Source organism: Conger conger, chromosome 12 (genome assembly GCF_963514075.1).
Source record: "Conger conger chromosome 12, fConCon1.1, whole genome shotgun sequence".
Lineage (NCBI taxonomy): Eukaryota > Metazoa > Chordata > Actinopteri > Anguilliformes > Congridae > Conger > Conger conger.
Genome location: NC_083771.1, coordinates 43219264 through 43291352, shown reverse-complemented (window position 1 = coordinate 43291352; position 72089 = coordinate 43219264). Strand labels below are relative to the sequence as shown.

General features: G+C 41.2%; 1 protein-coding gene across 1 annotated transcript; it reads right to left on the bottom strand.

Annotated features, from left to right (window-relative positions):
• Positions 1–12616: 12616 nt before the first annotated feature.
• ccbe1 (collagen and calcium binding EGF domains 1) lies at positions 12617–57097 on the bottom strand. Its single transcript, XM_061263789.1, has 11 exons — positions 56856–57097; positions 56537–56617; positions 25965–26017; positions 23947–24081; positions 23241–23378; positions 21321–21427; positions 20251–20359; positions 19613–19752; positions 17879–17914; positions 16247–16282; positions 12617–13178 (listed from the first exon to the last, which is right to left on the bottom strand). The coding sequence occupies exons 1-11, from the start codon at positions 56960–56962 to the stop codon at positions 12924–12926; spliced, it is 1197 nt and encodes a 398-aa protein (XP_061119773.1). The 5' UTR covers positions 56963–57097; the 3' UTR covers positions 12617–12923.
• Positions 57098–72089: the final 14992 nt, after the last annotated feature.

The window sequence follows — 72089 nt, the reverse complement described above, 5'->3', positions numbered from 1 at the left end:
CCCTTGGGGGAACTGGTGCCAGAGTAGGGAAGTCATTAATGTGTTCCCTTAAAACGAAGAGGTGGTCCTGTCTGCCCATAGTGTGATTTTGATTTCAGTTTCAAAGGTTGTTACCCAGATGACCCTGTTTTCTAATCAGCACAATCATGTACCTAAGACAGTTATGGACTGAGTATGAGGAGTTTGTCAGCGCAAAACAATAAAACTTAAGTGTGGAGCAAGTGAAACATGGACACAATCAATATCAGAGAAAAATAATATCCTGCTGGCACATTGTGTGGCCGTTTTGCATTTTTTTTTATTTGCATGCACGATTTGCATGTACTTCTTGTCGCATGATTACATTTAAAATTTAACAGAGGCAAATAATCTCACTGAATTACCCAGCATTACCCACAATTATCTAGATGTGAATTCTGACGGTTTGCATTTCCCCCAGTTTGCATTCCCCAGTTGTATTCGTTGTTAATGCTCAGAGTAGAGCTCAGAGAAGCACTCCTATAAAACCTCTTCTTTTCACGCAGAGGTGCAGAAATACGGCCCGGCAGACAGGGATAAGAAGGGGTCAGCTCGACATGATGGATCAGAGAGGCTGATGCAGGGTGAGTGAGAGGCTGTCACGCCAGCCGACTGAAACCCTCCATTACATTACATTACATTACATTATTGGCATTTGGCAGACGCTCTTATCCAGAGCGACGTACAACAAAGTGCATGCCCATAACCAGGGCTAAGTGCGCTGAAAGACCCTAGAGGGAAGTACAATTTTAATTGCTACCCGTACAACAAAGATAAGGACCAGGGCCTATATATATATATATATATATATATATATATATATATATTTAAACAACACATAAACAAACAACAAAGCAAAAGTGACCAAACTTAACTATCCAAATACTGCTTACCTAGCCAACTAAAAATACCGAAACACTACGTAACTCACAAAGACAACAATTAAGGTACACAGGGAGGTAGGGAGGGATGCGGAGAGGTGCTGCTTGAAGAGGTGCGTCTTCAGTTTGCGCTTGAAGGTGGGGAGAGATTGTACAGTTCTGACCTCAACGGGGAGTTCGTTCCACCACCGTGGGGCCAGAACAGACAGTAGTCGTGAGCGTGAGGTGGAGGTTTCGGAGAGGGGGAGGTGCCAAGCGGCCTGTGGAGGCTGAACGAAGAGGTCTGGCAGGGGTGTAGGGTCTGATGATTTTTTTTTTTTTTTCCCTTCCCTGTACGACTCTAATGCCACTCCAATGTCCTTTCCCTTGTGAAGCTGCGTTCCGTGGCTGGCATGAGCACGGTCCACGGTCCAGATACGGTCCACGGTCCAGAACCAGACCCTGGAGCCCACCCATGCGCAAAGCCAGCGCCATAAATTCACAGGCGTTTGATCGACACATGCCCACTGCAACACAATGACGTAAAATCTCAGAAAATATATTTGACGTATTTCTATTTTATATATATATATATATATATATATATATATATATATATATATACACATACTTTAATATATACCTATGTTTTTATATGGTTATGAAGAATTGACTAAATTTAGGAAAAAGTTGATTTTGATTTCAACTTGTCAGACCACCCAGTAGCCTATATATACTACGTACAGTAAATTAGTACATTTTCCATGAACAGTCAATCTTGGGTAAACTGAGATGCATCATTTTTTTCAGCTGTGGAATTAATCTATGAAACCTTTTGTGTAATTACAGTCATGAACATACAAGTGAAATTATTTAATAGACGCATTTTTCACCTATGCTTAGCTCCCTTGGTCATGTGTATTATTATTTTTATTTTTATATTTTTTAACTTTTTTGTCATTATTGCTTCTTCAATTCAGTTGTGAATTTGAAATACGGCAATACATTTACTGATGCAGACAACCCATTGCATAAAAAAAACGAAATACTATTAATTTTATAATTAATTTACACATTAAAGCAAATCAAAGAACTAAGTATCTCACGGGTTCTGTGATATGCCATAGAGGCGTAGGCGAGAACATAGGAACAGTATGAACGTTGGAAGGCTACCTGTGTCTGTTTTGTTAAGCTGTCCTTGGTTTTAATGTCCGTCTGTAATAAAAGTTGCCTTGGAGACAAAGCCTCCGGTGTGTAATGCCAAGATTATCTGGCTTTCTACCGACACGTAACCCTGTAATTGCTAGCTAAATTAAACTTTTTGTCAAACCACAAGATGGGGTTAATATGGTGCTGTGCATGTGGTCAGCCAAATGGCAGCTCGCTGAATGGGGGGGGAAATGACATGATCCGTGATGGCGTCTCTTTCAAGGGGAAGCCCCGTAGCCCAGCAGGTGGTGATGAGCCCCTCATCTCTCACACTTTCCATCGTTCGCTCTGGAGCATGTGGGAAATAGGGCCAGTGTACTGAAAACTCCTCTTAGAAGTTGGATTTCTCCATATGAATTTAACAATGCTCGGCCATGCAATAATTATCATAGTACAGCATTTGCTTTTAGCTAAACAAGTTAAACAACTTTAACATCAGTTTGAAATTTTAACTTCATGTTTGAAGGTGACAATTACGCAAATAACCAGGCATTACAACAGTGGTATGTGGAAAAGCATCTCTGAACACACAATGCGTCAAACCTCTTAAGTGGATAGGCTCCAGCAGCAGAAGACCATTAAGTCTAATAAATGCCTAATAAAGTGCTCACTGAGTGTGTGTTAAGCTGTATTTTACTGGTGGAATTAAAGTGTGCACCAGCACTGCCACATTTTCCGTCCTAACCAAAAAGTCAATTACAAGTCAATTAAACTGTAACCACGGCAGCCCAATTTGAAATGTATCGACATGCACGGTGGTGGTCCCGCTGTTTTCAAGAATATACAGTGCCTGCCGTAAAGTTGGCCTGGTAAATAAAAATATATTTATTTTTCCATAAGACGTGCGTGATACCCCTTGTATTGATTCCAGTCTCTTGTTAATTCACATCATTAGCGTTTGTAAAGGAGGGAGCAGTAATTGAGGTTCCTCTCCTTTGTAGGGAGTTCATTAGAAAGTTAATTCTCACTGTCTGCAGGAAGCTCTCAATTTTCATCACAAAGGAAATGCAAATGATACTTTTGGAAGGGCACAATGAGACCTGTAGGAAGCTAATGGAATATAAATACCACAACAAATTACCCGGTATAAATATTTGGCTAACCAATTATACCCTGGTCTCGGAGAGTTAACATTAACATCCATGATGGATAACAAAGAGTGGGCAAATTTCTAAAGCAATAATGCCTCAATAAAGTGCTACTTGTGCAAGAGATGACGCCTGTCCGCATTTGAAATGCTAACAAGTTATACATGGTACATTTTAGTATTTTTTGTTTAAGCGGAGATGCTCTCATTATAGGAGTGGTGAAAGAGCTGTTTTCACTTCCCGGTGTAACGTAAGGGCTTAACCCATTGAGTGTGTTTTATGGAGCATTTGTGTTCTGCCCCACAGGAACACACATTACCACAACAAAAAAAGTACAAATAGCATCAGATTAGAGGACAACAGAGTGATTAGTTCCACAATGAGACCTGATATCCCATTGGCTAGAAAAAACATTGGCTATTTTTTCCACATATGTGAAAGCCGTCTTGACACTTTGTTTGTATTAGACTGTTAATTAAACATTTGCTACTGCGTCTCCATTGTACACATTTTGATTTAAATGCAGGCATACATGTTAACCTTTAAGGTGTATATCTGTGGACACTGAATATTGCAGCACTGTAATACTTTGAAGCAAAGCTTTGAAAGTATGTTCACTGCTGCACCGAGGGAAGATTCAAACATTAGCTAAAAGTGGTTAAACATGGTTCTCTGTGCTTCTGTGAGGAGTGCAGTCTCATTGTGTGGACAGACTAAAGGGCATTCAATTGAGGAACGACCCTCTCTCATTATTTATAGACACACTAAACGAAGGCTCGAAACAATATAGAATGGGCTCCTTTCTTTCCACCAGTGCTCAACATTTCTCCGACAGCCTCGTCCCCCCTTTTGAGATACCTGCACGTAAGCAAAAGATGGAAGAAAACAAAAGGCTATCCTCAACTTTCTTTTCCTCCTTTCTGTGCGACGGGCCCATTTTTGAAGCTTTTATTTGTGCAAAGCCTCTCATTAACTCCACTCATGCTGTCTCCCTCAGCTTGCTATTGCTTAAGTACCGTGTTTTGTAAAAAAGCTACCAATTAGTCCCTCATCAGCTCCAATTAGAGGAGACAAAGCCTGTGTAAAGATAACTTGATGAGAGAGGGCCCGGCTCAACACAGTGTAATCACTTAAGAAGCACTGGCCATTCAGCGTGGCTGGAAGCACCCGGCCCATTCACCTCCGGGGCCTTCTCAGGGCCCCTTTTCCATGGGCCGGCTCCGTTGTGCTGGGAAGATGGGCCTCCCAGGAGCCTCATAAGGGGAACTATTCAGCGGCTACCTGTTTACCGCGCATAAAGCACTCGGGGACCTGACAATCCCATATTGTTCCCTCAATGCTTCCTTAAACTCAGGCCCCAACAAGAGCAAGCTTTCAGCAGTTTTTCCGCAGAATAACTTAAAGGGGTGGCTTTCCCCTCATTAAAATTGAATTTGCACTGTCCTGTAATTACGTGGGAGGGCAACAATGTATTTTTTTTTTCCAATGAGGGTTTTTTGGGGCAGTTAATTTGGTGCTTGTACTAAATGCCTTAAAAGCATTAATTAGGGCCCAGTGAAACCCCGGTTTCCTCCATGGTGCTTCTCTCTGTGTACTCCCTCCTGTTTCATCCAAGGTTCGATGAGCTTCTGTAATAAAATTACCTCATTAATGTCTTTATTCCAGCACAGAAACTCATTCATTCTCTGCCGTTAAGCATTAATTTGATGCGGCCTGAGAGAGGGGGGTAGTTGCGTTCACATTTTTTTAGTGGGCAGTTCTAAATAATGAGGAAGACAGGCGGTGAGATATAATTAGGAACAAGGAGCACTTCAGCAAATATTTGAAATCTTTTAAGGCTGGCCCCTGTATACTGTCGATTAATTACTTCCAGATGGGATTTTGCCAACTTTTCTTGGCAACAGTTTTCCCTCCCAGCTAGCAAAAACGACATGGATTGTCCTTTCTCTCAGAGCACCTTTTAATCTAATGCAAATTATGACACTTTGCTGAACCTCCAGCAGTGATGAGGTCTGTTGAAAATGGTTTTATTGAGAGACAAATGACCAACGTGTAAATAATGTTGTAGCGCTTAATGAACCAGCTTCCCCTTGGGTTATAAATCGCAGCCGCGCTGAGCGAAGGAAAAAGGCACCAAGCAGTCTCACAAATAGCATTTTTATGATTTGGGTCTAGTGTGAAGAAAAACAAACAAAACATCAAATAATTTGTTCTGTTTGTTTCTTCACTTCAAATCGTGTGTAATGTTAAGAAAAGTTCACTCATTGATACTATTATTCATTAGGCAAGAATTTTTAAGAAAGTGGTTCAATGTGACCATTTTAAGTGAGGCGAACGATGTAAGAACTGCTGGATTTTGAATGTGTTTGAATGTAAACTGCGGCCGTGACAGATTTCACACGTCGTGTTCGAGCGGGGGAGGCCTGTTGCTGCTGTAAAGCCTCTCTCGGTCACAGTGCTTGACGAGGGCTGGTGAGCCCGGTGTAGATTGGAGCTAATCCTCTGATCCTCTTCACTGCTGCAACGGAACATAAAAAAACGAGCAGGAAAGTGCGCATAAGCTGGTCTCAGTCTCTTACTTCATACTCCCAGGACATTCTGAAAGAACTCTATTTCAGTTATCCGCCCATTGCTGCTTTATTCATCTGAATCAGATAGATGGATAGATAGATAGATAGATAGATAGATAGATAGATAGATACTTTATTCATACCGAGGGAAATTTTAGGCATCCAGTAGCTTATACATACACACATATACACACATATCTCACACACATAAAGATCAAAATCACTCACAGAAAAGTAAGAAATAAAGCGCATGTGAAGTGATTACAAAGGCCTAGTAGGGACTGGCCCTGTGAATTATAATACTTTTATAATATTGTAGTAATTATAATAGTAGCGGTAGAGGAAGTATTGTTGTTGTAAGTATTATTATAAGTACACAGAGACCTGTGCAGTACCCTAATTGCTGTTGCCGTTAGATTGGGACATAAATCGAGTCTCTTGTTTTGAGAATGTTAAATGAAAAGTATGCTGCTATACTTCTCTATATTTCACCACTTTCACACATTTGTGAAACAGGTGACAACAACACAATGCAATGGTATTTGGCACGAGATTTCCGTGTGTTAATTTGCATTACTACAATACTAGAGGCGTATTATTATTATTATTATTATTATTATTATTATTATTAACTATAAATTCACGCTAAAATGTTTGAGTCATTTCTGTTTTAACTCTGAGATGAAAGCTTCATCTTATATGTGCACTGTTGTAATGCCCTCTTGTGTTGATCTTATAGCCCTCTGCCCCCTACAGGTCAGATATAGTAACATCCACCCATCCATCCATCCATCCATTATTTTAACCGGCTTATCCTGAACAGGGTCGCAGGGGGGCTGGAGCCTATTCCAGCATACATTGGGCGAAAGGCAAGAATACACCCTGGACAGGTCACCAGTCCATCGCAGGGCACACACACCATTCACTCATACACTCATACCCACGTCAACCTGCATGTCTTTGGACTGTGGGAGGAAACCGGAGTACCCGGAGGAAACCCACGCAGACACGGGGAGAACATGCAGACTCCGCACAGAGAGGCCCCGGCCGACGGGGATTCGAACCCAGGACCTCCTTGCTGTGAGGCAGATACAGTAACAGCCCTTTATTAAAGATGAGTTAAAGAGCCCACATCAGCCCTGGCATGGTGTCCTTTTACAGGCTGCCAGTGGCAGTTCATTTAACGGCTCTTAATAATAACCAGCCTTTAAACTGAGCAGACCGAATTCATTACTCAGTTGATCTTATATTATAGTTATAGCCTCTGCTCAAGGTCTGCTGTGCCTCTTAAATGCATGGTTTTATTATATTTAATTTAGTGGCGGTACTTCAAGCCTGTGAAAAGCACTCTACAAATAAAATATATTGTCATTTAACATTCATGGTTTATATTTCTCTCTGTACTGATATATTTCCGTGGTATTGGCCATTGTAGATGTTGACCAGGTTTTTTGTCATTGGTTATTGTAGGTATTTAGCAGTATTGTTTGTATTGACTCTGATGGTTATTTATCAGGTTCATATGCAATGGGAAAGCATGTTGGTGACCTCATATAAATAACCAGTAGAAGTATTGTCATTGTACAAACAAAATGAAAATGACTTAAGCAGGAGAAATCCCTCTTGGAAAATAAATCTGATGGGCTGAATGCTTAATTGTATTCAATTGACAGTTTTGCTTGAAAGGCATCAGGTAAATTAAGTTCCAAAAAATGTTTTTGTGCAATACTAATGATATGTAGATTTATATGAGGTCTGGGCTTTACTTATATGTACATGACAGTGGTACTACTATTTTACTGTTTTTTGCTTCAGTGCAGATGAACTGGACATGCCCCTTACTCATATGGTTGGTCCACAGGTTTGAGGTTGATGGGTGAATGACTCATTTTCCTTCATTAAAATGGACCCAAGGTGAGTGTGTGAGGTTTAGACCCTGTTATGACAAATGGGATCCGAATGGACTTCATCTCCTGCCCAGCCTAATTAAATACTCTTTCTCTCTCACCAGTTGACACTCCTTTTGATGTGATAATGGAATAGGATTACTCCCAGTAAATATTTGAAAATCACAGACTACGCCCAGTTATTTCTAATTCACGAGACCTTCTTCAGCTCTACAGGTTTACCTTAATATTGACTTGTGGCTTGTCTTTACTGATGTAATTATTATTTATTGAAACAAAAACTGTTCTACAAAAGGAAATTAATTGCTATTTTGGGCTGAGGAGAAATGAGTGATGTAACCTAGTGAATGAATATGAATCTGTGAATGTACTCATCCAAGTTTATGACAAAGTGGGCCAATGACATGCCTGCTGACCGAACAGGCACCAGAGCAGCGAGCCTGCCCTTTGAATTGATTTACGCTTGAGCCTCTTTAATGACTTCGGTCTTGGATGCAGGGCCTGGAAATGATAAGGTCAATAAGCGCGCTTTCTGCTGCTACAATTAAGAACTACTTCTCCATTATTAGTGCTATTTAAGAACCGCGCCTCTTCCTTTGCTTCATTTAGCGGCGATAATGGAGGGTCGGGATTGGGGTGAGCGAGGCTGGGCACGGCCAGCGTTGCGTGTCGGAACCACAGAGATGCGGGCCCAGAGCGCCGCAGTGGAGACCGGCAGATTCGTCCCGTAATTGTGATGCAGTCAGCTGAGGCAGCAGACCAAAAGATGCCTCTATTTAATGCTTCAGTGGCATGTCAAAAGAATACACGTCTATTCGTTCTCCATGGCAGGCTGTCAGTGGGTGCGAGGGGGCATGTTGTGAGTGTAGCATAGAAAAAGACGGGACACAAATCAGACCATTGAGCGTAACATGAAATGGATGCCATTGGTGTTGAAACAAACTTCTGGTGGGCTTGCAGGCGAATGAGGCAGGTCGATTGAATAACTATTGGTACTTTTAATCTAACCTCCATATTTTGGCCTTTTACAGTTCATGACTTTGATAATATATTAAAATGTACCCCTCCCCAGTTTGCAGGTAAAGGAAATAAATAGAAAATAAACCTGAACTTAAAAGCATTTTCGGCATTGGACAAATACTTATGGAGCAAATTAGCAAATCAACTAATATTGAGGTTAAGCGTCAACGTTGCCATCTTGTGGTCATTAAATGCAATGTTTTTGAGGGTTTTTTTAAAGAAGCAATCACGTTTTATTGGCGTCATCTCGTGGTACCATAGTAGATACTGTATACATATCTTTGTTTTCACTTTGTGTGCTTAATCTGATGGTTGAATAAAATCAAGTATACAGGCCTGCAGGGGCATGTTACTAAGCAACAATAACTACCCTGCCAGTAACTACAATAACTACCCTTGGCCAGCCTGTAGTCCAGTCGCTAAGGTTCATGGAAGGTTGTTGGTTCAAGCCCTGGTGTAGCCACAATGCTGCACCTTCTACAATGCACACCATTAATAGCAAAAGGACCATTTAATCGGACTGAAACCGGCTCTTCATTCAAAGTGAACTATTCCAGTTAAATCTCTTTTTTTAGCAGACATGAGGTTATAGACACGACATTTAGCTGAGATTAACAGTGATACAGTAAACACTTATAATATATGCAGAGTATATATAGTCTGAAAGCAAGTCTTTTTTTATTATTATTATTTGCGTTTGTTTTACACTGAATCCACACGTTTATGAATATTTCAGACATATTCTGAACAAGGTTGGTATTGCCATCTAGTGGCCAACATTAAAATGTGTGAGGATCATGGTTAATGTGAGCGACAGACTGAAGTATGGCTGAAATATCATGATATTATCTCAGCAGTCGCTATAGACCAGCCGACAGTGATACCAGCGATGTAATATGTGTTCTGGGGACACATATTTCGTCGCAGAATCCACTGGCCCTCATTCAGCTTCTATGTATGGCTGTCCAGAACAACTTCAGCCAGATTTAGAACGGCTACCGCAGAGCAGAATGGATCAATCAGCAATTTATGAGAATGAATCATACCTGTTCACTGAATCTTGTCCAAAAATAAATGTATCTATATTTATATTAATTGATGTGGAAATTATTATGACCGAAGTATACTAATTGTGATCTTCGCAAGGTATTCATGAATTATATAGCTTACAAGTACATTGAACATTATCAGTCTTGGAGACAATTTCCCAACTTCCAAACTAATATATATTTTTTATTCTACAGCACAGCGACACCTGGTGGACAATAAATAGTATTCGGAATGAATGAAGAAAAAGTTCCTAGCGCACATTTCACAATATTTACTTAAACTAATGTTATGACTGATACAAATCATTACAAAAAAATCTGTACCTCTTGATTTTTAGCAAATCATTGATCAGTTTGACATGTGAATGTATGAAAATGGTTTTCTTAAAGGTACAATAGGTAATTCCGGACTCCTAACAGTCAAGAGAGGAATTTCAACAATAAACATGCACTGTTTATTCCTCCCCCTTCTCAGTGAACGCGCTGACGTTTCAACCAATGAGCTTGAATTATTGTAATGCTGCACAATGTTTTGCCACAGTGTAGGTGCGTCAACTGTATATTTTGAAATTGAAGGACTAGAAACACAGGCAGATGCTGAGTCAGCATGTCAGTGAGCCTTTTTCAATGATAGGAAGGTATTTACAATGGTCTTGTAACAATGTTTTAGCACAAAAATCTTACCTATTGTATCTTTAGGTTTCATGAAAAAGATGACGGATTGAAGGTGAAGGCAGACAGATTCATGCCTATGTGTGATTGATACACTCACATACTGTGATTGGTCTACTGCATGCCCATGCCTACGCTCTGCTCAGATCGATAATCCTGTGCAATCTAGAACACTGAAGGCATTCAGCACCCCAGTCGTGTGAATGCATGATGATGGTTTCCTACACAGTACCTCAAGAGTAGAACAAGATGGCTGATGTAATACCGCAATGGGTGGCAATAGAAAAAAAGAGGCTTCAATTTGACATGTGTCCAGAGGGTACAGAAAGTCATTCAATGTACGGCATACTATTCACAGCCTTAGCACATTACATAAAAATAGAGTATCTATTATGATACTTCACATGGGCGCTTTAGCATTGTGTTTATTTTATTGTGCCATTTCAATATTTCCACTGTGACGAACACGTGGAATATTAGAAATTCAGTACCAGTCTATGCCGTTTGGCCGTGCTTAAACAGTTTGGCCTTGCATATTTCTAGTGTCAAACTCGTACATTTTTCTCCCTTTCTGAATTTCTCATGTCTACGTTTATTTTCCCAACTACATTGGAGGCTTGTCTTAACCGCAATCCGGAGAGATTGCGGCAAAGAAAGGGAAATACACTGGAGCTTGCACAGTGATAAATGTTTGCAATCGGGAATTGCATTTAGAAAAGGTTAGTTTAAGTCTTCAGAGTTCACGGCTGGTCCTTGTTGGCAGCCGAGTTTTTCAGGCCTGGCTTCACGCCATGTTAACGTCCCGCTCTCCGAGGAGCAGGGCACAATTTGAGCATGAAAAAAAAGGCCAGAAGAAGAAGAAGCAGGAGCTTCGGGAAAAAGCTTTCCTTGTGCCTTTAAAGTTTGGACGAAGGCTTGCTCCACGTGTGTGCTAGAGAGCGTGTGCATTCTTACCTCACACTCTTCTGGTTGAAGAACCGGTCAAGTTTTTCTGTTCCGCTTTGATTTATGATCTTTAGACGTAAAGAAACCCACATAAGAAATGAATCCAAATCTGCCGTGACTAATATCACAGTGAAAAATCTGTAGAAACAAACACCTGTAAATGATTTAAAAACATTTCCTTGCATGGCAGACTTGCTCTATTTCCCCCCCTCAACACTTTAAATGATGAAAATATTTCAAGTTTTGGGAAGAAAAAATAAGGAAAATAGGATATGGTTGACAAATTGCTTTAAAAACTATGAAATCCAGAGTAACAACTGAAGCTGGTTTCATAATTAGGAGAACACAGTATCCTTGCGAATTTATGCTTGTAATTCCCTGTGGTATACTATACGCGGATACTATATTACAATTTTATTGAGAAGTTAAAACCTCTGTCAGGCTTAATTGTCTCAGATAATAATGTCCTCAACCCGGCTTCGGAAGGACAAACGAAATAATCTGCAGTCATATCGTTTATCCACATGTTCACATAAACTACTGCCAGTGGCTGACACGGTTCAAATGGAAAAGACATGCTATAACAGCGATCTTCCTGCCAGTGCTCTGTGCTTCTGCAGAACAGAACTCAAGAATGTGCTGAGCAGTGATCAACATCAAAAGCCCACCTGCCTACCTCTGCCTATGCTTCAAAGTCCATGACCTCTGATGCAAGTACCTGTGATTACAGCAGTTCCATCTTGGTGGATCTGCGCGAGCATTTGACAAAAAGCCTCAGTAATGACTATCAAAACTTTGTATTGTCTGCTTTTCCCATTTCGGTTGAGGCAAGATGAGCCTGAATAGTTTGTTTTTTGTGCAGCTTAACTGAAATACACTACAGACATATCCGTCAATTGTATATTGTGGCCAGAGGTTGGCAAATGAGCAAGGTTACTGAATCCTTCTACTTAGAATTGAGCAACCATATGTTCCTCTGTTTGAATTGATCTTTCATGGATCATTTTGCTGGACTCAGGCCTTCATGAAAAACTGCACACTTACGCAGTAACCATGGCAATGAAAGACACTGCTTAGTGCGATAGTGTTCCAGAGAGCCTTAAACAAAGCCTGTTAGATTAGGGGAACAGACAGGATCATTTGCCTAAGAACGAGAACTCAGACAGCCACAGACCCACAGCATAAACATCTCATCTGTGGTTGCGGGAAGAGGCATGACACATCTGAGTTATGTGCATAAAAAAGAACAACACTTAAAGTGTCAGCATCCATGTTTAATCTGTTGACAAAAGGCACTTTTGAAATATGAAAAAATATAAATATATACCTATATCTATATTATAAAAATAAAGATTTCACGACAAGAAATACAATAGCACTTTGTATAAGCAGTTCAATAAAATAAAATATTTTGACGTTTACTCCTGCATAGGTACTTGTGTTTTGAATGGTTCGCCCTCTGTGGGTCCTAAGGCACTTTCAGTAGACCGAACATTGCTTGGTTGTTTCGCTTCGGTGCTGAAGGGCGGTGCTGTAGGTTAAGAGATAAACTTGGGCCAGCTCACGTCCGCACTCGAACAAAGCATCACCAATCAGGCCCATTTAAAGTCCGTGTCGGTTTCCTCTTCCTGTTGCTCTTCGCCGCCCCCTGCTGTCTGTAGTCCTCACCAGACCCCACGTCCACGATGTCCTGATTCTCCCTCCAGTTGTCAGCGGCCACTGGGAACTCCTCCCCTGAGGAGGGGGTCCGTGGGCCGAACACTCTGTTCTGCAGCTCGGCGATGTCATTGCGGATGTCTGCCATCAGGAGCAGCAGGAAGTCAAACGATCCCGGCGGGCCCTGGGCGATGAGACAGAATTTCAACAAATAACGCTCATTCACCCCCCCCCCCCCACCCCCCCCCACACACACACACAAACACACACCACTCCACACCACAAACACTAACATTTGAAACCTGGTTGAAATGTTCCGGCAAAATCAAATGCATTCCCTGAGATTTTCAACATTCTCATCTTTCAGCTTGGTTTGGCTGCGGGGCGGTGGTGGTGGTGGTGGGGGGGGGGGGGGGGGCCTCGGGCGCCCACCATGTCAAATCCGTCCCCGTCCCAAATCCGTGCACAGGTGCCTGTGTGCGGCTCAGTGTGAAAATCCAAAACATCCTGGGAAACTAATATGAAAAACGTGGCGGATGGCATTTACAGAGCACGGCTTCCTATGGATAATGCACGGATCGCTGCTGCAGATGAGCTTCAAAAGGCCTCGATGATAAATGAATTGACAGGCCAGTCCCAGACACTAAATCCTCACAGTGGGATGTAACCAGTCACAAAAAAAACCTCAAGCCTAGCTTGAGTCAACACTTTCAGTAATAGTGATGTGTGACAGGTTAAGTCCTGCTGTCCTTGACTCAAACTAAGTTTGAACAGGAGTTGAGCAGTCAAAAAAGAGTTTTGAGTCTATTGCAATTTCACTATTCCTGCTATGTTCGCCTTTTCTGTACGAGCTGATCAAATGATCAGTCTATAGTAGACTTTTATAGCATGCACCATTCATTATTATACTGGCATGAAAACAAATACTTTCTTTTGGTTTCCGTTAAAACCTTTTAGCAGTTCTCTGATTAATGGCCACATACATAAAGATATGAAATATGAAGCAATCTACAACATCCTCAACTAGAACATCCACTGAAATCCTTCAGGGGGAAGACTGGCATTCGCCTCCTCCAATTCTAGATAATGCACCTATTGCTTTTTAACTAGGCAGTAACTTAAAGGAGAGCACTATTTTGCATGTTACAGGCACAACTGTGAAGTTCTGTGTGTCAATTGGCTAATCAGTGGGGCACCCCATTGTCATTTTTTTTTACATTTGATTTGATCATGCTGTTTCCTGTAATAGGTAATAGAACAATAGGACATGGAAATGGAAAATCAGCAATTGAGTCCAGTAATCTGTTTTACATTAGACAATTAGTGAATTGTCCAGGTATTCCCACGTAATGTCATCAATATTAAATTAATAATAAAAATAAATATCCTTCCTAATTTCATGGCAATTTCCAGTTTTCATAATTATGTTATAAGTTAATAGTATTATAATAATTTTTTATGGATGGCTGTATAGTGCATTGGAATCACTGAACATTATGCACAATGTTTAATACAGCATTACAAAATTACTAATGTAATAACGTCATTGAACAAAAGGCTCTGTAAAAGAAGAGATCATATCTCACAGAAAGCAATTCCAAGGTACAAACCTTGGCAGGACTGTCAGCACCAATCTCTGATAAATCAAATATGCTGTATATGATCCACAATGACCTCACAACATTTTCCAATCGTGAAAAGGCATCTTATGATCCAAATAACCCAGGAGACCCTTCACACAGAGAAAATGTACATGCGAAATATGGTGGAAATTATGAAAATGACAGATCTGATAATATCCGAAATATGGAGTATATCTATATGTGATCGCAGTAAATATTTAAATAAAAATTCAATTGTGGTTGATGCCTGGAAACTGAAGGCAGCGAAAAACTGAACGATACCATTTAATAAAGATCAACTACAGGTCTCTGAAGAGTTTATTTAAAAAACATGTACTACAAAGTTCTCTCTTAATGATTTACAGATAAGAGGAACCATGTCCTGCAAAACTTCAGCCCATTCAACCTACTGATGTGTTCTTCTGTTGTACCCGACCCATTCCATCAGTGTCAGAAATACTGTATGCAATAAAAATAGTGTTCATTTAACACTGACAGAGTTCATAAAGAGTCCAACAGGGACTGTGAGTACTTGTGTTTTTACACTGACCATTTTACTCTGTTCTACAAAAATCCGTAACAGTAGTATATTGTGAAAAAACATCAGTATGTTAACAAAATATCTCTTCCAAAAGACAAGTGGCTTCATAATATAGAACGCTTCACCAGTGAAGAATCCAATTTGCAGCAACACACTCCATAAATTATTCACAATGTAGGCCTTAGTGTTTTGGACACATGTCAACAATGCTCACACAATGTCCTGTAACTAAAGATTGTATTGACTACACCGCAAGGTCCTCCAATATATCTGTCTGGGGAAAGAGTCACCACAGAGCCAGATTTCAGCTGGCTTTACAGTCTTGCTGGCATTTTATGCTATCAATGACTATTTTGTACTCAAATACACCCACTCAAATGTCTCAGGTTTACAAAAATCTTGTCTTATACACAAGACAAGATTTAATAGGTTTAGGTTTACAAGTCTTGTCAAGAAAAGTTATGTACAGTATGCAATAAATCAAAATAGATTGAAGGGATGGACAAAAGTTATATTTTTCTTAGCTTTAAAATAAATACTCTGGGTAGAACACTAGATATGAGATGTGCTGTACTTCTAGTCCTGAAGTCAAATAAATATGAATCTATCCTTAATTACAAATATGAACATAATGCACTGTACCTTGAACCATCAAGATTCTATCAAGTGAGTATTCCTTGCTGCTTTCTCTCAACTCTGCTGGAACACCATGTCATGTCTATTACATTCTGTCAGAAGCGGCCAATTGCAGACATTGGTATTTGTATGCTATATCAGGTATTTGTTTTCCTCCTGTTCGTTCTATACTGGTCTCCCTTGGACCTTTATATCATGGAAATCCCCGTATACTGTAATTGCAAATAGATAAAATCTTTGTAAGTCAAGAAGGGCAGAACCAATCAGCTTTGACATGGAGCACCCGGCTGTGGACTAAAACTTCATGGGAATTCTCTTCCTTACATGGACCATTCACTTCTAAGGTGTACTATCACATGCAGTACCCTGGAGGTAAAGGTAATGAAATCAGGCATATAGAAACAGCTGTATTGTGCACATTTCCATGTGCCCTTTGTATGTAAAATGTCTTACCGGAGGTCCAGTGAGTCCAGGAACCCCTCTGTCCCCCTACAAAGACAATTTCCAGTATTAAACATTCATAAACTGAAAGATAACACTGCATATAGCTCAATGGTAATGGCCATAATTACTGTGTTTTCTCACTGTAATCTGCTTGACTGACAAGTGTACATTACAGTAGGTGCAAATTGTGCAAGAATCCCCACAGTTATGCTTCCCTGAAATGTGAAAAATAAGTCAGCTGTAAGTCAGCTGTAAACTTTCTACACTTTTATTCCACCCGGATCAATCAAAGGTCATCCCACCTGAAGAGCACTGGCAGTTGAGATGTGTAACATCGGCAGGCAACGTGATCAATATTGTCGATTTAGCTACCGATTAGGAGAAAGAATGAGGCTAATTAAATGCATCGTGAAGCTGTATGAAGTTGACGGCTAACAACTGCCTTGAAGAATAAAAGATTTGCTCAACTCTTTGAACTACTAATTGGCATGACAAGTACACGTAGTCACTGTCATATTTTGGCCTCAAGGGTTACTTTATAGAGGGGAGTCTGATACACAAGCATTGTGCTACCCAAAATAAGATCTATGACATTTGGCACTTGACTACCATTAAACTTGTAATTATGAAAAGTAGCACATGGAAATATAAACCTGACTGTTGTGATAACTTATGCAGTATACGAGGTACTGTATGTTGTGCCAGATGTTTTTGATTTGTGACTGGCAGACAGAAAAATGAACATTAACATGAACATGTTTTCCACATAAACAATTACCAAACGCACACAGAGCTGCAAAAGTCCATGTCAAAGTGCATATCGTCCTTAAGCTGTTCCATCTGCAAGCCCATAATCTAACCAAACATGTTTTGTGGGTACACTTTAAGGAGAATTTCCCAATGTAATCCAATTTACCTCAACTTTCACAGTTTATTCAAAATGACTTAAATTGAAGTTTAAAATAAAAATATTATGTTTAATATACTACATACCATGTGGGGTCTTCAGTTACAGGAAAGTAAGTTTTAATTAAATTAAACAAAAAGGAATATGATGAGGGTTCCTTTTATTATATAGCAAGGTGGATGAACAATTTTTTTTTAAGTTCAAATATGTGAAGTTTTCAGTAAATCTTTATGCATAAGAGAGCTTGAACAGTGGTCAGGAATTGAGTCTTCTGTTTGGTTTGATTACATAGTGAGAATAAAATCAATTCTGACTGTGTGTTATTCTTCACTGAACTGATCTTTCAGTGCATATTGTGTGAATGCTTTGGCAAATATATGTGTTTATTTATGAACACCCAAACCTGATGAGGCTTGCAACTGATTTACAAAGATGTTGGCTTGTAGTTGTAGTTATGCAACCATTTTTCACTGCTTTAAATCTCACTCTGAGAGACGGCTGCCTTGTTTATGAACATCAGAAATTCAGATGTGAATATTTTTTTTGAAGTCAGTTGTGCATTCCTGTTGTTGAGCTCAAATTAAGCTTGAGCGATGGGCTGTTTAATTGTTGACAGGTTAGAGTTGATTTTGAACATCATTGAATATTATTTAGAAATATTGATATTTCGGTGCAAACCCAAGTAATAAAATCGGATTGTTTTGATAATATAGAACAAGCAACTCCAAACATACCTTCATGCCATCTTTTCCTGGGGCACCGGGAGGACCCTGTTTAAAACACAAAACAAAACAAATGATTGAAATTCATAGCTCATTCTGCTGAATCATGATGGAATGCGCAGGACTGATTTCGAGCGCAGTCTCGATTACAGTTATGTGGCACATGCGAGCTTTGGTCATAAAACCTCTGAGCGTAGTGCAGACATCACCGGCAGAGATAGCCAGGGCGGGAGTCGCGAGACCCGTTCTCAGTTACAGGCTGATTCATGGTGGGCACATACCACGCCTCGCGTGTCAGACGTAACCGCGGGATACTCAGAAACACATGTGACCCGGCCCGGTCGCAGGACACCAGCCTCATCTCCGCACATACTTGTATCTCGGCAACAGGGGTCATATGTCTTCAAGCACGTCCAGCAAAACAACACGAGCCCAGCGAGCAGTTTGAGTATAAACACTCATATGAATGTGATAAAAATGTCATATCTACTAATATTTCTCAGGATGTAATTTTTTTTTCCATCTAATGCAACAAACCTGAGTCATGAGCTGGACTGTGAAACAATGTGTCACTACTCCCTGCTGACAAGATAACATCTCAGCCGCGGAGAATTTCTCAACAATCTCCTCCGTATGCAAATGCTTTCCCTCTGTCAAACTCTCTATTCCCTAATTCAAATAAATTCCAATCAAATAAGGAAAGTGGGAGGTTAACAAAAACAGACACGTTTACGGCTGGTCTTAGGGACACCATCAAGCAGGAGCCAAAGAAAACAATAAATAAACTGTGTAATGACTTCAGTATTACTCCCTGTTATTACCATTAACATTTGTCAGACCCAAGGAGGTTTTATGCTCTGCTTCAGCATAAAGGGAGATCTGTCGGCAGACATTACATATCACACGCTCGTTTGAAGTCCCTGTGCAATGCAAGAGGCAACACTGAGGCCACTTGGCTCATACCCAAACAGACTTCGGGAGGTAAATCAAACTCATTACACTGAGTCCAAACCAGGAAGGAGAGCAGGGACCACGAGGATTCTCCCAGTTTCCTATTGGCTGTGCTAAAATCCCATGAGGAAGGAGCAAGCTGAGGAGCCACAGCTGGGAGCAGAAACAACATGGAGATTGCTCAGTTCACATGTCACAACAGCCAGTGGAAACCAGGAACAGTCTTTTTCCTGGATTTGATGAAGCAATGCCCAGTCCTCGCACTGAAAATATGTTGCCTGCAAGTGTCCAACTTGGAATTGTAAATGAACACTGGAACATTTTTGTGATTAAAATTATTGTTTTGCCAAATCACTTAGTTTCTCATTGCATGTTTATGTATTTAATAATATATTGATTTACTTGATTTATCCAGGCATCAGTTTTTCTTTACTGTACAGAAAAGTTATTTCCAGAAAGAATAATATTCACAAAAAAAGGCACAAGGAAAAAAGCCTGTGAAATGTGGGGGGTCACAGGAGTAAATATTTCTTGCAATAATAAAACACTCAGGAAGACTGATCCTCTACATTCTTTTCAAGATAAATAATCGTATAATGCGGTTAAAAAAAAAAAAGAAAATTATTTTTGTTTTGCAGCACAATAAATATTTCACGAGTCTTTCAGTGCGGGTCCCTCGGACCTGGACTGTGAGCTGCTTGTTTAGGGGGTCTTGTAAAGTTCACACCTCTGTAATTCTCCCTTGATGATTCTGAGACGGATGATGTGTTGTGTGCTGGGGACGGCGGTACTGACCACGGGGCCACGGCGACCTTGTTTGATGTGGGACAAATCGGCCGAGGGTCCCATGGGGCCCATCAGTCCCCGGGGGCCGGGGAGTCCAGGGGGCCCCATCGGTCCGTCGTGTCCAGAGAGTCCCTTCGGTCCTGGCATTCCTGAGGCAGAGCACCAATTAACAAGCTCAGTGCCATTACATACCCAGGCTGCAGTAGGCCTGCTTCAGCGCAGTGCCATTACATACCCAGGCTGCAGTAGGCCTGCTTCAGCGCAGTGCCATTACATACCCAGGCTACAGTAGGCCTGCTTCAGCTCAGTGCCATTAAATACCCAGGCTGCAGTAGGCCTGCTTCAGCGCAGTGCCATTAGAGTAGAGGTAGCTTTTCCTAGGTTCAGTCTAAAGTGCAGTGCGCCTTGTCCTTAACTTCTCAGTTGGGAAAGTAAAGCAAAAGTTTGGTTTATTCCTTCGTTGAAATTCATTCAGTCTCTGCAACGAATGAACATGCATAATGAACCAAGATAAACCCCCCCCCCCCCCCCCAAAAAAAAGAACTAAATAAAAAACAAAGAACATCAGAAACGAAATCTGACCCTCTAATTTGACCCACCAAGCACCTGCGGTGAATTGACAGTACTTTGATCTGACTGCACCTCACCTGGTGTGCCAGGTTGTCCAGGGGGCCCGGGCAGGTATGAGTGTGATGTCAGCATTTTATCGCTGGTCATCTGCTTATTTATTTCAGCGCTGATCGGCAGCAAGGCAATCTGGAAGAGAGACCCGGGCGTAATGTCACGGACTTGGTTCTGCTGTCAGCTAGCGCTGTAACAACAGCTGGAGGGGTTAAAAAGTAATGCTTTGCTTTGGTTTGTCAATATGTTTTTCAGACGGTGAGGGTTCCTTTGAACACAAGGCGAAATGCATAAAAAAATCTATCACAACACAGGAACGATCCGTCAAACCGGTAACTCAATACAAAAGCTGTAATAGTTGTAAACTTCTGAGATGTATAACAGGAAATCACTTCAAGCGCACCAGGTACACCAACACGGACCCTCCTTCCTTTCACGAGGGGCGCCCCTCGACATCAAAGAGACCAGGGGACTCTCCTTGAACTTTGCGTATACATTACCTGCCAACCTTTGCAGTCAAACAATAGCACTTCACATACCAGCCATTCAGTGCTTAAAAATGTATAGATTAATGTGGCCAATAAGATGGCATATGTGTTTGCATGGCTGCATAATTTATGCTGTAATTCACAAGATCCTGGAGCCCAGGGAGCAATGTGGCGTCCCAAGGCCCTTGCTCAAGCTGTGCTGATCTTATTGTGGCGGCACCGGGGCTTGAGCTAACAACCTTCCGGGTCACAGTCTTACCTTAGCGACTACACTACAGGCCGCCCTGTATACCGATGCAGTAGATGTGAGTTAGCGCAGTGGTTATGGACGGGCACATTAAGTGTGTGTGTGTAGTGAGATGCTGAGATGGGGCGGCCTGTAGCGTAGTGGTTAAGGTAAATGACTGGGACATGCAAGGTTGGTGGTTCTAATCCCTTATTGTGTAGCCACAATAAGATCCGCACAGCCATTGGGCCCTTGAGCAAGGCCCCTTAACCCTGCATTGCTCCAGGGGAGGATTGTCTCCTGCTTAGTCTAATCAACTGTACGTCGCTCTGGATAAGAGCGTCTGCCAAATGCCAATAATGTAATGTAATGCCTTCAGCACCTTCTGTTTGAGCTGAAGCACGGTGCTCTTGATCTGGTGAAAGTCCTCACAGGTTGCTGAGCATGTTCCTGTCTTCATCACGTTCTCCGACTTCTGGAAGTGGCTCGCTGCGGGAGAGGCAAAAGAAAATCACCCTTACTGATTTTGGGGGTCGTACTGTACAGCAGTTGACTTGCTGCTTCAGCTGAGAAACGTTTTGATGCAAAGCAAAATGGCAGCAGGAAAGCTAGCGATATATTTTCAACCACAATGCTGAAGAGATGGATTCAGACTGTAAATAAATTGCCTTTAAAATGACATGGTCATATCTATTACAATATATACCAATGTTTTCTTTCATATGCACCATATATAATAATTTCTCTGTGCAAAAGACAAGACAAAATTAAATCTTAACTTTAGGTATTTACCCCACTTTCTCCCCACCCCCCCAAAATGTAGAATGCCCAGTGGGAATTGGGGGAATTCTTTGAGTATCCCCATCAATATAGGATGGCAAATACTTCTTCTTCAGAACATATTAAGTCAGCTGAATGTTTATTTCCCCTCTGCAGCTGACCAGCAAAGCCAGTTTAGCCACAGTGCCAGTGCACTCCACAGTTTTAGTGATGTCACAAGTAGACTTCTTGCCCCCCCCCCAGCAAATGCCCACACCTCCCCCCAACCCCCCACCCCACCCAGAGGAGTTCTCTCTGTGGCTCACCCTTCCTGACCAGAGTATAGCCAGTTATGCATCACCATATTGAAACTCCCATCCATAGTCAGCACCGGAACATTCCACTTTTGATTTGAGCCACATGGTAAAACATTAAACTTTATTAACCACACACTTCATACTCCTTTTTTCCTTACTTTGTTTACTTGTTGCTTAAATGTCATACAGAAAATGTGTTTTAATCCCTAACTTACAAAAGAATGATGAACAGAACAGCTATGTGGCTGCATTCGATGGGAAGTCCCTGGTGTCGTGTTCTGAAACTCGATTACCGATTTGATTATTCATATATTGTGAGCAAGCGAGAGAAAGTGCGTGCATTGCAAATCTAATTTCCTGAGAGAAAACTCCCCGCGCTTGTGTGAAATGATGGATTTCGCAAAGCCCGGTTCGGCCAATACCCATGAATCATTTTCATAGGTTATGGGATGTTGCACGGGACTGCCAGGAGCTCGTCTTGCGAGCGTTACTAGCGACAGAGAGCTCATATCCCAGCACAGCTGCAGTGGTCTGCGACTCTGTCACAGTTGGAGATAAGGACACGGTCCTGGTGCAGGTGAGAGGTCACAGCCCGTCTGATCACCGTCCCACATAACAGCCCTTTTAAGTGCTTCCACACCATGCTCCATTCTTCACTGCCGCGGTCATATGAAAACATTCGGCCTCCGAGCGCAAAACAATAAGAGGGGAAGCAGGGGGACATGGGATTCAACGGAGAAAGGGGCTCCGAGGTCACAAACCATCTGTAAAATGGGATTTCTTCTCCCCAATTCGGCTTGTGTCTGATGTCATGAGCGCTCCCCGGCTTGCTCGGGGGAGCGGTCGGAGCGCTCACGGTCCGAGACGCCGGGCTGTGAACTCATCTCACGGCCTTTCCTCCTAAACGGTTCAGTAAGACCGTCTCAGGAGGGGAAGCAAGAAATTATCAAGCTCACATTGCTCTACTTAAAACCAAATCTGGGGCCAAACATCTGACATTTGCGTGTCCCCCACCCGTGGAGTGGGACGATACGCAGCCAGATAGCAGCACAGACACTTTGAGTAATAACCATACGGGATGTCATAACTGTGAGATGGAAACAAAGAGTTGTGGGTGCTGAAATTAAGCAAACGTCTTGACAACAAGAAAGTAATAATAATAACTGTAATCTATAAAGGCCTTGTTCAAGCGGTGGAATGGCTCCTGAAGCCTCAGGTAAGCTTACCTCGTTCCCCTTTAGTGCAGGTTTTGCCGTCTTCCTCCAGGAAGAATCCCCCCTCGCAGTCACACCTGTAGGTCCCGGGAAGGTTGACGCAGACCTGGGAGCACGCGCTCTCGTTCCTGCTGCTGCATTCATCGATGTCTGCGGACACAGCGTGGGACACGGGGGCGCAGAGGCACGCGGGCACCGTTATTGTGCACCGTGCTCTTGCACGTCAACGCGCCGATTCACAAACCCAACGCAGCGTCTCTCCCACAACGGGCCGCTCGCCAGGACCTCAAATCCTTTGGACTTAAAAAAGGTTATTTGACAAGGCAACGCATAAAACTTTTCCTGAGAACGGGGTGGAAAGGCTTTTAAATCTATGACTACGCTTGCTGTTTAATCCCCGTTAGAGTGCGCATCGCATTGTCTTAAACGCCCACAAAGTGCCCACAAAGAACACCAGAGCTAATGCGCTTTCAACTTGGATGAAAACTATGCAAACAACTGGCTGACAGCGAACATGTATTATATTAACACAATACCACCCCCCAGCCCTACTTCACCCACTTAAGTAAACAGCTAATCTGATTTGCAAACAATCGCTGAAGCAGGGACCACACACCACTTTAATGGGTGCCCTTGCTTTTTGGCTCCGGTTGCACAAGAAGTTCATTCATGGTGCACACAACATTCCTGGTCCCGGAGGAGCTGGAACGAGTCTCACCGAGGCAGTATGGCTTCTCTCGGTTCCTGTGGCGCTCCCTGTCGTAGCGGTACCCGGAGTAGCACGTGCACACCACCCGCCCAAAGTGGTCCGTGCACTGCTGTTCGCACGGGGCCCCTGCACACACGTCATAGTCTTCACCAGCGTAGGGGGAAGAACAGACCAGCACTTTCACATTAGTTGAAGGTGTGACATGTAACTTTTTTTTATTTTTTTTTACATATTTTCTGTCAAACTGTAATAAAAATAGAGGACATACACAAATGAAAAAATGTTAATATAATGAAGGAGGGCGAGAAGAAAGTCTGTTTAAGACGTATGGGGACCTGGTCAAGATCCTGGCTTCCATGCCGCGAAGCAGCATGACGAACAAGCTCTTACACAAACCATAAGTCTACCATCACACCATTGCCTATGATCACAATCACACATGTAAAGCATACTAGTGGTGCATGGCTTGCCTTTCACCCTTATAAGCATTTCCCGGGTAGAAACTAAATCACATACGAATGCAGGCTCAATGGCGGGAGCCCTTGTTTGTTTTATTTTCTCGTCAGCTGCAAGTCAAAATAACGGAATTATGGTAAAAACAGAAGAAACACTGCCACTACTTTTCTTGCTGAAAAATTAAGGGCAGTTTATAAAAATGACAGGGGTTTTCCTGTAATCGGAACTGGTGAAAGCACTGTATAAAAAATAAATTGAGATTGCCTTTTGTAAGAGACCTCTGTGATCTGCTATCTTCTTTCTTCCAGCCCAGCACCTCAGAAAGACTTGGCTGCTCAGTCTATCCAATTTCGTATTTGAAAATAAGTCCTCTATTATATCAATATTTATCCTTTACACTGACTTCCAATGTTAGCACAAACCATCTGTGAAGAACTCACTTGTATTCAGTAGAACACAAGAAATATTACACCCAGGTGATAAAAAAAAGCTAAAGTGGTTTAAAGCTGTATACATTTACATTTTGTTGTTTCACCATGGCATCAGATTTCACGAGATGCTGGTAGTCTGGTAGTAACTGAAATGACTGTATACTGCAGTATATTTGGTCCTCAAAGTCACATTATGTACCTGAAGTACGATGTCAGGGTCGTAAACAATTGAAGTACAGTACTGTACCTTGAAAGTAGAAATGTATGAAATGTGTTGTCTATGGAATATGGGCTAATCTGTATGTACAAACATGTTTCATTCTCTCACGTGCCACTCATGATAGAGAGAGCATAGACTAACGAGGAGGTAATCTGCGAACAATATGTATGCCAGCCGGCAAAACAAACATGAATGAGTCATCATTACCGATGAAGGACCTGCCTCTCTCTCCATAAATCCCGGCTGAATATCTTTTTCGAAATCTACCTCACATTGACTTCGGGCAGTTGGGTTTGATCAAATAATGTATTCTCATATTGTGTCACATCATTATCATATTCTCATGTTGTATGTTTATTTGGTGACTAATGTATCTACCCAGGCACTGGTTTCCACAGATATAGAGTTACAAATGATCTACTTATGGGCATTACTGTGCAATTCAGTTCTACAAAGTGATGGCAGTTTGGTACATAACAGCATGCACAATAGTTGTAGTTTGTAATTTAAGCTCAAAACCCATGTCATTCATCCGCACATAATGTTTTCAGTTGAACTCAATTATACCCTGCAACTGGGAATGAAAATACATTTAACCAAATAGCTTTAATTGGTTTTGGCAAAAAAAAGTGAAGGGAAACAATGTCAGAAATTATATACTTCCTTGGTTTGTGAATGACTGCTTACAACTAGAGGAAGGTGCAAGCAAGCTTGGAAATGTATTTTACTGTATTGACTTTCAAGGTTTGCCTAGGCTTAAAGCCAAAGTCAACAGAACTTTTTTTTTCAAAGACAACAACTGAAATTCACACTGCTCAGTTTTACAGTCTGTAGTTCCCCCTAACCAGATTCACCTGTGTATATGAAAGAATAAGGAATGATAGAATTCCCATAAACTCCTAGTTTACGAGCTCACGTACCTTCTGGAATACATTGCCCCAGTACAAATTTAAAGCCTTCACAACATTTCTTCCTGCAAAGAAAGCAAATATTAGACGTACAGAACAACATAAACAAGCGTGCACTGCTGCTTGGTCACATGGTTAGAAATAGCAGCACAGTACATTGAGTCAGTGGGTCATCACAAACAAATCAAGGATAGAGCAGTGAGAAGCACATATACTGTCCAAAGCCAGATGAATATGCTCTTTAAAAAAATATCCTAAACACATTTTTATTTGATGCTTTAACAATTATTGCATGATTTAATGTACTGTAATACTATTTTTCATGAGGGAGCGTTAACAATTATTGCATGATTTAATGTACTGTAATACTATTTTTCATGAAGGAGCCCACTGCACCCCCCCTCCCAATAAATATATATTTGTCGATATTGAATCCAACATTCATCCCACTGAGCAGGGTATATGGCAGAAGTTTGAAATGACCTCTCGACTCTTTACCTGGACAACTTCACAGGCACTTGCTTGAAATAAGAAATGGTGGAACACACAGAGCTTTCTGACTCTGAGGAAGATATGAATTGCTAGCCCTGTGTGCTTCCTCGTGTCTTATTTTGGGTAAGTCTCTGTGAAGTTATCCATGTAAGGAATCTAATATTGTCTATTTGTCCTGTTTGGCTGTTGAGCACCTATTTTGTCTTCTTTTAATTCAGCTGGCTTGTAGCTCATAGGGCATTTTCTTGTTTTACTTGTAGATACTGTACTGTTCTATATATTCCTTTAAAAAATATTATCCATTAAACAGCCTTTCCTGATATCAAACATCAGCAGATTTATTGAAAGTTGTCATTACATTTCACTTTGTCCATATCGTGTATAATGCAAGGGACTAAGAGCGCAGCAGTGTCCTTTTGGGTTTGCTAAAAGTTGACCACTTGCCTGATGGGTGACTGAGTCATTACTGGGACATGAACTCTGTCTACAAGGCAGTGGGAGGTCATCCTGATCAAAGATCACTGCTCCCCTGTCCCTTTCTCTCATCTCTGTAAACAGCTAAATGATGCAAACACGGAATGGACCATCCATTTTAGACCACAGGGCAATAGACTGGATTATATCCCAGCAATCATTAACTTGGGCTGCGGAGCACAGCTCATTAAACATCTAGGATGGGCTGCACCAGAAGTGCATCTATGTTAATGGCACAATGTCATTACGGTATGCGATATGCTTCATGTTATACACAAAGGATTTAGCAGACTCATTGGCCATGACCTGGCATTATGGGTTTCCCTCATCAGGGCAGTATGTACCCTTGTAGTGTGCACCGTATTTTATTCATGACAGTCAGGGTCTCTGATTGGGCAGATTGTAAGACATTACAGACACTCCCCACGGAACCTTTCCTGGGTTCAACAATACATCACACTTTGGAGGAGACTCAGAAAGTCAAGACCAGACAATCAACCGTGCAATCTTTCTGGGAGGGACTGGAAGAGAGGTCAGAGAAGTGGGGGTTCACTACAAGGAGTATTTATCTGGAGTTAACCATTTCACATGGAAATACAGGATGATATTGCCAGTGTGCTTTCCCAATAAACCCTTGACCTTCCCAGGGACACTCAGTCCTACCACATTTAATGTGCCCTGAAGTTTCAACAATGCATGTCACAAAGCATTTGGTTTTTTGTTAGTATTTCAGGAAGATTCGTGGCATGCTGTTAAAAAAAAACCGAATAATATATTTAAGAAAGAAAAATAATCAAATGAATGAATTAAAGAAATGTACTATTTACTTTTTATTTCTTGATATACCTGTTCCATAGCAGTGGTGTGGTGCCATCGCCCCAGATCTTTTATTTACGAGAATAAGGTCAGAAATGTCCCGGCCTATGTAAACAAGGGGTACTAACAAAAAAACTAATCTTTACTCAAATTGTAAGAATGTTGAAACAAATAATCTTTCTATCAATAATGTTTTTTTAGGAGAATTCATGGAGGAAGAGTTGGTATAGCTTATTCAGAGAGATAATTGAAAAGAAAAACAACTGAATCATTTTGGACCCACAGACGCATCTAAGGGTTAAGACAAGAAAATGTGGAGGTGACTTTAAAAGTTTTTAAAGTTTTAAATCCTGCAACAATTACAAATGGAAAATCTCCAACAAAATCCAGAAATGAGGCGGAAAGTGCAACGACAGACAGACAGAAGTTGGCAGCTATCTAAAAATTCCTTCACTCAATTGAAAGGGATTATAAGTTGCATAAGAAGTGGCTATTTTGTATTTGTCATAGAGTAATGAGGCATGCATCTGACTACTTAACTAATACCATGAGGATACATGGGATTGAGATTTACTCAAATATACCCGCTACTGTTTACTGTATATACATTAGATAAAGAGCAGCAGGTAACTATACACTCAGTGAGCACTTTATAAGCTATTTATTTGACTTCTTTTCTTCTGCTACTATAGCCTATCCACTTAGAGGTTTGACAGGTTGTGTGTTCAGAGATGCTCTTCTGCATACCACTGTTTGGTTATTTGCGTTACTGTCAGCTTCCTGTCCGCTTCACCAAGTCTGCGCCTTCTCCTCTGACCTCTGTTATTTAATAACGACTCATTTCTGTCTGCAGAACTGCTGCTAACTGGATGTTTTTTTTTTTTCCGCACCATTCTCTACCAAATCTGGAGACTGTTCTGTGTGAAAACCCTAGGAGCGCAGCACATTCTGAGATACTCTCACCTTCCTTCCCCATTCTGACATTTGGTCTGAAAAACAGCTGAACCAATTGACCACATCTGCATGCTTTTATGCATTTATTTGCTTCCACATGATTGGCTGATGAAGTATTTGCATTAACAAACTGGTGTACAGGCCTACACAATAAAGTGCTCACTGAGTGTATACATGGTCTATATAACCCAAACAATTACGGTATATAGACCATCACCATCAGGAAATGAACAGGTACTTCAGCACAGCTGGCAATTACCATAATCTACCATGCACATAATATTGTAATCTATAATAATATTGTCACAACTTAATAAGAAAATTGTGTATGTTCTAAACTGAGACAGCTGAAACTATTGTGAATTATGGAAGCCAGTTTGCAAATTGGCCAGAAAGCTTATGCAATAGACTAAATTGTGTTAGACTAGTGTTACAAGAGAAAAAAAAAAAGATCGGTCTAATGCTTTAGACCAGTCTGAAATAGTTTTATCCTTGATATGTTACGAAACTGCATCAGTGATCACACTGACTGCATTTTATCAGATCTGCGGAAGTGTTTTCAACATGAACAGTACGAGGTGAGCAATTACAGTTTGGCATTCACTTCAGAACCAAAAGGCGGCTGTATATTTTCATATGTTATGAATTTCATGTGTAAACCTATTCGCTTGTGTGGTTGGCACTTACATTTTGGCTAGATTTAGCACCCTTTTCTGACAGGCTAGTGTGAGCACAAAACCACAAACACATGGAAGACATGCACTGTCTCTGACAGGCTACAGCTCATCACGCAATCAGCGAACGGGACTGCCTACGAACCGCATTTTGCAAAAGTGACAGATCTTAAACAGCGCAGTTAAAACATGTGTTTAGTGCATTGAATATCTTCACTGTTTGTGGTGATATCCAAGTATCAGCTGCCATGTAAAAGCGTATCCAGTGCAGGACAAAATGTGTACATATTGCAGCTGTGGTGGCTATTGTCATTTGACTTAAATGCAAGATGTAACGTTGCAATGAGCTTGACTGCTTTGCATGAGATATTAGATAATGATTTAATACATTATTTTGTAAATATTTTCTGTGACAACCACCCAGCCTTAATTATAGCTTGGCTGCAAACATTAATGAATATTTACTATTAATAATCTGTTTGATGATTTCTTGCTCTGGGGGTTGAAATAGTGTGATTCTTGTTGCATAGATTATTTCAGTGCATCTTAAAAACCTAGATCTGTGTCTCTGTCTTGCACCTTGGTTTACGCCTGCTCTTTAGAGGCAGAGAAATTTCACACACAATTTTACTCTCGTTAATTGTGTGAACTTTAGAAGATTCAACGGAATATATAATCAGCCACACTATAATACCTCTGCCCTTTATTTGTGCAATCCACCCTTAAATCCATATGCATTAAGGACATAAGTGCATCTTGCGATGGCTCAAATAGATCACACTCATAATGTGGTTCCAGCCCTATGTGCCAGTTTGATACATAAGACGCATGTTTCCTGGACAGAATGCGTCATATATGCGCCTGAAAATCGTTGCAAAAGGCTTAGTACATCTGGCCCTCTGTGTTTCAAGATAATCTGGAACAGAAACTAAAACTATTGCTTAAGTAGCCTTAGACTGACCTTCTGTTTAAAGTAAAGAATAGCATTGCCATGGATACAGATCCGGATAGAAAATAATGGGCCCATATAAATAATTATCCAGTAAAACGGCTACAAGAAAACAAATAAATCACAAGAGACGCTGGAATTTGAGGAGACTATCAAATGGTTCCCTTGGAAATATATTTCTGGGCTTATATTTACATTTTCATTCATTCCATTCACCTGGTAACCTACTTAAACTAAACTTGTGCCCCCTTGATAGCATTAACTCAATTAAAGCCTCATACCTACAGTCTACCCTATTGTCTCACGATAGTCGTTTTAAATTTTTCCTTCCTCGCATAGATTTTGACTGCATTTCTTCCTTACTTATTAGCCATAGTGTGCATACCTTTTTCTGTTGACCCAGGTCAACGAGCAAGATGGCCAGCAAAGTTGTTTCTGACACATAAAACAAAAATAGTGTTTTCTCCTCTCACTTCTGGCAGGCACGGACAGGCACATAATGAAAAGTGCTTGCCAAGGCAGCTGACACCTGGTTCTGCCCAGTCATGCCCAGCCCGGTCGTGGGTACACTCCCAGAACATTTTCTATGGAACCCTTTGATTCCATAGAAAAAACACAAACTACTTCAAGGGTTCTTCATCAGGTGGTTTTCACTGGGAGCTTTCACTAGGACAGAAGGTTCCAAAAAAACAAAAAAACTGAAAAGGGTTCCTCTATGGAGCCAAATAATGCTTTTTTCTGAGAGCGTACCTACAATTGTGTATCCTGAAATTCTTGGTATCCAACCCATCGGAGTAGATACTGTATATAAGTAAGGGCCGATCAAATGAACGTTATATAGTCATAGAATAGCCTTGAATAAATCTTTTTGTGGGGGATCTTGCAATCAGTATTCAGCGGGGACATGGTTGGGAACTGTTACAGTTCACAGGAATCCATCAATAGAAGATGAATTCTTGCGAGCCATAACAGCATGTTGTCATCCGACTGACTGGCATCTACCCATGTGCTCATTTTCTTCATGGGGACTTGACAGCTTCGTGGTCAGCTCTGGATGAGTTATGGCTCCCGATCCCATCTCATCTGGGTACATTCTGCTTTTGCTTCCTTAATGATGTGTCTCATTTTCCAGCATTTTTGTTTTCAACATGTCAGCACCGTGAACTGGGCAGTTGAAGCGCATATATTTTTTATTCATTTAACTGTCATTTTTGATAGATAGATATTCTCTGCCCTTTTTTTCATGTTCACATCAAGCCCAAATGTGCTATTAAGGCCTGATGTCTAAGCTTTTCCAAGCTTTTTTTTTTTTCACATCGCCTCTCAACCTTTCATGCATTCACGCTGCTGTCAAAATGTTGCCCTAGGCATTTGTAATAAAGTTTTTTTTTTTTTTACAACGCGAAACCACTTTTCTTCTCTCCTTAAGTCATCTCACATTGCTTTCCTGCTGCCGCATCCCCTTCGCTTGACCCTCCAGTGGTCCTCTCAGCCTACAAGGCCTCCGTGGTCAGGGTCAGGGTACTGTGCGTCTCTTTTTCTCCGGTCCTCCAGCGAGAGATCTCCGGGCTCCAGATATGTGCGTTCGTGGGTCTGCTCCCCCCCGCTGCTTCCATCCACTGCCTCCAGTCGGTGTGCTCAGTCCCTTTTATGTTCCCCTCCATGTTCCGGAGGGCCTCTGTCCAGCTGCTCCCTCGCGGATGATGTCCTTTTCATCGACCTCCCGCGGGGCCGGGGAGGCACACTGCGGCTCAGGCAGCTCCACTCCGACCACAGGGATCTCCAGGCCTCCAGAATCAGCTCAATCTCAAAATGTCGCCAGCGCTTATATCTCCGCTGTACCTCTATTAACCCATTGTGTTGTCTTAAGGGTAGAAAAATGACCCGCCACTACGTTTAACGGCAGAGAAAGCCCCCTAAATGATCTTTTTTTCAACTTGAAATTTGATGACAAAGTTTGCAATGAGTGACAGGTTGTTTCTTCTTGCAAAATAGATTTGGGGTTTAAAATTCAATTAAGCTGCTTTATTTTAGTGAAGGTGGTTAATTTTTGACCCCGTAGGACAAGGGGAGTATACAGAATGTTAAGACTGCACAAGGGTTAAGTACAAAATCCGATGAGACCCTCCCCCCCATTACAGGGGTTTTATAGCAAACCTCACAGACATACTGTAAAGTACAAGGATTGTATTGCCAGCAGGCTGACATTTATTAATTGTCACTGCTTTGTTCCTTGTAAACACCTATGTAAACAGATTGAAAATCATGCTTGGTGTTGAAAGAATATAAAATGTCCATCTTTTTTCACCAAGTTATCCGATTTGTGTGCCATGTTGTCTCAGCCTCATATTAAACACCCTAAATACACTTTCTCTTCTCCTGCAATGATATTGAAGAGAAACTGTGGTAGGAATTGGTAACTCTGCAGCTGTTTATCTACCGGAGATCTCAACTGAAACCTAAACCAGCATAGAAAATAGTTATATACGTATATGTTGTATGGACTACTGGCCAACACAAGCCAATTTTGTGCTTGATTTAAAATTTCAACCTGCTATTAGCCACGGTTGTAAAAATCATCTGCGAAATGCCAAAGGGCATTACCGTGCAGAACATAATATTAAATCTGTTTCACTTTAGTAACTTAAAACACTTTAGTTGATACATGTCTTGAATGTATTTGCTGTGCTGCCCTGGCATGTATGTTAAAAATAGGAACTCAAGGAAACGAGGATTAATATTACAATAACAGTAACATTATATATACGTATAAAAGATATCACTCCAATGTACCCCCCTGCATGCACAAATCATAACATAGATATCCAGTATGTGTGCTATGAGTATACTATACGTGATAGGGGAGCTGGGTTATGCCTCCATGTAACTACTGTAGGTGTGTATGTGCCTAATTTTACAAGCTGACACCTGTCACTCCAAATGACTGCAGAATGAATGTTAAATGAATAAATGAAGAAAAATCATGTACAATGTGAACATTATTTTAATGGAAAAATATAAAATCAATATTTGTCAGATTTCACCTGATAAATATAATGGAAAAGCTGAACTATTTCACACGGTATCACCTTCAAGAAAATGTACCTTCAGGCAATATGTTCGCCTGCAGTATGTTAATCTCTACCCACATCTGATCAGATTACCATATTTCCATAAGGCTTGAAATAAGTATTAACTTAATGCTTACTTATTGCTGAAAAATATATACGTACCTGCATATGAATTCAAAACTAAAAAATAATAATAATACTGTAAATGTTACCTTACACAACACAAAAGATGCGCTAGAACAGTCATTATTGCACATTTCTAGTAAAGGGTCTCGCTGAGGCGAGCATCTTTAATGTGTGACTTTGAAACGGGTCAGTCCTCTGTGAGAACAAGGCTGTGATGTGGTGTGCCTCAGACTTGAAACCACATGTTAGAGAGGACCCAGGGGACCTGACACAAGCTGAATGAGATTAGCCAAGGTCAACGCACTCAAGCGGTGAAATAATCATTTTGTTAACCGACTACATATTTTACGGGTGGGTAGTGATTGTGGCTAGGAGAGGTGGTGGTGGGAGTGTTAATGACAATATTGTTGAAACACCGACTGATTCTGAATGACCTTGACTGCAAGTCGCAAAGTCCCAAAGTTATAGCCACTTTACTCTTCATATGCATCTGGCTGACCAAGCCCATTTTCTAGACGTTCACGAGAAGTAAAGGGATGTCTAAATCAAGGAAATCGCAGATGCTGCAGAACCTTTTGTCATAACACAACTACAGCATGCACTGATTCGTGTTTACTGTACATAGAAGAGAGCGGATGAGTTTCTCCAGTTGAAGAGGTGAAAGATGTTATCCTTAAACCAACGCCTGAAGCTTTTCTGAAACGCAGTGCGCTCCAGTCAAATTCACATTCATTACTGAAGGTCAACCTGACGGACTTTCTCAGCAGCTTTCGTTACGAACGTTCTCAGGGCCGATCTTTTGTGGCAGAATCGCTTTGTTTCCCATCGTAGTGCAGAGAATGGGGAATAAGGCACCACCTGCACATCTTGGTTTGTTCAATTTTCTCAAGCAATCCCTATCCAGTTACTGAGTTCCTGTGAAAGTCAGGAGCAGATTATGACCTCACTTACCCCCCCAGTTAGAGCGAAAGCCCCTCTAATCACCCCACAAACATTAACATGGCTGCTGTGGGGTTGGAGTGGTGAGGACAGCACAAATGAATGGCCCTGTTTAGCCCTGGAGTAAATGGCCACTGAACGCTGTGTCACTGTTCCCATCTCAGGCCACTGACTGCGTGACCGTGTGTTTCTTTTCCTCTCTCCCCATGACAACGCTTTTTTTAAAAGCACACCGGGTCACGTGGGCTTCTGGCAGCTGTGGCCAGAAATAAGAGGCCACGTTATGTGGGCAGACTCTGATTTCCCGCAAACTTGTGCAGAGCAACCTGATTGGCCAATAACCGTGGGGTGCACTAGCTAACTACGGAGTGAAAGAATTACAGCCCTTTCCCCAATCCCAGCGAATTGCGGTTACATTTATGACACAAGTGTGGCAGGGTTTTAAACGGCCTATGAGAACAGCGGGTTACATTCTACTAAAAATACACATGTCTGTAGTTACATCATAAACATCATACGCAGCACAACACTGCCTAAAATGTACATTATGTACATGTTCTTATTCACCCTTTCCGCCTCCTTTATAGCACCGCAAAAACGTATTTGCCGCTATACGCATCCGCAGTCAATGTCAGCCTGAGGTTACAGGACTACTTATAATGGTCAAAGCTATTAATCACACGCTGGCACTTACTTTCTCTTGCAGAATAAATCACCCCGTGCTCTGCACGGGCGGAAAAAAAAGGCCGGGCAGAAAGACTAAGGGCCCGTGATCATTTAACACCGCACCCTGCCCGCTGACAGTTCAAGTACGAGGCAAGGAGTGTGCGGGCGGGCGCCAGAGCAGCGTAATTCTCCTAGCGCGTCGAAAATGTGCCTAATTGCTTTCTTATGTCCCTTAAATGAATCAGCCTTTAATTCTGTGCCTGGCGCACGGTGACTCCTCCGTGCTTTAACGCTCTGTGGATCTTGATAGCGCGCTCTTGATCAGGAGTGCAGAACACAACACATTGCTCACATTCCTCCTCTCTGGGGCCAGATGTTTTCTTCTTTTTTTTTTTTTTTTTGCTCAGTTACCCCCCACACTACTCTTTTGAGGCTTCCTTTAGGGGAGGGGGGGGTACGGATGTAACACAAGGCTTTATTTTTAATCTCAGGCCAGCTTTTAGAGTGCTTGTTTCTATTTTTATAATTCATTCCATTTTTCTTAATTAAGAGCAGGGAGAGCAGTGAATTCTGATCGGGAAGGTTCATACCTCTTAAAACGCAAGAATTGATCAAGTGAAGATCCAGCTGTTTATACGCCACAGGATATGTCTCGGATGTAAAAGGCAGGTTAGTGAGGAAGTATCTTGGCTCTAGCAAATGCAGTGCTGAAGGAATATCTCACCAAACCTGCTTATATGCTACAAGACTGACTGAAACCATAGAAATCGACACAATTGAGGTGCACATAAATGAAAAACATAAATAAATGGTTGACTATTAACGTATAAAGACAGACAATATTCAATGCTACTTGAAACAAACTAAGAGAGTATATAATTAAAAGGATGACATTGGCTCAGGAGGGTGGCACGGATGGTGCAGTGGGTAGCACTGCCGCCTCACAGAAAGGAGGTCCTGGGTTCGAATCCCCGTCGGCCGGGGGCCTCTCTGTGCGGAGTTTGCATGTTGCATGTTCTCCGGGTACTCCGGTTTCCTCCCACAGTCCAAAGACATGCAGGTTAGGCTGATTAGAGAGTCTAAATTGCCCATAGGTATGAGTGTGTGAGTGAATGGTGTGTGTGCCCTGCGATGGACTGGCAACCTGTCCAGGGTGCATTCCTGCCTTTTGCCCAATGTATGCTGGGATAGGCTCCAGCCCCCCTGCGACCCTGTTCAGGATAAGCGGGTTAAGATAATGAATTAACATTGGCTCAGGAGGTAGGTGCGGTCGTCTGGCAGTCGGAGGGTTGCCAGTTCGGTCCCCCGCCCTGGGTGTGTCGAAGTGTCCCTGACACTTAACCCCCAATTGCTCCCGACAAGCTGATTCGTGCCTTGCATGGCAGCATTTTGCCGTTGGCATGTGTGTGTGAGAATTAGAGGTATTAATTGTAAAGCTCTTTGGAAAGAAGCGCAAAATAAATGCAGGCCATTTAAAAAGAAAAAAAATTCATTGTTGGTAATTGTCATTCTTTAATATGGGTCAGGATGAGCTTTGATGTTGATCTTGTCATGGCAAAGCTAAGTTCAATGTAATAGTGTCACAAGATATGCAAAATTGTAATTCATGAACCATACATATACGCAAGGCTGGGAGTCCTCTTCATAAGCACTGAACACAGTTCCCTTTTTCCCTCTCCATCACTCTTTTCCAAGTGCATTCTGTTCAGCATTACTTTGTATTTTCCTTAGAGAGGCCATATAAAACAATGTGTTGAAACATTAAAAAAAAGAAAAAGATCACTTTTTGGAGCAAAACTGTTTTGTTTTTTGTATTTTCTGATTTGTTTTCATCACGAAGCTTTCAGGCATTCCTGTCTGCTTCATCAGTGCAGTCAGTGTTGCCAGACGTAAACATGGCCCTAAGTACATTTACAGCAACTGAACAAATTGTGCTTGGTAATTCTAACAGCAAATGGCCTTGGCTTATCATGCCAGATATCATTTCAGGGCCTGGATATGCACAGCTAAAAGCCTTCTAAATATCAAGCAGACAAATTAATGAATTAATTATGAGTTTTTTACTTTTTGATACATCCAATTTTGTGTTTTTATGCTAAATTAATACAGCATTCATAACACCAATTCATTAAGCTCCAGGGTATTGTTTTCTTTTAAAGAATGAATCCACCAGACCCCCACAAACACACGTTTAATATATTACATTACACTACATTATTGGCATTTGGCAGACGCTCTTATCCAGAGTGACGTACAGTTGATTAGACTAAGCAGGAGACAATCCTCCCCTGGAGCAATGCAGGGTTAGGGGCCTTGACTCAAGGGCCCAACGGCTGTGCTGATCTTATTGTGGCTACACTGGGATTAGAACCACCGACCTTGCGTGTCCCAGTCATTTACCTTAACCACTACGCTACAGGCCGCCCCGTTTATATAAACAGTGTGATTGTTATAATCGTGCTGCCAGAAATCTCTGGAGACCAGTTCCCTTCCTTACGATGTATAGTAAATGTTCAGGCCCCATATCCCACCATACTTCCCCACAACTGTCACCGTGAGTAATATAAAGCAACGTGAAACATGTTATATGCAATTGCATAAGTCAACCACTTGTAAATATCAGGCGTCTATCATAATCCATATGTGGAGCCAATCCAGAGGAACGTGCTCTGGCAAGTGAGTGGCTGCCAGAAACTACACTGGGGCATTCCATCAAAGAGGAAACTCGCTGTTGGAAAACGCTTGTATCCAAAACAAAAAACCTGAGGGGAATACATTTGCAGGAAAACATAAATTATGAACCGCAGTGTCTAAGAAATACGACTGGATACCTTTTCATTCTCCAGATTTTGAAATCTTTCAGAGAGAAGCTTGGTCTTCACCCGCGAAGCTAAAAATATCACTGTCGCCCGACGGGAGGATACAAAGCAGACTACAAACGAAGCAGACCAAATGCTTAAAAGGCAGTCTTCTAAAACGATCAGGTGGAAAAACTGCCACTATCAGCAGATTGTTTTCACACAGTACCAGAATTTCACTCCCTTGTCCAGTTTGCCTTTAATTGGATGGTGTGGCCCTGTTCCCAAAGCAGTTCAGATGTCTGGGGTTTCATGAAAGCCTAGCTACACCAAATTATCATTGGCAATTATTATATTCAATTATTTCGGACTGTTTTTAGACACTGCGGTGAGGGGAGTCTCAACTGAAAGGTGATATCCCTCAAAGGAACACTGTCGGTTGGAGGAAAACCATTACAGACACTGATTGTGCCCAATATTATATTATAACATTAACAAGACGAGCTCTGCTGGATAAAAACCATGTGCACTCAAAGTAGACCTGTACATTCATGAAGGGATTTAGGATCATGACTCATGCCATACAATTTAGTCTGGTAACTACAACCATCTTACGAAATACCTAGAAAATGATCATCTCATACATATAGATTGGTTTTACCCATGTTCAATAGCATCAAACTGTATGCATGAATGAAAACATATTTCTGACAGACTGTGCCACATATCAGCAATGAATTGAGGAGGAGAGCACTCTGACCACATTTAAACTGGTTTTTAAGTGCACCCAGATGTGTAGAGGAAGAACAATGTGCTTTAAATCTCTTTGCATCACGGGACACCACCATGTAAAGCATGCATTTTCTGTCTGGCGCACAGTCGACGTGTATTTACCAGCACAAACAGGCTGGCTGGTTTGCCCCCTGGTGTAATGTTTTGAGGGGGAGAAGGGAACCTTTCTGCTCACTGTGATGTGAGTACTCCCAGCCTCTGAGCAGATCTGCTCTGCATGCAGCCTGGAGGCCGGGGTGATCCAGGTTTCTGCTGCTCCCTGGCTGTGGAGGCCTCTTTCCCTGACTTACTGACCTGCCCAGGAGGGCAGTATTAAGAGTCTATTAAACAAACACTGCATGGCAGCTGGTGGTATTCAAACATTCACAATCAGAGCGGAATTTTCCAACCTGCTCCAGCAAACTGAAGACATACACCAGGGTTAAGTCCTGGGTTAAGAAATTTAGCAATTGTAATTCTACACTGTTGGGCATTGACATGAACAAAACCCTTGTACATATTCCAGAAACGACAACAGACAGCTGATGTGTGCTTTAAGGACATGATTTATGATTTATTCCTATTTTATTTTATTTGGAGAGTACCATTAAATATGCTCAAGGCCAAATCATGGCCCTGACCACATTGAAAGGAAGCTCAAATAAAATGCATAATTTGATGACTGATGGAAGTAGTCTAAGCTTTAACAAACTAAAAGCACAGCTGGACAAGGCTTCTAAATTCCTGAACGAACACAGATGATCACACTCCGAAAACTGCTATTCTTGTTTACGTGTGGGTTATGAATGGATAACTACTATCTTCTTCATAACACTGTTTTGTGCCACACAATTTCCTCAAACATTTTTTATCACATTTCACGCACTATATACATAGTGTATTTCACACTGCATTAAATTATGTGCTCCACCACATTTCTTTAGACACAACAGGAAACTTCTCTGGTAGTCTGTCACCCTACAGCCTCAGTGGCTTATCTAATATAAGTAGACAAAACATTTACCATATGTTAATATGGCTAGTAACAATATTTAACCCAGTTGAGTCTAACTTTCAGTCAGTTATTTCTCTGCAATACTTGTTTGAACTCCATTGACTGATTAGAATCCATCCAAGTAAATATAGGGACACTTTTCAGGGTCAGTACCAGATACCTATAACTCAATTAACAGTTGAACTGAACTCTGAGCCCCACATTAACTCCTTAGTCCCTAATTTTGACAGACAAATGGATTCTGTGTGATTTCCCAAGCAATGTCCCGGTCCAAAGCAAACAGCTGCCAGCATATTGAATTTGTACAAATGCTCTGCTTCATTTAATCCACAAGCCCTTTTCACTTTCCCATGTTTGAAAGCGTAGCCTATATTTCTGAGGTGAAGCCTCGCCAGATGTTTAAATGACATTACTGCCAGGACACACAGACACCGTGCAGCGTGCGAGAAGCAATAGACAACCCCAAGCCTGCATGCTGAGCCATTCTGGCTGTTCTCCATGTTTACTGAAAACACACACAATAACTGCGATATATCAAGATGCTATTTATCTGTTTATTTATTTAATAGCTGTGCTTTGTCTTAATAAAGACATCTGGGTTGCCTCAAATGTGGAGTTACATGTTCTAATCAGAATTTGTACATTTTAACCTATGGCTGGCAGTAAAGACAGTGTAAAGTCAACATCAGTATCATGCAAATGTTATGGTTACCTTTAAAAAGAACTCTTTCTTGGCTGCAGTGACAAACAATCCTTTCATCATCTTTCCTGTTTTTTTTTCTCCCCTTAATTATCCCCTGATTTCCACAAACATTGGGCAGAAAGTGTCTATAGGTGAAATGCAGGCAATGCCTCCACCATTTTGTTTCTTAAATCCAAAAGTTACTTTGTTCTCCTGCACCTAATATAGTTCTCAAACAGTTACAGTGCAGTGCTGAAAGTTTCTCCTGGTCAATTTAACGAAACACCCGGTACATTTGTTTTCTGATGACCCAGGAAATCACAGAGAGCATGTCTGTCCATAACTTGTTACACAGGGAGGCTACGTTTGCTCCTTTCAGTAACTCAAACCACACATCACCGGCCAGAGGCCAAGCAAAGAAAAAAAAACACAAAAACACAGGGTTACCACCAGTGACCTCAACACTGAAACCAAGGGAACGATACCCCAAAATAGACTTGGAACAACATAAGACTCTAACTAAGAAAGCTTTTTTAATGAATCAAATGGAAATCTAACGCAAGCGAAACTACTCTCCCCATAATAACGTACAGTGAATTGCAATGAGGAAAATATATGACGTATCCAGTATAATGACACAGACCGCGATTATTAAACAAACACACAAACAAACTGCACTTTATTCAAATGCATGCAGACAAAGTCCAGTCTGATTTCATATGCATGACCTTGGTATAAAAAATACAGATGATTTTATATAACCATATACAGTACACATAACAAACATACACAGGTATAAAATGCTTCTCATTTTACCAGCTAAACACCAGTAGTTGACTGCACCACTGTGTGAACTGCTTTAACAATAATCCCACTTTGGTTGTCAGATTTGTTTTTAAGTAGTGCAATTTTAAGTTTCTTTGGCAAAATAAGGCTGTTTTTAATAGCGGCAACACTGAAACTTTTTCCAATCACAGCAGCCATTTTACTCCAGGGCAAAAAATGTTTTTCTCATTTTCGGTATTCCTTCATCATTTTTGGACGATTTTGCAAGAGCGCATAAAAGCCAATGACTGGCACAGTGCTCAATCACAGAATCACAAGGTAACGGGAAAGAGCAATGCTTGAGTAAGAACAGCCAGACCAGCTAGACTGCCATGATATATCACCCCTTGTGAAAATCAGAACAGTAACGCATAATTAAGAGCTGGAACTAACTGACCAAATACTACAATTCAAGCGCATACTAAAAGCTGACAAAGGTGGGGGGGGGGGGGGGGGGGTGTCTTAAATGCCAAAAAGGACTTAAAGTGAAGCAGCTCTCAAAATATTTTAGTAATCAGAACAGACAGCCATTTGTAATACAGCCGTTTGGTATGGACATGTTTAACGATGCAAAGGAACATTTCCTTTGGCACAATGGGGTCCTGTAAGGCTAATACATTATCTTCTTTTTTTAAAATACAACAAAACATGACACGAAAAGATGCACAGTCACCTCTTGCAGGTGTGCCAGTATTCGCTTGTAAAGATGATTCAGTAGTGCAGTACAGATAAATACACATCTGTATACGTCATACGATGGTCCACTCATTTTTACATTGAATAGAAACCTGGCAAGCAGAATATTCATTGGAAATATTTACTCATCTCTGATGTGAACTTGCTCCATCACACGTAACATCAGCTAAATTACACTTTCAACTGATTGTGTAACAGATGTTTGACAAAACCCCCCCCCCAAAAAAAACACTCTAAACTCAATAATGCCTGGATTATAAACCAAAACAATGATCCTGGACTTTATCAATCTGTGCACCTTTTGTGCCAATTCTATATGGCCTCTGTTTATCCTCATGGAGGAGACATACAGCGATTGTCGGGGAGATGTAGCTAGTCATAATGTGCAAAACAAACCATAATAAAACACAGCCATAGTTTCAAATACATTTTTTTAATGAAAGTTGGAATTCCCTGTGAATTCTGACACACTGAGTCACACTGCTTCTGGCTTTCGAAATCTAACGAGTAAAGACACAAAGGCACGCAATCACTGTCGTAACGCCATTGCATTCTCTGTGAGTGTGTGCCGTTCATCTACATGTACAGCACATATCCTTTGAATAGAATACAAATGTATTCGCTAAGGCTTTTCTATTAAATGTAGATGTAATTGCAATGCGGTAAAGCGGAAAATGCATAACTCTCGTCTTATCGAGAACACACTGAACCTCTCTGTTTGATCATGAATGCAGTAACTCTACAATAGGAATCCATCCATCCATCCATTATCTTAACGCGCTTATCCTGAACAGGGTCGCAGGGGGGCTGGAGCCTATCCCAGCATACATTGGGCGAAAGGCAGGAATAAACCCTGGACAGGTCGCCAGTCCATCGCAGGGCACACACACCATTCACTCACACACTCATACCTACGGGCAATTTAGACTCTCCAATCAGCCTAACCTGCATGTCTTTGGACTGTGGGAGGAAACCGGAGTACCCGGAGGAAACCCGCGCAGACACGGGGAGGACATGCAAACTCCGCACAGAGAGGCCCCGGCCGACGGGTACAATTGGAATAGGGTAAGCAATTCCCTTAATGTCCCATGCATTTGAGGAGCCTTTCAGCGCATGAACATCAGACGACGTCTGCCAGGGTTCACCATAAACACCCCCGGCTGCTTGCCAGGCATCCACAGGCGATAGCCTGCCCTCAGGGGCAGACTGATACCAGATCTACTGAAGCAGGCTGCGCTGTGGAGAGTCCTCTGGCGTATCGTTGAGTTCATTTAGAAGTGCACACGGTTCAGATGGCACAGCGGGGAAGTGAAACTACAGCGTGACTGATGATCCAAAGATGGGAAAACGAGGCGACGAAAAACAACACCTCTCCCCATACCAATGCCACCAAACATCCCTCCTTCCAATGTTATTTTCTGGTAATACTTGTTTTATTATTTTAGAAGAATAGGATTAAGACTCAATTGTTCAATTAAGACTTAAATATAATTCAATTGTTCTTGTGAAGGGTTTACAGAATATATGAAGCTTAACATACTGTATCAGGACAGAATAGCACAGATAAATGAGGCTGATGTATTGGCCTTTAATGGCAGAGTAGATATGGGGGAATATCGCAGGCAGTCTTTGTGCTTAACTGAAACCTGACCCAGACTGTAAACTGAGAAGGAACTACATCCATCCCACCCCTGTTTTTGTGATCATAATGATAACATAACCTTCCATAACTACAGTTTGCACTGTAAAAAAAAAATATATATCAGTACATACAAACCAACAACTGGACGTCTGTGTATCTCACGATTTACAAGGCAAGCAGGGTTAAGGGTCTGCTCAAACAGGACTCTTAAACACTATTTCATAAACTGTGCCTGAATCTGATTACCAATAAAACAGAAACCTTATAGTATTCAAAAATCCAGAACCACATGGGGTAGTACTTTAACATACTGTGGTACTAACAAACTATTGTATAAAGGGTTATATAAGGACTGAGGGTGTTTTATTGTAATAGTTGTTTTTTTGCTCAGAACTAAACATTATTGTCCCTGCAGTTTCCAAAACGGTAATATTAAATCAGTTTTGCACAATGGGCAATTGTTTATCATCTCACAAAGTAAAATGATTAATACATGAGAATTTATATATTACAATTTGCTTGATGTTATTACAAATTATATCTTACTGAGATATCATTTTTAGGCACTCTTTGAAATTGATGGAATTGGAATATTATTATGTAGAGGAGCTTACAGCACATATGTAAGAATTTCTTAATTTCTCAGTCAACATCAGACCTGGGTCATATACATAATTGTTTTTGATTCAAATACTTTTCTATACTTTACTAAGCTTGTCTGGTGTTAATTACTACTGAAAATGTACAAACTCTGCCTTCTGGTCTTCTTAGTTTGCTCAATTGCATCAGGCAAGATCAATTACGCAAATGTATTTGAATCCAAAACAATTACATATTTCACCCAGGTCTGGTCAACATACCCCAAGGTTGAATTCCCACATTGGGATGGATTTTCTGGTCGGCATGGCTGTTTAGGAAACAGAAATTTGCTGAATGAATCAGCATCAGTAAACATCCCCCAAATGATACAGATGTTATGTAGGTACTGAACAACTTAATTATGGAATATTAGTGAACTGCTAATTACAAACTAGGAAAATTCCCAGTGGATATATCTGGATTAAATCATTTACAATATTACTGTGTAAGCAAGCTATTTATACTCATGAAGTCATTGTTTTTCTATAAAGTACTACAAAGTGCGTTTTGCATTAGAAATCTCATCCAAACCAATAGAAATGGCAAACAGATGTATTTTAATAGCTAGAAATCAAATTATTTACTATAATATGGAACAGTCCACAAATAGATGGAATATACCCAGAAAAGTCCAGAAAGTGTCATCCAACAAAATGCCATATGTACTTTATTGCAGTAAAAATGAATTATTGTAAAATAATATGTTTCTTAACTCAATGGCCTTGAAAGTATGCGTATTTGAAAAAGTGCATTTTACAAGATACTGTTTGACCACAAGAAAATGCTGCCTTACAAAATGAATGTTTTGAATGATACATAATATTCATTGTTCGTTATTGCTCACACACAGTACTTTCTCTAATGGCATTAGAAATGGCATTAATAAGGTGTTAAAATATGATGAAGTTGATGAACATGACAATATTTTATGACTAAATATAGATGAAAACCCATTAACGTAATCATTAAATGAAAGGCATCGTTAGAGAGGAAAAACTGTTCGGCAGGCTTCTCAAACTGCTTCCCCCATGGAGACCAGATTCATATGGGCCAGACATCTTCCACATGCAAAATATAAAATGTTGGAATACAATGTATTATACGTAATGCAAAGTAGGTACTTGTTCAACCCATAGGTGCAATTTACTGGGGGGGGGGTCTTGTCCCCTGTATTTTGGCCTGCATTCATAAACCTGAAAGTCCCAAATATTGCATATTTTTTATTTTGTTGTTTTATTTTGTTTTTAAGTACCAAAAACAATCCAGTCCAGTCCATTCTCCAGCGCCTCTGATGAGCTTTACCAAGAACAGGCTGTTTTAGTGATCTTTAGTGTCTTTAAGGCTTATTGATATCAACGAATCTCTGCTCTGACTGGATGGCTCCAACAAACTCAACATCGTCTGAGCGCTTGGATGTGTTCTGACTACAAGGTGGGCTGAAGCAACGTAGCGCCTTCAACTCCTTTATGATCCACGCAGCAAGGGAAATGTCTCTTTCAATACGGGACCTTTAACATAACCACATAACCCTCCCACCCGCACTCACAATACCCTACTGTATCCCACATGTGAAACTGAATTTACGCTCCTGGTTTAATGCACAGTCATTACTGCTTCAGCTATTGCTTAGTTATTCTATCAGACTGCATTTCTGATGCGTGTGGATAACATAGACAGACCTGAACACATACTCTATTTCTGATGTGTGTGGATAACATGGACAGACCTGAACACATACACTATTTCTGATGCCTCAGGATAACATGGACAGACCTGAACACATACACTATTTCTGATGCGTCTGAATAACATGGACAGACCTGAACACATACTCTATTTCTGATGCGTCTGAATAACATGGACAGACCTGAACACATACTCTATTTCTGATGCGTGTGGATAACATGGACAGACCTGAACACATACACTATTTCTGATGCGTGTGGATAACATGGACAGACCTGAACACATACTCTATTTCTGATGCGTGTGGATAACATGGACAGACCTGAACACATACTCTATTTCTGATGCGTGTGGATAACATGGACAGACCTGAACACATACTCTATTTCTGATGCGTGTGGATAACATGGACAGACCTGAACACATACACTATTTCTGATGCGTGTGGATAACATGGACAGACCTGAACACATACACTATTTCTGATGCGTGTGGATAACATGGACAGACCTGAACACATACTCTATTTCTGATGCGTCTGTATAACATGGCCAGACCTGAACACATACTCTATTTCTGATGCGTCTGTATAACATGGACAGACCTGAACACATACTCTATTTCTGATGCGTGTGGATAACATGGACAGACCTGAACACATACTCTATTTCTGATGCGTCTGTATAACATGGACAGACCTGAACACATACACTATTTCTGATGCCTCTGGATAACATGGACAGACCTGAACACATACACTATTTCTGATGCCTCTGGATAACATGGACAGACCTGAACACATACTCTATTTCTGATGCGTGTGGATAACATGGACAGACCTGAACACATACTCTATTTCTGATGCGTGTGAATAACATGGACAGACCTGAACACATACTCTATTTCTGATGCGCGTGGATAACATGGACAGGCCTGAACACATACTCTATTTCTGATGCCTCTGGATAACATGGACAGACCTGAACACATACACTGTTTCTGATGCGTCTGGATAACACCCTCTCAGTGATCCAAGGGTCAAGAGTATGTCTAGGTCAGACTACAGGCCCCACACCACCAGTATCCATGGACACCAATAAAAACGGTTTTGCTGAGCATGATACACAAAATTAATCAAGCTTATGCTAGTATCAAAACATGCAATACAACTTATAACATAAATGTGATGTTTTTTCTGTAAATCCTTATGGGAGCTACTGGCAGAAATGTGTGTATTTCTTTCACTGAGACATCACCATACGTTTGCTAAAGGAAGAAGTATCTAATAGCAATAACAGGTTTGTCTGTTTAAAAAGGTTAAAATCATACCTCTAAAGTAATATACTATCAAACATATCAAATTAAGACTTTATCAATAAGAATACAATTTAAATTTGCCTATAACTGCACATGGGTTGTGCTTTGTACATTTTCTAATTTTTTGCAGTCACCATTCTGTGACCATGCTAATGTCCATGCAATGTACATATTTCATCTGGTTTTCTTTCATTTATATATCAGTTATATTATGTGGATACTGCTCCCTATTACATTTATACTACGTAGACTTGAGATGGACAAGGCACTGGTAATATAAAATGGCTCCTTTAAAGCCAAAGCAAACATATCAAACCTGCATTTTACTATTTATTGGCCTAGAGTTACAGCAGCTATAAAGATGCAGCAACAATTTCACAATATTTTAACCGGGTTATGATCCCAATAAATAATTACACTGAAATGAGTGGAAATTTCCGGAGGCCCCAGCTACACGAGTTTATTCAGGAAAGCAACTAGATCGTAAAGATAAGGTAATGATGTAGCGTTGCTGAAATATTAGCAGTATTAATGCATGCTAACAGATTGTGATTAAATCGTGGTGCTAAGAACTTTCTTCATGTCTGTCTTCAAATCCACTCAGTTTCTCTGTTTAAGCTTTGGTCTTTATATAATATTGTAATGACTATTCAATTCTGTGAATCTTTCTCTTGCACTTTTACTAACTAATGAACTGCAAGTATTTTTGTTTCTTAAACAATGTACTGCCAAACAGTTTTTTTTGTAAGTCAACCTTCACAAAAACATGTTGACAGACGCCTTCTTGGCAGTTAGCTAGGCAGAGGAAAACAGAACTACCAAGAAACAAGCAAATTAAGTGAGCTCCTTAAATCTTCTTAAAAGACTCAGGGTTTGCATAATCACAGTTCTACCCTAGCAGGTAGAGAGAATGTTGGCTATGATGATGTATGGGACGTTACTTATTTACACCAGGGAAAAGGTCCGGGTATTTAATTAACTAAAGAATGTGGACAAACATATATTTGAGAACATCTTCCTGACCTTCAGGTACACCCATAATATTAGTTGCTGGTCTGACTTCGCACGTGCTGTGAGCAGTTAAATTCGGCTAAAAGTGTCGGCTTTATTAGACTTCCCCCTAACTGCTGTATTTCCTCTTTAAGCTGAACTGCTGTAAGATGCATTTAGGCTTCATGAAGAGCAGCAGGACAAGATGCCAAGCCGCCGATTGTGAAATGAACATACCGGCACTAGACATGCATCGCTCAGGAATGTTCCAGAATAACATAACCTCCTCCCCTGCACTTTCCAAGATAAGTCTCGTTAAGTAGTCAATGATTTTCTCAAGCAAGATGGCAGCGCTGTGTCTTCAATAAGCTACTGATCATTTCCTGGTCCTGAACAGGCTCTGACAATAAATTAGAACATTGCCTGTTATCCTATCTGGGGAAGAACAAGAGCTGTCATTTTTCTCCGACAGACAAGTCCCGGAATTAGGTGGGACGCAATTCATCAAAGTGACAGCTGAAAGCAGAGGCAGGCTTTCCACGTTAACCTCTACTGGAGTGTGGGAATTCTGAAATTCCCACTTAATGAAAACTGAGGCCACCTGTGGCTTTATAATGCACAAACGCACCCTTTACAGCACAAACATAGCATATATTCAGCAGCCTTTTGTATTAACATGCAAAAAAAGACTTTTTTTATTTTTAATGACTTACACATTTCATATCAACACAAGACAAGTTTGTTTTAGCAGCAGTCCTCCTTCATCGGATCCTTTAAACAAAACCTGACTAGGCCAGACCCTAGGACTTAACCATAGGCTTAACCCAGCCACCCCACTCACTCAAGAAAAGATCAGAGGGAGACAGTTATGATCCGTGAGCTACTGGAATAACTGCAGATAACTCCACATCATAAACAAAGTCTGCAAAGATTACAAGCCCAATCAATATACATCACTCAGGTTAACAGGGCCTGTCACAGAAAATGGTACGCCTTATTCATCAAAAGACTTGAAATTGAAGTAGAAACAAGAGGATATCAGAAACATATGAAAGATCATATGTAATACAGACATCTGTAATGTTTCTGGACACTTTATTGGATTCATAAGCATGGCCGTATATCCCTCAGTTGGAATTTCTGTCTAGTGAGCTCTTTAAAGTTTAGGTAATGAGATGGATGCCAGCAAATTACTGTTTAATATCTTCCAATCTGCCCACTTTCACCTTGGCGTTTGTTTGGCAGTTGTTAGTACGGGAGAAGTGGATTTCATTTCTTTCAAATTTCACTTGGTGGACGTAAAGGCAAAAGAGTAATTCAACAAGTAAACTGTATGTATCATGCTCCTGTTGCTGTAATTGTCATACATCATATTGTCTATGACTGGAATATCACACCTTGGCTTACTGTAGGTTTGAGCAACAACATCTGAAACATTTCAAGCATTTTATTTTAAAAAGTTGTATTTATCATTTGCTACTTATTATTATTGATTGCAGATTGTTAAATCTTGGTTGGTTCATCGTACATCGATGCTCTTCAAATGACATTCTGTTCATTGAACTAATCTGTCAGGAGAAGGCATGAAGGAGATGGCTGGGTAGGGATAGTGATGCACAATAAGTTTGTTAGCACCTTTTTGACATACACGGATAGGTACACAGAAAAAGAGTCTTTGTAAAATGAACTGAAAAGAGTATAATCCCCTTTATATGAGCCACAGGAATCCATAACCTTTTGAAGAGTTCAGTGTAGTTAATTATTTTGTTGGTTTTAATCGCATTTCCAAAAATAGCACATGATAAATCCTAATGTAAACATGGTCTTATCCACACAATTGAGTGTTTCAAGAATGTAACTAAATGCAGCTCTTGTGGTGCCTCACACATTCTCCACAAGTTAACAGATATACAAAACAAACAAAATTTGCATTTGAATTCCTCTGTGCTAAGATATATCATTCAAAGAAATGGCGTTTTGAGTGTATATCTGGTTAAAAAACCTTTTGTTGGTCATGCACATATGCAGTATATTAGATAAAATTGGCCAGTTGGCAATGCATAAGATGTGGTTTTAAGTGAATCACTGTTACAGTACAATGACATTGTGGGTAAGACAATGCCAAGACTTGAATTAAACACACCACAGATTTTATTTTACGTATGCATGTAATGCTCTTAGATTTGCTTCCATGGCTTTGTCCTGTGATAATTAGCTAATTCGATTTTTTTAAAGAATCAGATACTATCAGTGACAGACAGAAGCCTGCTATACCAATTTTAAACACTCTGAAAGTTTTCATCCAACTCTACATGCTATCGACATTGTATATCCCACTAGCTAATAAAGCTGGTTCCAGACACCATATGAATAAACATTGTTGGTCCGTGGTTGACCAATCCTGTGGTATGGGGAACATTTTAGCGTACCATATATACGTACCGCCTCACCAATTCGATAGTTTTCATGCATCCCACAGACTTTTTTAAGTTTGCAGGCAGTTGAATATCAAAATGTTAATGTAGCTGAGGTGCTCAGCGTGTGCACTGTGCAGACAGGTGGGGGGCGCCAATGAGTCGGTTTTTAAATTACACTGATAATATTCAAATGTGCCATTTCATGGAAAATCATTAAAGGAAAGTTACAGGACCTATGCCTGAGATTGCTTTAAAATTAAACAAAAAAATAGAACACAGTATACTTTCTGTTTCCCAATAGTCAAACTTCCTGGTACGCAGTTGCTCAATATATGAAGTGCAAAGCCTTTTAATAGAAGCAAAAACCAGCATTTTCGGTAATACATGTCATGTTGTTTAATGAGTAATATCTCACTAATAGAAAGCATCTGGATTTAGGATTTCATGAGAATTACTCACAGTAAATTGCCTAATACCTTTGACTAAGTCTTTCCTTAATATATCGTTCAGCAGTACCAAATGTGGTTCCCTGAGAACAATCCGTCTTACTTGTGGGTATCTGTGATACTCGTGTCTAATCAGTGCTGGAAAACGACGATAGACAACTGAACACAAGTCAGTAGATGTTGCTAGCCGGAAAATGTTTGGGCGAATGACCACACATGAATTTGATGTTATAGATGGAAAAATATTGTCATGTCAGTATCATTTTATTTTCTCTGAGTGTCGTCAACATGTTTGACGTGAACTTTTCTTCAACATTTGCTGTCATTTTCAAAATCTGAATCTGTATAACACACACATTGCCACGATTCGTCCTGTACAGCAAGGGGCTCCCAAGGCCCAGGGTTGTGTATAACTGAGTCACACAGGTTGGGAAAACTCATTTCACGTCAGCATGTAAATGGTAAATGGTTGGCATTTATATAGTGCCTTTATCCAAAGCGCTGTACAATTGATGCTTCTCATTCACCCATTCGTACACACGCTCACACACCAACGGCGATTGGCTGCCATGCACAGTGCCGACCAGCTTGTTAGGAGCATTTGGGGGTTAGGTGTCTTGCTCAGGGACACTTCGACACAGCCCGGGCGGGGGATCGAACCGGCAACCCTCCGACTGCCAGACGACTGCTCTTACTGCCTGAGCCATGTCACCCCATGTCAACCTAGTCAGCCTCATATGACTGTAGTGAGGCCTAGCACATACTATAACAAGTATGCTTAAGTTCAACCAAAATGTAGCGGAAATGTAGCGGAATTATATGTTTGTTTTCGCAAAAATATAATAATGAAAGAGATCTGGGAGGAGAAGCCTGTAAGCAGTGTTTTCATACATGTAATCCTTAAATGGTTTTCCTTTCGGTAACATCCTTTTTTTTATTCCTTATTCACATTTTTCGTCATTACATGTCTGAACAGCACTTATGCAACATAATAATAACCGTGAACTAAAGACTCGAATAGCCCTTCTCTCAGTCAGCCAGACACCAAACAATAACCACATAAAAAACAGAAAGAAACTGGATCCTGGAATCTCCTCAGACCTCATGGACATACCTCCCCTCACGTTACGATGTGGGCCTGAGTGAGGTGGTCAGGCCCACAGAAAGCAATCATCTTCTGTTTCTACGGTGATCCGGAATGCTAGAGCCACTCCATATTAATTACATTGACTTTGCTAATTACAGTAAACGTTCACAGAAAATACAGACATTGCAGAAATGAGGACGTTCTGTGAATGTTCAGGGTTTAAGGCTTTCCTTAAGGGTTTCATTTCTACACATTGTTTGGACATCACTAAGCTTGAAAAGGTTGAATTGCCTGTGGGATCCCCTAACCAAATTCCTGAAAAGTTCATTTTGGTAAACAAAGAAAAAAATAAAAAACATAACTCTACAAGATAGATCCTCTCAGTAAATCTGTGGCTTTGGTAGTCTCTTGACTTGAACATGCTTAAAGAGATATGTTTTACTGCTTGCAGTAAAAAAAATCTTCAGATAAATGAATGTGGTGTGCTGGCTCATGTCAGTGTTTTACCTAGAGCAGGATCCAGAGAAAAAACCCCCCTTGGTATTTACACATAATTTTTACAATAAACTGCTTGCCTTGAAATACCTCCATGTGTGTGTGTGTCTGATGGATATTTGTGTGTGTTTCTGCAGTGCTGTGTGTGTGTGTGTTTATGCGCGTGCATGAGCATGTGTGTGAGTTAAAAAGGGCTCATCATACAGTACCAAGAAACGACATAATTTTCAAGCACACCTAAAAAAACTTTAGCAGTGTGACAATGCTAACAGTGTGTTGCTCTCCTTTGCCAAATTTACTGACGTTTCTGTACCAAAGCTATATATTGAGAATCATGGGGAGACATGATATTCAGCAATCAATATCTGCAGGTGAGTGCTATCTTACACATACAGTAACTGCTAAACTATAGAATTCCCTCTTTCACATAAGAAACAATAGTTCTTACTGTACAGCTGTTTATTTTACCCGATTCCATTCAGAATTGGCTGCAAAAAGACTCAAATATTAACGTGGGCCATTATAAGCGGATAAGTCATCTTCGAGTTACTCTACGGACACAGTACCTCCACAAAAACGAAAAGAAAGGGATGGGCATTTTCAGTATTTTCATGTTTCGGGGAACTGCCGATATTTAATTGATTAACCGTTTTTTTTACTCCAGTAATAGACTGTACAATCATTCTACAATAGGCTGGACCACAGCCAGACCAATTAAAAGTCAGCATACGCACATTCATTATATAAATTACTGCACAACAGGGGCATTATTTCAGGAAACAAATTGGGACTTTTTGTGGTTGCACAAAAGAAAGCAGGTCTATATGAAAAATGAAGATCTCCAATCACATCTGATCTACTGCACAATTTGCTTGCTTAACTGCATCTCTTTTCTGACTGACATTATACTCAGTATGATGACTTCTATCTAGACTCATCCCTTTCTTTCCATTATTTCGCTCTCCGTCCGTCACATTGTGAGCTGCTTAGTCATCGGGGACATGTGACTGCGTTCTCACTCTGAAGACTCCACTCTATTGACTGTTATTGTGCTTTTCTGTGGAAATCCACCACAAACCTCAGTCATATTACACTACAGCAATATCTCTGATCACTAATAAGCGCTCCGTGTCTTTAATTTCAATCACGGAAAATTACAAAATCCCATTGCACAAAGCTTCTTTCTTCGTATCATGTTAGGGAGATTAAATGGAGATTAAAATAGATTTAATTGTACATACAGAACAAAAACAGACACACCAATCTGTTAACTACAGAGTATGCATTCTGCACAACCTGCAATCAAGAATTTCTAACAAAAACTGCACTTCAAGATCATTTAAATTACAGATCATGTGCGATCTTCAGAATGAATATGCAAGAGACATTTTAAATAATGTTGAACAATTGCAAATGTGCAAATTTGTTTTTGATCCAAATAAAAGTAACTGTAAAAAAGTAATAGTAATAGTGATATCCGATGACTAGAACTAGTGATATCCAATGGTATTTTTGTTAATCAAGGAGAGCTGAAAACATCTAGAGACCAAAGATCACTTGGAGGGGAGGTTTTCTACATCATCTCTGCTTTGGTTCAGCTTGCACCCCCCTCTGCTTTGTTTCACTCTCTTTATGTGAGGATGGAATCTATGAGTTTCTATTGAGACAAAGTTCACAATATATGAATATGGTGTTTTGGAAATTACTCAGATTTAAAGATGTCGATTATTATATTTTTATTATATCTTACGTACTAATACTGCAAGATACACGCTTTCTAAAAATCAACGGACAAACAAAATCGCATGAAATGAACGTGCTACAGGTTTGAGCCGTGCAATAAAACATCTGCAGTACATTCATGGCTTGCATTTCCAGCTTGAAGCCATTGTCTCCATGTTTTGTTTTGAAGCTGCACGATTGGGAAGCCAGCACATAAATGAAAAGAACAGTTTATTTCCTTACTGAACCAAGTTGGAAAGAATAGGCAGCATACTTTACATGTATCTCCATGACTGATTGTTAGTTAAGGAACACAGAGGAACAGGGGATCAGCTGTTTTTACATGCAAGTCTTGCCCTTTCAGAAACAAATGGATAAAAAAAAGTGCAATGTCAGAAAGGTTATCTGGGGTGACAGCCTTCCAGCTTTGATGAACTCCTTCAGATTTCTAACTTGTCAAAAATGCTGAACAGAATATTGTTATTAATTGGCATTTCACCAACAAGTGTGATGATAACTCACTAAGAGTGACACGTGTGTACAGAGCGTGATGTTAACAACACTATGGCTGCCAGGGTCCATGCATCATCCATACTGCTGTACACTCAACGCAGTACAGGAAAAAGTATGTAAGATACTACCAGATCAATTCCCTCATGTTAGCTTAATACAACAGAGACAGACGAAGGAGCGTTCTAATTAACCGCTACTCAACCTTTCCAAAGATGCTCTGGGAAGAAAGAAGATAAAGCGTGTTGTGTACAGGCCTTAGTGTGTGCCCTGGCATAGCCACACTGTGTGGGTTAATGTAACCTGACATATGTACGTCTGGCATACCTTCAGTTCAAGTATACTGCTCCATTGCAGTTGCTACATCAGACATTACACAAGTTAGCTCTAGTTAGCTCCTTAGTTAGATTATGCTTGTGCTGGATTGCTAGTTACTGTTGGTAAAAACCTTGCAAAATGTTTATATTTGTTTAAAAGCTGGAAAGGATTTTGATGCACATTTTGATGCACCTTACAGACTTTATTTTAAAGGGTATGCTATTGTCTAGGCAGAGAAAAGGACCATTGGGTAGGGCAAAATGAAAGCCAGCTGCAAACTTTGGAAAGCAAAATGTAAAAAAATGGCCAAATAATATCAATAGAAACTGAGAACTATGGACATATTGGACCATTATCAAGTTCCTTATGCAGAACCAGTAGGCTAGCTACATTTCCTGCCGACCTTGTGGTCTGTAACAGTACATGCTCCAGACTGCCAGTACGCATCCCCCACATAATTGGGAATAATATGCTGATGTGACGTACTCATGAGAGCACCAGATTCAGTCCATATATTCAATGAAGCATCCTTTCATTGTAGCTTTCTATTCATCACTGACCAGGGACAGCCAGTCTTACAGACCCATGCACTGAAGATTCCCCTCTGAAAGATTATTTACACCCGTCCCACTGGTGTGCCAAAACAATGTCGGAATCGGGGCGAATAAAAACCAAAGTTTATGACTGTCTGTTAACCCTCCCGTAGTTAGTCCCTCCCTGGCCACTTTTCTCAGCGACAGGGAACGATGCTAAACAAACGATGCATTAAATGTAGCAGACTGCCATTGATCACCATAGTTTTCACGTGCTCTGTTTCTTCAAGTCCCCGTAGCACTTGGTATTCTCACATACATGGAGTGGGACAGAATGGCATATTTGCCTGCAGAAACGCATGCAGCTGGAAGAGCCACTGATCTTGGTCACATCCCTGGGTGTGAGCTTGATATCTACATTAACACTTTAATTAGAGATGGGCAGATCACACATTCCTTAGAGAGCAAGTGCAGCACCTTCTCTTTTAGATGCATGCTGTATATTCTACACAGGGGGTCCACACATTTTTGGCAGAGGTTAAACAATAACAATACCATTAAACTGTTCTCTCCATAAACATGCTGTGTTGCAGGGTCAGCTGTTTCAATTTATACATAGGCAATCTATTTGGTTGCATTCATATTATATAAAGCATACAAAGTATTTGATATCAACACCGCAACAGTGTTAATAGTAACAAGCTATTTAGAATTATTTAAACGTACACAAAAGTACCCCGATTTGATAAATAGGCAAGAAAGCACATCATCTTGCAAACCGTGCACATCAAATCTGACAAGGTGGTAGTGTTGCATTGTCAAACACGGACCTACCTGTAGCATGTTGTCAATTCCCCCGTAGGTTTAATGCAAGGATATTTAGTTGTGACAATTTTATTTTCTGAGCAGACTTCTCTGTAAAGATATAAACCCTCAATTAGCCAAAACGGGTACAGTCATGCAGTACGTAAACACGTTTTTTTGTGTATGTATACAAGCCATTAATAATAGAAGATCGGTCTCATAACCTGCTCCATCAACACTGTGGGACCATCTGCTTTTAGCAAATCGAATGTTGTAAAACACTATACACACGAGCGCATATTTAGAGGAACATATCAAGGCGTGAAGCACATTTATAAAGTTGTACTACCTGTCCGCATCATCTTGTTCCTCTCTGTAAGTCCAAAGCAAGCCATTCGTAAAAAACGTAAACACTAAAACAGCCCTGAGAGTAATCTCTCCGTTCATATAACTCATTTCCCCAGATGCAGTACGCCAGTAGTATCCGTAGTCGCCCGAAACGCTGTAAAAACGTGTCCGCTGAAGTTACTGTACTTTAAATATGAGACACAACGTTTCGGGAAAGCGATTGGCTCGCGCCTGCAGCTGTTCCCCTCTAGATTCGAATTGCAACAGCACTGTCTACCCAGCCTTGTTTGGACGGACTTCAGAAGGCTCATGTGAATTATCAGCTGGTTTCTAAAACGAAGGTGACACCCCAGACAAAAAAAAAAGACAATGAAAAATAGTTGCCAGTTGTCAAGTAACCCATAAGCAGTAACATAGGTTATTCCAGTGCTTTGCGGTACATTTCCGACACTCTCAGAAAAAAGGGCTTTTTGGCTTGTCACCCAAAAAAAAGGAACCTTTTTTTTTTGCTTTATGGAACCCTCTATCATTCATAAGTCTGAAAGAGACAAAGAACAATTTTCCCTACAAAGAACCCTTGAACTAGTTAGGATTCTTCTGAGGAGAGTGTATTATATCCCACACCTGTAGTCAAGCAGAGAATATGTAATGACTTTGCATGAAACTCCCCCCCCCATCCCCCTTAAAAAAAAAAAAAATAATAATAATAATAATAATAAAAAATAAAAATGCATAAATTAATAAAAACTGCACAAACAGAACTTTATCCTGTATGCACATATGTGCATTCCTCTTTTAAATTGAACCTAAACAGCCATTTTCTCATGAACAGGAGCACTGTGGTAATGGCGGCTGGACCCTATCTGTGCAGCAGGAATCTGGCCACGTCATAGATGATTATGTTGAAAATGCGGTGTTTGATCCCTTCCAGAAGGCCTGTCTGACATTGTAATGCGTGTCTGGACCTCTTACGCACCCAAAAACCTTGACCTTCTAACCTTATCATTATTTAGTTCAATGCTAATGACAGTACATTGTAGATTTTCAGCACGTGTGTTAGAAAGACAAAAACCAGAAAGAGTGACCAATATTAAAACCTATCAGGGACATTGATTTCTAATAAAGTTCTACAACATTTACTGCTTATCGTGAGAGAAATGTCAGTTGAGTCTTGTAGGATTGAAGGATTATTAATGTTGAGAGAACACCTGTATATTCAGAGATCAATTGCAATTTGATGATGTGCATATTATAAAGACTTAAGCCTATAAAGACTAGAGACCTATAAAGACCTTATGGAAAAAATAAATACACTGGCAGGGTATTTATTCATTGACAAACCAGCTTTTGGGTCTGTAACTGGTACTGCAGCGAAAAACTCACCTGCCGCCTATGGCTGCGATCATGTATTCAGGGGACAGCACATCTCGTCTGTGCTCTCCTGAATCAATAGTGGAGTTTGTAGCAATGCTAACGCAATTATGTTGGCCATTCAAAATTGGAGAAAAACTAGTAAAATAATTGAGTCTTCCTTATACTAGCGAGTGGATTAAGGATTCATTCGATGGAGGGAATCAGACTTAGAATTGTCTTTACCCTGCCCTACTTTTTTGCACATTATTACAATTAAATAGTCTAATTATGAAATATTTGGGGTGCAGTTAAAAAAAAAAAAATTATAGTTACAAATTCACAGTTCAATTAATGGCTTGGAGTTTAATGTAATACATTACCTCAGTTTAAAATGTCAAAAAAAACATAAGGCATGATAACATTTTCATTAAGTCACATAAATAATGAATATGCTGAAAATGTAAAACCCTTAAGCGGGATTTGTTGTAAATTGTATCCACCATGCAATACTGGATTCCAGCATTTGGGCTCTTATTCAAACTGTCGACTCAAATGTGTCAGTGGAGCCACTCAGTAGGCGCTGCCACCTTGTGGTCTAAGATATATATACAACAAAAATTGTACATCCCTCATCTTAAAAATCTACTCACGCAAATAACTGCAATACAATGAATGCATTCCGACGGTTAAAAACACCTCTTCATCTCACTTCAGTGACTACCTGTCACAGCTTGCATCCAGTTTTAAACTTTGTTACTAAGCTACAAGGCAGTGGGTGGAACACCTCTACTATACTGCACACCAATCTGCAGACCTTACACTACCCAAATCTCTCTGTTTCACAACTTCAGGGTGATTGGCTTCCCCCTTCCCTACGTGGTCACTTCTCTTCTCTCTCGCGTCAGTTTCTGCCCCCTGTAAAATACGTACAATTGCAATGCCAGGGTAAAGTGCTCTCTAAATACTGTACAATTTGAGTTACTTTGGATAAGTCGACCGGCTAAAAGAATGTCATTTAAAATGTAGAGTTTAAATGTTAAAACACTTAAAACTTATTTTACAGTACATGATGTAAAAGAGAGGCGGCACAGATGGTGCAGTGGGTAACACTGCCGCCTCACTGCAAGGAGGTCCTGGGTTCGAATCCCCGTCGGCCGGGGCCTCTCTGTGCGGAGTTTGCATGTTCTCCCCGTGTCTGCGTGGGTTTCCTCCGGGTACTCCGGTTTCCTCCCACAGTCCAAAGACATGCAGGTTAGGCCGATTGGAGAGTCTAAATTGCCCGTAGGCATGAGTGCATGAGTGCATGAGTGTGTGAGTGTGTGAGTGAACGGTGTGTGTGCCCTGTGATGGACTGGCGACCTGTCCAGGGTGTATTCCTGCCTTTCGCCCGGTGTATGCTGGGATGGGCTCCAGCCCCCCTGCGACCCTGATCAGGATAACCAGGTTCAGATAATGGATGGATGGATGGATGGATGATGTAAAAGACATACCTCCCTACCAGAAACCCCATATTTTAGAAGTGTTTAAGGAGTAATCTTCACTTATATGGTAGAACGGAAATTGACATCACAGTCTATATTTGGATGTAACCACGAAAATTGAACTACTCCTACAATGACTTAATCCATTATCCACAGTATCCCTGCTCCCTTCCAGCCCACACAACTTCTTCATCATGTCTGGGTTGCAATAACAAAAACTCAATGCTGACCTGAAACCTGGCTCAGATGACTTGATTATTCTCACAGCCCTCGAGGGACACACACTGTTTAGATTATGTTCATCTTTGTCTTTTTCCATGTCTGCATTTTACCCAGAAGAAAGAAAAAAAGAACACAAATTTAATTCCCCATCTATCTTGTTTAAGAAGCACCAAGTAAAATTTGATAACTATATCTATGAGTTTTTTTTTTCTATTCATTGTTCAATATTAAACTATAGTACTTGTAGATGTAGAAGCTAAATATCATAATGTCTTACATTACATGGCATTTAGCAGACGCTCTTATCCAGAGCGACGTACAACGAAGTGCAGATCAAACACAAGTACAAGTGCAAAGAGGACCTGAGAGGACAGTACAGTTCTGAGTCCTAGTGTAACCATACAGATATAATCGGAACCCTTGAAGAATACATCAACTTCCAAACTAGCATACCACAGTTGGCAGCTAGAATACCCTGAGTACAACAATAGCTAATACAAAAAACAACAATATCTATTCAACTATATAAGTGCCATTACAGTCTATGGCATATTTAAGGCTAATCATGGTGGTGAGTTAGGGAGGGAAAGGTGTAGCCTGAAGAGATGAGTCTTCAGTCTGCGCTTGAAAGAGGTCAGAGACTCTGCCGTTCTAACATCCACCGGGAGGTCATTCCACCACCGTGGGACCAGGACAGACAGCAGTCGTGAGTGAGAAGTGCAGGTGTGGCGAGGGGGAGGCGCCAGACGGCACAAAGTGGCAGAACGGAGGGGTCTTGCTGGTGTATAGTTCTTGATGAGTGATTGAATATATGTGGGGGCTGATCCCTTAACTGCCTGGTACGTGAGCACCAAAGTTTAAAAGTGCCTCACTTTAAGACCACATTTCTGACAGCTCTCAGTCCAGACCGTGCTGCTCTTCTGTCTCTAAACCCTTCTCTTCAGACGATGTCCTATCCTCAGGCTCTTCCTGTTCCTATCCCATAGCACTTATCTTATGCTATTGCTTAATTACTTGCTTAATAAATACATGAAAATAAAATATGTGGCAAAAAGGCATAAATACTTCTGATACAAAACCTACAATTTGACCAAATCTTCTCACTGGTTTGAATTATTAAAAAAAAACAAAAGCAAACTTTAGAAAAAAAAAAAAAAAGAGAGTACTTATTAGGCAGTTTGCAAAGGTTAAAGGTGCACTCAAAACAGGCCAATCTGCAGCCACCCTCTTGGTGATGATCAGGACCCCGTAGCTTCCTGGAGGAGTCTCTAAGCACAGAGCGAGAGCGGGGAAAATCTGAGAGGTTCATTGTTTTCTGTCAAGTGGAATCTCTCCGCTCTTTACTCCACTTCACGTACAGAGCCTGCTGCTATTCCCAGGGCCGAGCTGCCAGCGCATTTCTGCCAGGTGAGGTAATTGGGAGACAAGCTTCAGGTGTAGCCGTGCTTCCCTGGGGAGGCTGCACTTCCTCTGAGCTGCTACCAGAGGAGGTCAACATTCTCCACACAGTCGGGAAGGTATTCACACAAATACTCTGTGCTCCACCGCAATATTTTAGCAAACGTGTGATATAGTAACGAAGAAATAAAACAATATAGAATTAGTATCCTAGCTTCTTATTGATACCAAGTGACAAGAGAGTTGAGCTTGTGTTGATTCTGTGTAATGTAGGTTTTTTTTTTAACCAGTCTCCTTGTAATGTGGCATGGCTATGGTGGTGTAAGTTAATTCTTCTGAGATATCTTATATCTTCCTCCAACAATGGGGCTACAACTAATGAATGAACACAATTCATAATCGTGTAGAAGGGCACTACTAATACCTCTAAGCTGTTACAATAATTACACAATATTCGTCTGGAAATTTGCAACAATTTTTAATCCCTGGCCTCTGGTCCTCTTCAACTGAGCCAAAGGGCATACAGGTTCAGTTGATCACTGGCTCTCTACAGTTGGTTGGAAGACTCCAGGGAATCCATTGACGTGGCCTTTGTTGACAATTTTGACTTGTTCTGGAAATGATAGGATTACTACAAGTGAGATGGAATCCATCCAAACAGACAAGGAGCTTGGGTGCCCTCATCCCGTATGAAAGCATTGCTAAATAATTGATGTGTTCCAAGTGTGTCCCAAAGTAATGTTTTCCATTATCTCAGCATTAGGACTGCTTTCACAGAAACATCCACAGACCCGGGGGCGTAGATATCAGCAATCTCACCCGTGTCCCGATGCAGTTGAACTCCCCTGTTATTTCACATGGGAAACTCCACTCCTGTCATATCCCCATCGACTGTAAATCGCTTAAGAGGCTTGGGCTGGTGCTTTTAAATGTTCAGAGTATTATTTCAAAAATGGGCATGATTAAAATTTGGGTCCAGAACACTAATCCTGATATATTTTGTGCTCTCTGAGGCTCGGATGAATAAATATGATTCTAATGATGCCATGAATCTCAAAAGTTATACCAGATTTAGAAAAGGGGCCTGGCCATCTGCAAGTCATTTCATGGTGACCACATATCTCTACTGAAAAACATTACCACAATTTCAACCCTGTCTAAGCCAGATGAGATTTTTTAATAACTTTGAACTTACAAGGATTCCTTCAGAAACTATACCAGTATGATGTACAGTAGCCAGTAGTTGATGTACACATGTTTCCCTCTCTACTCATATCTTAGGCAGACAGACATGCTCAAAACGGTTAGCTCTATCCTTGATTTATGAGTACAAATATGCTCTTTGCAGTAATTCAGAAGAGAAATATAGTCGGGGTCAAAGCCACAGCTCTTCTTACTAGGAGTCTTCCAGGCAACCTAGAAACAGATGATCAGCCCTGAGGAAAATAGGCAAAGTTTAGTTACTATTTAAGCTCTTTGATACTGGAAGTGGCCTGTAGCATAGTGGTTAAGGTAAATGACTGGGACAGGCAAGGTGGGGGGTTTGAATCCCAGTGTAGCCACAACAAGATCTGCACAGCTGTTGGGCCCTTGAGCAAGGCCCTTAACCCTGCATTGCTCCAGGGGAGGATTGTCTCCTGCTTAGTCTAATCAACTGTACGTCGCTCTGGATAAAGGCATATGCCAAATGCCAATAATGTAATGTAATGTAATGTAATGGAAGTGATCCATTACCTCCCTACCTCTCTTACCCAACCACATGTCCTGTTCAGTTTTCACATCTTTACCACTAAAAAGCAAGTCTTCCATCAGCATTTCATTACCTAAGCTACAGTGGGAGCAATAATTATTTGATCCCTTGCTGATTTTGTAGGTTTGCCCACTTACAAAGAATGGAACTGTGTAGAATTTTAATCATAGGTACATTTTAACATTGAGATACAGAATATCACAAAATAATCCACAATAACAACATCATATGAATTTTATAAATTTATTATCGTATTTTTGCATGAAATAAGTATTTGATCCCCTACCAATCAGCAATAATTCTGGCTCCTACAGACCAGTTAGTTTTCCATTAAGAAGCACTCCTAATCTCAACTCATTACCCAAAACACCTGTGTCAACTCGTTACATCGTTATGTGGCTGTATAAAAGACACCTGTCCACACAATCAATCAAATTCCAACGTTTCCACCATGGCCAAGACAAAGGAGCTGTTGAAGGACATCAGGGACAAAATTGTAGACCTGCACAAGGCTGGGATGGGCTACAAGAAAATAAGCAAGCAGCTTGGTGAAAAGTTAACAACTGTTGGAGCAATTATTTGAAAATGGAAGAAACACACCGCCAATCTCCCTCGGTCTGGGGCTCCACGCAAGATCTCGCCTCGTGGGATATCAATGATCATGAGAAAGGTCAGGGATCAGCCCAGTACTACACAGGAGGAGCTTGTTAATGACCTGAAGGCAGTTGGGACCACAGTCACGAAGAGAACCATCAGTAACACACTACACTGTGAAGGATTAAAATCCTGCTGTGGTGCAAGGTTCCTCTGCTGAAGAAGGCACATGTACAGGCCCGTCTGAAGTTTGCCAAAGAACACCTGGATGGTCCAGAGGAGGCTTGGGAGAAGGTGATGCGGTCAGATGAGACCAAAATAGAGCTATTTGGCATCAACTCGACTCGCCGTGTTTGGAGGAAGAGAAATGCTGAGTACAACCCCAAGAACACCATCCCCACTGTGAAGCATGGTGGTGGAAACCTTATGCTTTGGGGGTGTTTCTCAGCTAAGGGGATAGGATGACTTCACTGTATCGAGGGGAGGATGAATGGGGCCATGTACCAGGAAATTTTGGGCGACAACCTCCTTCCCTCAGTGAGAGCACTGAAAATGGGTCGTGGATGGGTCTTCCAACATGACAATGACCCAAAACATACGGCCAAGGCTCCAGACCTAAATCCCATCGAAAATCTGAGGAGGGAGCTGAAGCTTCGAGTTGCCAAGCGACAGCCTCGGAACCTTAAGGATTTGGAGAGGACCTGCAAATAGGAGTGGACCAAAATCCCTCCCAAGATCTGTGCAAACCTGGTGAAAAACTACAACAAACGTCTGACCTCTGTGCTTGCCGACAAAGGTTTCTCCACCAAGTATTAAGTCCCATTGTTCTATGGTTCTTATTTCATGTGAAAATATGATATTAAATTTATAAAATTCATATGATGTTGTTATTGTGGATTATTTTGTGATATTCCGTCTCTCAATGTTAAAATGTACCTATGATTAAAATTCTACACAGTTCCATTCTTCGTAAGTGGGCAAACCTACAAAATCAGCAAGGGCTCAAATAATTATTTCTCCCGCTGTACATCTAAGGCGGATAAATCCGAAGCGCGTCCCCTAACATGCACAAATGATTATTCCTCCCTCTTTAATCTCGTCGTCTTCGCCGGTTATTCACTTCTGGCGAGCGATGGCTGCCCGGTGCCCCTCCGGGGAGGTGTGCGGGGCTCCTAAATCCCCGCGCCGCACTGCCGGGGCGGATTACTGCACCCCGGCACTCGGCCCGGTTCTCACCTTCCCTTCCCCCGCCAGATCTCCCGGCCCAGAGCCCGCCCCGGCGCCGCCGCTGTCACACACAGCAATTACCCACTTTCTGCTCCCTATTCCCTCTCCGTCCTCTCCCGCGTCAGAGCCTTCAGAGGTCTGCTCTCCCGTTCCCTCCGCTCCTTCTCTCGTTTTTTTTCAAAATAATTTTTATCCGATTTTTTTCCCAATTTGGTAGCCAATTGGACCCCGTCTGATTCAATTAGAGCCAGTATTAGATACACCGCCCACACCCCGTCCCTCGGCGGCCAACGGGAGACTGACACGCCGTCTCGCCTCCCAAGCTGTAACCGTGATTCCGAGGCGCTCGAGGTGCTCGTTTGTGCGGCGATCTACTAACCCTGCCAAGTCCCTCCCTCTGGAGCAGCGAGACAATTATTGCTGCTCCACGTGAGCCGGCCAAACTTGGCTTTTTGGCAGGACCGAGAATCGAACCCCGGTCCCCGGTGTGCAACTGCAGCGAACTGCAACCACAAGTCTGCTGCGTCTTAGCCTGTTGCACCACCGCGGCTCCACCTTCTCTCATTTAATACCTCGCCCCTTCACTTCTGACCGCCGCCTGCAAACAGGCAAGCGGCGCGTGTGCGTTTATGCGCTGCGGTCCATAAGTATTTGGACAACGGTGCAGTTTTTTTTCCGCCCTCTGTACTCCGGCACGTTGGATTAGAAATGAAACTAATAATAATGAGATTAAAGTGCAAATCAGGTATGTATATATCTCAAGATGCAATCCTATGTGAACCAACCGGACAGTTATCCATAGAAAAATTACAGTTGGCCATTAAAAAAATAAATAAGTATCAGTTTAAAGTATTTGACAATAATGGAAATTAACATACATTGTTGAGAAAAAATTGTTATCAAGGAAATATTGTCTGTTCTTGTCAAATTTCTACTTAAGAGGCACCTGCAGAATGTATGAATGTGAGCATGTTGTCTGTATTATTGGGCTATTTTCCAATTCAAATAAAGTAAACTTCATTGCACTGGCTAAGAAACCACACTGCTGAACAAGCTTGGTTGGATTGGCAGCTTCTTTCTTTATTTATTTAAATGTAAGGGGATTATTTTTCATGTCTAAAAACAAATGTCTTTTCCGGAAGAGAAATGTAATTTGTACAGGTTGGTCGTTTAATATGGCCCTAAAATGCCATGGAGACAAACGTCTCTTTTCATTGCAGCCTGTTTTCATTAGTGCTCCTGGCAAACACCTGTCAGGCAGGTCTGTCTTGCCCAGGCAGTGAGAACGGATCTGGAACCCCCGGCCCCAAACGCACCCCCACCCCCCACCCCGTCTCCGAGGAGGGGGCAGGAACCCCCCCATCCACACACACACACACACACACACACCCCACTGCCCAACCCTTCTCTAAGGTCACCTTCCCACGTGTGTATACAGTATGTTATACTGAGGCATTGTAACTCAGCAAGTGTCTATTACAATCATTGCATTACTCTGAGAAAAGTTTACCATGCTATTATAATGATAAATTCCATAACCTACACACGTATACACACCCCCTCACCTGGGGTATGACCCCTTTCACATCGCATAAAAACAAAAAGACGGATATTGTAAATATGTGTTTCTTTCAATGGTATAGTTGCAGGTAGATTAAGATAATCAGGAATATGGGAGTACTCCATCAGGTGTCCAACATGTTAATCATTTCTAACTTGATAAATCACCAAATAAAATATTGGTTCGGAGGATATTGTGTAACGCGTTTACTTTACATCATGTCTCTTTACCGTGAATCGGTTTCCAGTTAAATCTTCAACACCGGAAGGACAGGCAAATGACTGTGTAGTTCCACCTCTGTCCACTTGATGCCGCTTTAACCCCAGTGAAAGCGCCGTACAGGCCGAGCCACAAAATGGATGACGGCCGTTAAACGCTGGTGTGCGTCACAACGCCAGGGAGCACACGCTGTGCCGTAAAAGGTGCACCTATTCTGTCATCTCAGCACAATGAAAACAAGAAAGTACAGCATCTGCTCAGCTTGATAAGTACGAACATGACCAATCAGTTTGGAAATGTCCTCGGAGGGGGCTAAAGGTAAGCGTCCTGTAAGATTAACCCCCTGTTACTCTGGGATTTCATGGACGTCTTGTATGTTTTACAGGCGTCCTGAAGAGCATTAGGGATGAAAATACTTAGTTGCTTTATTGATTTCTTTGTCAGGCAGCAGAAATTACTTTTAACTGCAGCAATCCCACCCCTCCCTACCCACCCCAGGCCTTGAGGGAGTCTCCATTTTGATGATAGATTTGTAATGGCAGAGGAAATGCACTACCTCCACCCAACCGGCCCACATGCACACACACACACAAACACACACGTGCACACATACACATACATACACACACACACACAAACACACACATGCATATATACATACACACACACACGCACACACACATATGCACAGGCATGCACAGACACACACACGTGCACACATAAATACACACACATACACACACACACATGCACACACACACATACACGCGCACACACATACGCACAGGCATGCACAGACACACACACACAAATGCATGTATGTGCATGCACACACACACAGACACACATGCACATATACTCATGAAAACACACACGCACAAACACTCACACACACACAAAAATGCACACACACACAAAAGCTCACACACACAGAAACACACACACACATACAAATGCTCACACACACACAAAAGCACACACACACACACACACACACACACTCAAATGCGTGCGCATGCACACACACACACACACACACTCAAACGTGTGCACACACACACACACACACACACACACACACACACACAGTACACACCTTGAGCTCGGACAGTGTACTGCTTTGTCATGATTTCCTCCTTCACTGGTGCGTTTTATGAAAGTATGAAAACTCCTGATTAAAAAAGAATTTCCAAGGACCCCAGACAGTGTGACCTCATTCAGCTCCTGCGCTCCTCCTGAAGCACGCACGCGCCTCTGTGTCACCCCCCTCCCCTCCCCTCCTCTCACTGACTCACAAGGGCAGCTGAAAGGGAGAGCTGGGGTTTAAATCTGTTTTGGGGATTCTGGTCCCTGATGATGGTCACCTTGCATGGTTCTCTTTTCGGGGACAGGTTTGAGCTGGGCTTTGCTCTGGATGGGAAAGGTCCGCCATTCCAGCTATTAGTTTCGCCTCATTTGATTTGAAGTCACCCCCCAGTGATACTTAAATAAAAAATAATAAAAAATATATATATATATATTTTCCCATTGGACTCCATTCATGTTTGACAGAAAATATTTCCAATGTTCTGCGAGGTCAGATTTTCCCCTCCCCTAGCACACAGGCAAAGATATACATGTTTTTATTTCCCTAGAAATGCGCTGATGTAAAATCTTTGCAGCCTTGTCTGGAAACTGCCCAAGCGTTTGTTCATTGGTTCATCCACCGACACACATCATTTATCCTGCATTCTCTTCCTGTGCATGTGTCCAGGCAGGTGGCCGAGGACACCAATGAGCATGGGCAGTGAGTGACTATTGGCCTGTGTGGCGGAATTCTTCCCCATTGGTTTCTATTGGTGGCACGGATGGCGCAGTGGGTAGCACTGTCGCCTCACAGCAAGGAGGTCCTGGGTTCGAATCCCCGTCAGCCGGGGCCTCTCTGTGCGGAGTTTGCATGTTCTCCCCGTGTCTGCGTGGGTTTCCTCCGGGTACTCCGGTTTCCTCCCACAGTCCAAAGACATGCAGGTTAGGCTGATTGGAGAGTCTAAATTGCCCGTAGGTATGAGTGTGTGAGTGAATGGTGTGTGTGCCCTGTGATGGACTGGCGACCTGTCCAGGGTGTATTCCTGCCTTTCGCCCAATGTATGCTGGGATAGGCTCCAGCCCCCCTGCGACCCTGTTCAGGATAAGCGGGTTCAGATAATGGATGGATGGATGGATGGTTTCTATTGGTTCTGTACTTTTTAATATTCAACTAAAAAAACTACTCAAAGTATACACTTATACCCAGAGTAGGTCTGATACTGTCATATTTTATTTTACTTCTGGACATACCAATATGCAAAATGCTTATAGTTGCTAAATTCATTCATTCTTTCATTATCCTAACCCGCTTATCCTGAACAGGGTCACAGGGGGGCTGGAGCCTATCCCAGCATACATTGGGCGAAAGGCAGGAATACACCCTGGACAGGTCGCCGGTCCATCGCAGGGCACACACACCATTCACTCACACACTCATACCTACGGGCAATTTAGACTGTGGGAGGACACCGGAGTACCTGGAGGAAACCCACCCGCGGGGAGAACATGCAAACTCCACACAGAGAGGGCCCGGCTGACCGGGATTTGAACCCAGGACCTCCTTGCTGTGAGGCGGCAGTGCTACCCACTGCACCATCCGTGCTGCCCAATTGCTAATATGCTACAAAATAAATAATTTTAAAAACATTTTTTCTGGAAAAGATTTGATTTGTATCCCAAATTATTTCCCTTCACATAGCACAGCATGAACTCTCCTGAATTATTAAAGTATTTATCTGAGGCTAAAAGCTTGTATATGCATTCTGTTGTGAAGCCACACTTTAGCGCTCATTTAAGTTTCATACATTAGTGACTACCAAAGTGCTAAATTAGTTCACAGGTGCTATATATAGTGACATTTGACAGGTATATATTTACCAAAACAAGATGCCGAAGAACTAGCAGGAAACACCTTCATCAAAAAAATAAATTACATTTCACTTCCGTGCAGCATGTATTATAAATCCCAGTTTCCCTAAATTAGTCTATAAGTGGCCATTACAAGGAAATGGGATTTCCAGTGCGATTACAGTCTTGTTCAGTTTACCAAGGGGAATAGACTTAAATTGGAGGTGCTGGCTGATATATTTCTGGATATAACTAGAGGCCAGTTCTTGCAATCATTTGATATAGGTTTGACAAACCGATCCAGCTGCTTTCTCCGGCTCCTAAAATGTATTTCTGTAGTGGGGCCGAATGGGCGGATGCAGGTGTTTGTAGCCTAGTAAAATGTGGAATCCTATTTTTACAAATGAAAAAAAGTTCTGGTGTAGGGTAACACTGATCCAAGATGGATTCTATTATTTTGGTGTCCTCCTTATTCATGCTGCCTGTGTGTCTGGATGTATTCATATACTGTATGACTCATTATCGAGGTTATGCTTTGTGCAATGCCAATATAATATGCTATGCACAGTTACCAGCCAATTACAATAGAATATTCGTCCAATATTAGACACGCCATGGTCTAAGTATGTAGTATACAGTACTGTATATTGACAGTAATATATAGAATGTATATAATATAGAATACTGTTATTTCCAGGCCCTAGGTATGTGCTTGCAGGGCGGCCTGTAGCCTAGTGATTAAGGTAAATGACTGGGACACGCAAGGTCGCTGGTTCTAATCCCGGTGTAGCCACAATAAGATTCGCACAGCCGTTGGGTCCTTGAGCAAGGCCCGGAACCTTGCATTGCTCCAGGGGAAGATTGTCTCCTGCTTAGTCTAATCAACTGTACTCAACTGCACGTCGCTCTGGATAAGAGCGTCTGCCAAATGCCAGTAATGTAATGTAATGCATGTAGAATGTGCTGTATCCTATAGCCTGTAGTCTACAGCCTTGTCATGGCTTATAGGTGTGTGGTGCCATTACGGGTGACATTGGCTCAGATGTTAAGAACATTCGTCTGGCAGTCAGAGGGTTGCTGGTTCGATCCCACCCTGGGTGTGTGGAAGTGTCCCTGAGCAAGACACCTAACCCCTAATGTATGTGTATGAATGGGTGAATGGGTTAATGGGTGAATGAGAAGCATTGGTTGTACAGTGCTTTGGATAAAGGCGCTATATGAATGCCAACCATTTATTATAACTGTCCTGCCAAATCCATGGTAACTAAGTTTTCATGATATCAGTGAGTATCATGAATACGCTAATATATGTAAATAAATATAATGAAACAATATTAGCATGTGTATTTACTCACCTTTGAAACCCTGGGCCGCATTGCTTCATGATTATGAATAAATAAATTAATGGTATTCATTCACATCTGATATGTACACATATTTAGAAATGATATTGAATTTACACTCAGTAAGTCTTCTGCTACTGTAGCCTATCCACAAAAAGGTGGTTCAGAGATGCTCTTCTGCATACCACTGCTGTAATGTGTGGTTATTTGCGTTACTATTACCTTCCTGTCAGCTTTGACCAGTCTGGCCCTTCTCCTCTGACCTCTCTCATTAACAATGCATTTCTGCCTGCAGAACTGCTGCTCACTGGATGTTTTTTTTTTTTTTTCACCATTCACTGCAATCTCTAGAGACAATCCCAGGAGATCAGCAGTTTCTCAGATACTCAAACCACCCTGTCTACCACTAACAATCATTCCAAGTTCAAAGTCACTTAGATCACATTTCTTCCCCATTCTGACATTTGGTCTGAAAAATAGCTGACCACGTCTACACATTTTTATGCATTTATTTACTGCCATATGATTGGCTGATGAAATATTTGCATTAACAAGCAAGTGTACAGATCTACCTAATAAAGTGATGACTGTGTGTATGCTCAAATCATTAAGAGAAACATATATAAAATATTTCTTATTTTTATATTATACTTGGAAAACTAAGGGCATATAACTACTGTAACCACGCCTTCAGTACCATAGGCGGAAGCTACAGAAGACTGTAACTTTCCCCCTTAGAACAACACATCAGAAGTAGACTGCTTGGAGTCAAAAATGAAAATAATTTTGGGGCAGTACTATGTGCATGAAAATGAACTGCAATGCATTAATAATTATGAAAGGTAAAAAATGCATACATAGAGAAATTTTTGAATTAGACTTAATTAATGGATTAATGGTCATGCTCTTAAAGGCAACAGTAGTTATGATGCCATTAAAAAAATACTTATTTTATAATTTATATAAAATAATAATAATAATAAGTTATCATTTACATATTATTTGAGATGACACACTGCCCATTGAATGACTGTATGTGATGTGTGCTACTAACAGAATTGGTAGGTTCTTTGTTTAAGGTGACAGTTCATGCATTGATCCAGTATTTTATGAGTTGTATTTACTATCTGCCAGCAGTTTCAAGAGTTATTGTTTACCTTTGCTGTACAGAGCA

Coding starts and splice junctions, on each gene's coding strand:
- ccbe1 (XM_061263789.1), bottom strand. CDS start 56,962: ATGAGTTATATGAACGGAGAGATTACTCTCAGGGCTGTTTTAGTGTTT. Junction 23,379..23,946: donor AGAGAAGCCATACTGCCTCG/GTGAGACTCGTT, acceptor CTGTGTCCGCAG/ACATCGATGAATGCAGCAGC. Junction 16,283..17,878: donor CAGGAAAAGATGGCATGAAG/GTATGTTTGGAG, acceptor TTGTCTTTGTAG/GGGGACAGAGGGGTTCCTGG.